The sequence below is a fragment of the Henckelia pumila genome, unplaced genomic scaffold (genome assembly GCF_033568475.1).
Source record: "Henckelia pumila isolate YLH828 unplaced genomic scaffold, ASM3356847v2 CTG_477:::fragment_1, whole genome shotgun sequence".
Lineage (NCBI taxonomy): Eukaryota > Viridiplantae > Streptophyta > Magnoliopsida > Lamiales > Gesneriaceae > Henckelia > Henckelia pumila.
The window spans coordinates 124150-182989 of NW_027331840.1; the positions used below are offsets into that span (position 1 = coordinate 124150).

At 33.7% G+C, this 58840-nt stretch overlaps 6 protein-coding genes across 11 annotated transcripts; 1 reads left to right on the forward strand and 5 right to left on the reverse strand.

The window, feature by feature from the left end:
- Window positions 1-3981: 3981 nt before the first annotated feature.
- LOC140872796 (uncharacterized) lies at window positions 3982-6969 on the reverse strand. The gene is made up of 7 exons (XM_073275682.1): window positions 6740-6969; window positions 5979-6009; window positions 5505-5523; window positions 5108-5205; window positions 4593-4691; window positions 4221-4393; window positions 3982-4122 (listed from the first exon to the last, which is right to left on the reverse strand). Exons 1-7 carry the CDS (start codon window positions 6902-6904, stop codon window positions 4036-4038), a joined length of 672 nt encoding a protein of 223 aa, XP_073131783.1. The 5' UTR covers window positions 6905-6969; the 3' UTR covers window positions 3982-4035.
- Window positions 6970-11733: 4764 nt separating this feature from the next.
- On the forward strand, window positions 11734-14362 carry LOC140872759 (protein NLP6-like). The gene is made up of 4 exons (XM_073275643.1): window positions 11734-12117; window positions 12951-13202; window positions 13325-13820; window positions 13899-14362. The coding sequence occupies exons 1-4, from the start codon at window positions 11734-11736 to the stop codon at window positions 14360-14362; spliced, it is 1596 nt and encodes a 531-aa protein (XP_073131744.1).
- LOC140872734 (uncharacterized) lies at window positions 12371-22274 on the reverse strand. 5 transcript variants are annotated; one of them, XM_073275614.1, is made up of 17 exons: window positions 21665-22274; window positions 19761-19882; window positions 19577-19665; window positions 19447-19482; window positions 19201-19294; window positions 18856-18898; window positions 18672-18769; window positions 18342-18406; window positions 17731-18227; window positions 17559-17646; window positions 17369-17470; window positions 16487-17055; window positions 16077-16215; window positions 15929-15997; window positions 15724-15843; window positions 14983-15107; window positions 12371-12471 (listed from the first exon to the last, which is right to left on the reverse strand). In XM_073275614.1, exons 1-16 carry the CDS (start codon window positions 21883-21885, stop codon window positions 14994-14996), a joined length of 2466 nt encoding a protein of 821 aa, XP_073131715.1. In that variant the 5' UTR covers window positions 21886-22274; the 3' UTR covers window positions 12371-12471; window positions 14983-14993. The 5 variants fall into 5 exon arrangements, with proteins under 5 accessions (XP_073131715.1, XP_073131714.1, XP_073131718.1 ...); XM_073275613.1 differs by lacking the exon at window positions 12371-12471 and having other exon boundaries at window positions 14708-15107; XM_073275617.1 differs by lacking the exons at window positions 12371-12471; window positions 21665-22274 and adding an exon at window positions 20834-21591 and having other exon boundaries at window positions 14708-15107.
- A 4636-nt stretch (window positions 22275-26910) lies between these two features.
- Window positions 26911-31373, reverse strand: LOC140872781 (uncharacterized). Its single transcript, XM_073275667.1, has 4 exons — window positions 31042-31373; window positions 29099-29248; window positions 28773-28844; window positions 26911-27947 (listed from the first exon to the last, which is right to left on the reverse strand). The coding sequence occupies exons 1-4, from the start codon at window positions 31252-31254 to the stop codon at window positions 27279-27281; spliced, it is 1104 nt and encodes a 367-aa protein (XP_073131768.1). The 5' UTR covers window positions 31255-31373; the 3' UTR covers window positions 26911-27278.
- Window positions 31374-32129: 756 nt separating this feature from the next.
- On the reverse strand, window positions 32130-35819 carry LOC140872754 (uncharacterized). 2 transcript variants are annotated; one of them, XM_073275637.1, is made up of 2 exons: window positions 35542-35819; window positions 32130-34524 (listed from the first exon to the last, which is right to left on the reverse strand). In XM_073275637.1, the coding sequence occupies exon 2, from the start codon at window positions 34350-34352 to the stop codon at window positions 32376-32378; it is 1977 nt and encodes a 658-aa protein (XP_073131738.1). In that variant the 5' UTR covers window positions 34353-34524; window positions 35542-35819; the 3' UTR covers window positions 32130-32375. The 2 variants fall into 2 exon arrangements, with proteins under 2 accessions (XP_073131738.1, XP_073131737.1); XM_073275636.1 differs by having other exon boundaries at window positions 32130-34622.
- A 2969-nt stretch (window positions 35820-38788) lies between these two features.
- On the reverse strand, window positions 38789-39471 carry LOC140872805 (dirigent protein-like). Its single transcript, XM_073275699.1, has one exon. It carries the CDS (start codon window positions 39427-39429, stop codon window positions 38860-38862), a length of 570 nt encoding a protein of 189 aa, XP_073131800.1. The 5' UTR covers window positions 39430-39471; the 3' UTR covers window positions 38789-38859.
- Window positions 39472-58840: the final 19369 nt, after the last annotated feature.

Here is a 58840-nt window from a genome sequence, read left to right on the forward strand (position 1 = left end):
AAAAAAGAGTAATTTAGATTTTAGTGTACTGATCTGAGAGATAACGTGACAAAAATAAAAAACATTCAAGTTATTAGACAAAAATAATAATTTCTCAGTAAATTGTATTTGAATTAAAGGATTTGAATTTGTAAGAGAAAATGATTTGAAATGCATGCATAAATTTTTAAATGACTAGGTAGAATACCGACATAATCTATATCATGAAAAACATGAAATATAAGATCTGGCTTATGCTGTCCTTTGAGTTGGCTGCTCGAAGGGCAATCGAATGGACCAGATCTATTTGCAGATCAATTGATTTGATCTGAAAATATGATCTGGTCCACCGTCCTTTGATGCTGGCAAAAATGCAAGTATAGACTGACTTGAAATATAATTCGGGTGTTGTTTTTATAGAAGAAAAAAGGAAAAATGTATTTTAGCAATCAAACCACGTAAACTTATGTTCAACGCATAATTGCAGTAGAATAGAAGTATTTAAAGTATATTGACAATATTATATATGATCATAAATTAAACGGAATTTAATTAATCTAGACTAGAAAAGAAATAATTATGTTTCCCAAAAAAAAAAGGAAATAATTATATTAAAGACGTACAATGTTATAAAAAGTAAATAAAAGAAAGAAGCCCACAGGGGTATAGGCGAGTTGGTAAGGCCTGAGATGACGTGGGAAGAAATTCTCCAGCGTTGCGGGTTTGATCCTCGTGTGGAGCATATTTCCTGCTGAAATATTGTGGGGGTATGCTCTGGGGATTGGGCCATGTGCTCCCTCCTTCAGGTTCATGCCGCTCGTGCACATCCCTCGATTTACCCTCCGCATGAGCCAATGTGCCTCTGACTCATGTGGAATGGGGTCCCCTTCGGGATCAATCCTTTTTGAAAGTAAATAAAAGAAAGAAAAATATCGAGTTATTATTTGTATGACACCATTTTTTTAATAATATATTCTATTATATTAGATATGAGGACACACCAAATTGGTACGTTGGTGTGACCTCTTATTTTGTTTTTGTTTTATTTTTAAAAAAAATTACAATTACTTAATTTTTTTTACAATTATTTAATAAAAACAGATTGTATAAACACGCAACGTGTAGGTAAAAATTGATTATACAAACACGCAACACGTGCAATTCGACACTAGTTTAAAATAAAAATACTTGAAAATGTTATATATAACGTGGGTAAATTAGCATTCAGTCCCTAAACCCAAGCACATATACATGTTAAGTCCCTTGTCAGAAAAAAGATTTGTTTAAACTCCCCGGGCCCATATCTTTTTCTCGGACGAAAATCGGTACAAAAGATTGAAAATATGGTACGAATACATGGTATTCAAGTACTAATTGTTCAAGATCGAGTTTAAAAAATAATATTTGAGTATAAAACCTGAATATCATTATTAATATGAACTTGCAATATATGTTTGAATACTCAAAGATTATAGAAAGTCGGTACAAAACATTGAAAATATGGTACGAATACATGATATTCAAACACTAATTATTCAAGATCTGGTATAAAAAAAAAATAAGATTTTGAGTATAAAACCTGAACAACTTTATTAATATGAATTTGCAACATATGTTTGAATACTGAAAAATCATAAACTTGTACCATATCTAACACATTTGATACTCAAAAATCATATATTAATACCATATTTTCAATGTTTTGTACTGTTTCCATCCAAATAAGACAAATATGTCATTAATATCAATATTTTCTTAGTAATCAAAAATCATATATTTGTATCAGATATAACATATTTGATACTCAAATATCATATATTAGTACTGTATTTCAGATATTTTGTACCGATTTTCATCAAGAAGACAAATGTGTCATTAATATCAATATTTATTTACATATTTGAGTACTAAAAAATCATACATTTGTATCAGATTTGAAACAATTGATACTCAAATATCATGTATTTGTATCATATTTTCAACGTTTTTATACCGAATTTCATCTGAAAAAATTATATGAGCCCAAAGAGTTTAATTTTTTTTTTTTAACAAGAGACTGAACATATATTTATCTTTGGATTTAGGAACTGACAGCTAATTTACAGTGACATAAATAACAGCAAAGTTGAACATGACACGGCTTTGAAATTGGCACATAATTCTAAGAAAATCTTTTTAGCATCTAGTTGGTCCATAGTAAATTTAGAAACAAAAATTTATGCAATTCTTGCACGGACACGCGTCCCAAGGTAATTACGAAACTGTGTTATCTCATTTATTCTCATTTATCATCCACTTTCCCTTTTGGGAAATATATATATATACAGCTGCGAAATAATAAATAATTGCAATTAATAACTATAATGTATGTTTGTTTGTTTTTTTTGAAGGAGTAGAGATTTATTAACACGCGCCAGTCCTATTTTTCACGTTTTTGGATCACTAATAATAATAATATAGCAATTATTTCACATTTAAATCTAATAAAAAAATACGGGATAAAGATGTATATGTAATTTGAACCCAAAAGATAACTCAATCATTGAATGTCATGTGTCCAGGCATACCCATCACCGGCCCATGTGAAATAAATTAAATAATTGATAAAGATTAGACCATACACTACCTTCTTACAATCATATTATTATATATTATTTGTTCGTAAAAGTCATGCAGTCAAAATTGTTGTCATGCAATGAAAACGTGTCACCAAGGAGTGAAGGATCCATCCTAGAAATCGCGTTGGAAATTTTTTTAAATTTTATCCAATACGATGTGATAGTGTGACTGTGTGAGGATCAATTTTGTGAACGAATTTTTAATTCGATCAATCTATTAAAAATTATTTTTTTATACCAACTATTATAAACACAGGTCGTATTTTTCTCACGTGTATAAATCGGTAAAATCGTATTATATGAGACTTACTTCCGAAACTAATTTTTATTCCTGATTCATGCTAACCAAACTGTGTTAAAGTTGACGATAGTTTTTTAGTTATTGATAATCTGGGTAAGCGATAAAATCGAGCTTAAGATAATTTTTTATAAATATTGGTGAGGTAAATTTTTTATTTCTTTAAAAAAAATACATATAAATGTTCGCAATTGAGATGCATAAATAATATATAATAACCCTAGACCTATTTAAAGAATACTACTTAAAAAATTAATAATTGACAAAATTGTTAACAAAAATCGAGAAGTGGGCCTAGAATAATGTTTGATGGGTTGGAATGGGACAAGTAACTAAGCCCGTTTATCGGCTCAACATCGGTAATCAATTTTCTTTTTTCTTTTTTTTTTTTAACAAGTAATCAATCTTGAAATCAGTTGGTTTGTCAATTGTTTTTTCAGAAAAAATAGGTTATTTAATTTGGAAAGTGCCATCCAATAGAAATTGGGTCTATATATTTTGATATTTGATAGTTTATGTATTTTTACAGTGTTTGAAATAATTAAAAAAAAAGTACTATTCTATAATAACGTTTTAGTACTAATTCGAAACCATATGAATCAAAGGCGAAACTTTTGAAAAAAACTATTGACCACTGTGCTTTCCACAATATATAATTAATTTAAAAAATATTTAAGTTATTCTAAAGAGTTGATATATCTATACTATTAATTAAGAAAGAGAGGTGAATAATAACTAACTTTTGTGAGCCTTTTTTTAATATGCCAATAATACCCTTAATTAAATTTTTTTTTTCAAATTTTTATTTACCCTTTTTTTACAAATCTTTTTATTTTATAATTTAATTACAAATATTTATAAAACAAAAATAAATTAAAAAACAAAATTATGATTGTACGAGCACGCAACGCGTGCTCCGAAATGCTAGTAATAATAGACAAACACTCCTATAAGACGGTCTCAAGAGTCATTTCTTTGAGACGTGTTTCTTGTATGAGTTATCCATTAAAAAATATTGCATTTTATGCCAAAAGTATTACTTATTATTATAAAAATGAGTAGGGTTGACCCGTCTCACGAATGAGACTGTATCACAAGAGTGTTACTCGTAATAATAATACAAAAAATAAAGCCTTCAGGCTAGGCTCTTCCATCCCATTCTTCATAAAACTCTTGAAGAAACTCCTCCATAAACTTGTGCCTCCTCTCCGCCCGTTCCCGCCCTGCCTGAAATTTTATCACCACCACGCACACGAAGAACTCATTCTGAGTATTGCAAAGATTGAATTTAAAACAAAGTGCATATGTAAATTAGAGCTGTCGACCTTGGTTTTCATCAAGTCTTTCAACTTGAGAAGCTTCTCATGAAAATGGTTCACTGTTGTCTGATCGTCTTTGTTCATGTATTTTTCCTTGGACAAATCTGATCGAGGTTTTATCCGCGGGTCATGGAGCACCCTATTCCTATTTCCACCGAACGTGAAGCATCGAGCAATTCCTGAAGACAATGTTCAAGGAATAATAATTCACCAGCATAATTACACCTTGTTCTCAAATTAGTTGGAGACTTGGAGTCGACATTCTTTAAAATTTATAATACATCCGTCTCCAAGCTGGGAAAATGTGATATGCATAAATGAAGTAAATCTTGAGATTTATGCTCATAGAATTTACAAGAGCAAATGAGCGAAGATTACCTATAGCTCCTATTGCATCAAGACGATCAGCATCTTGTACCACCCCAAATTCTGCACAAAAATTGCCTCCTCCAAGCCCACCAATCTCCTCTTTGAAACCTGAAAACATCATGTGAGCAAGTAGGCACAAACGCGTGATCAACATAGGAGACTATGGAAGTTCAAAGCAACCACCTCGCTATAATTTCTTTTTTAAGAATATAAAAACAATGTTCTTATCTCTATCTCATTGTCACCGCATTTTATGCATAACTAGATAGCATGTTTTTATCTTGCTTTCAACTTCATTTGCTCTTATCTATTTCAGGTCTTCAGCTATGCATGATCAATGAATGAACTTAATAAAAGAAAGATCTCTTATTTTCCCTAAAAAATTCTCAACTTCTGCAAAGTAACTAGAAGAGGAAACCTCAAATTATATATAACCTTTTGTATTGTCTGCTCGGAGATCAAAACATGCCACAAAAGGGATTAGTAAGAAGAACAGGCAAATGGCGAAGAAAGGAAAGATCTACCCATTCCATTTATGATGCTCAACGTCCTTGTCTTGATATTTTCATCTACATGTTCCTTGACCAGAAAGTCCTCGACAATCTTGCCTTCAGATGGATCTCTGGATGACAAAATATTGTAGCAGAAAGAGGGGAAAAAATAAAAAGGAGCACAATGAAACAAACGTGAAAGGTGGTAAAGGTTACATTGAATAACCATTCAAAAACCTGAGTTATAAAAGCTGTCACAAGTATTGGATATTTAACCTTTATAAATTATAATGCAGTAAACAAGTTTTTGGTTTCAAAAAAAATAAAATTTCCTCCATGAAAAGCTTCCGATGGTGTCATAGAAACATGGTGCTTTAAGATGGGAACAGAACAGCAAAATGAGCTGCTAAACAAGACAGAGAACACCAACCTCATGTATTTATAATCCCCTGCATTAGATTTATCCAATGAAATGGTATCAGGACTTCAAAGATAAGAAGACACCATAGAAGTAGGGGAAATAGACATCTTAAACACTCAAAGGTGTAGTACACACTTGAATGGAATTTTAAAGTACCAAGAAAAAGGAGAATTTTCCGAAGCAACTATGCGGAAGATAAGTACAAACATGCCTAAAGTTTTCCTTAAAGAGCTATAAGTCCATACTCATTAATTAGCAACGGTCATCACTCAGAGTATTTACATGAAACAAAGCACAGGTTTCAGCAAATCACAATGAAAATATTTATCAAAAAGAAAGAAAGATGTGAAGCTAGAAGAAAGGAACATAAGGAATGCCACCTATTATCCTGTCTTTTTGTTCCAACCCAGCTAAAAACAGAAGGGGTTTATAGCTTTATTTTACTTTGCAACGTTACTCGTTAATGCTTCGAAAAGTTATTACCTATGTCATGCAGAAGTGCGGCTAACTCCACCTGAAGAGAAAGAACAACAGATTGTGCAAATGAATAAATTCATAACGAACACATAGGTTACTGACTACTGTAACACACATACACAAGCATGTGTCTGCACACACAGGATCAACGCACAAGAAAATTTCATTGATAGCTTCTCTAAGCCGTCAGATGACATAACAATCATCGCAAGAAATTCATGACAGATCATTTTAAAAATGGCTGCAAAGATGCTTGATTTATTTATGGACTCAACATCAAGCACTTTAGATGTATGCACTAAGTAAACAAATTTCCAAAGTTGAGAAAAATAGAAGTGTTTGGCTCAGCATTTTCAAGTTTCAGCAACAACTACTGTTTTGTGTAAATATATATTACCAGATTTTCAAGAAAAGGTAGATCAAATTATATCCTGATCCACATCCAAAAGACGGGAAGAAAGCAAGTCCCCTTCCCCTTAAATGAAACCATATACAAATTTCCATGCCAATTGCCTACAAATTCAAGGTTTGCCCTCCCCATAATTTCTCTCTTTACGTATATCATGCAAAATTTTTTACTCTAAAACTGTGCTGGTGGTTCCTCACAAAAAAGAAACAACTTTTAGCATCGAAGTTTTAATATCCTGCAACCAAACATAGGTCGGCCTTTTTTAAAGCAATCTCTTCAGTCCATTTCCAAGAAACTCCCAAAAGAATAATCACAACTAAGCAAATTCTAAAGAAACAAAAATAGTATGGTTACTAACAGTTAGCAAGGAATCCGGGGAAGAAGCGAGGCCCTCTTGACGGGCGAGAGAGAGAGCGAGGTCTCTGACTCTGAAAGCGTGAGCGGCGTCGTGGGAAGCATCGTTCCCTTTCATGGCGGATTTCACCAAATCCTCAGCTTTTACTATGATTTCAAGCTTCTCCATTTTCGCTATTCACTCCTCACTCCGTGCTGCTGATACCAAATGAAAGTTTGATTCTACGTCACAGATCCGACCCGGCCCGGTCCGGCCGGATTCACTTATGTTGGAAATTTAATAATTTTAAACAAAGAAATATTATTGCATGTTAATTTTTTTTAATTTATATTTAATCATAACAAATTAAAATTAAAATTATTTTGATTTCAACCATATCACTGTGAAGTATTCAATCATAAAGCTAAAATTAGATAAGTGCATATATAAGTATATTTATATATCAAATTATATATTTTTTTTGAAGATTTTTATCTAATTATATTATATATATAGTTCGGAATGGATTTTATATGAGGTTGACTTTAAATCAGATTCATTATCATTCCTAATCGACCTGCATGTTTCATTTGAAATTATAATGAAAAAAATAAATCAAATCATTTTTTTAAAAAAAAAATCAAGCCAATTATTATATGTTTCCCAATAACCATAAAAAAAAAAATTTGTTTCCCAATAGCACCACTCTCGAACGAACACAACATTTTCACTTTTCAGCTCAAGTATATAAAAAAATTGGATAGATTCAACATACCATTAATATTTTGTCTTAAGTATATATATATATATATATATATATATATATATATATATATATATAAAATTCATATTGATTCTTACAAGTAAAATCACGATTTTTTTCTTGGACATCTCTAATGTGAAAATAAATAAGAAATAGTGGATATAACTTTAATATAATGCCATTAGGCAGATGTCTCTTTGACCTCAAAGTTAACTAGTAAGATTTTGACATATATATATATATATATATATATATATATATAGAGTTTTTTTATTGTGCCCAACTCTATATGCCCAACTCCATGCCCACCATGTACAATATGTGATAAGTCAACTCATCAATTGTGTTGGTCAACTCACATATTGTACATGGTGAGCATGAAGTTGGGCATATAAGTTGGGCACCATAAAAGAACTATATATATATATATATATGGTACGGGTCACCTCATGAAACCCAGATTTATATAATGTATGAGAAGAAATGTTTTCAAATAAAAAATATATATCTTCATGTATTGGATCCATAGTTCGCAATCGCGATCGCAAAAAACATTCGTTCCAATTCCATTGACATTTTGCGAAATGAACGTGATTATCGTTGCAAGATATTTTAATAATAAAAATAAAAATAATTATATAATTTGAAATATTTTTAATTAAAAAAAATACATAAAACATTCCGCGACGACCACGAAAACCATGTTCCATTCCGCGACGTCTGCGAAATCGCCGATATTTAAAAATATAACAGCGTTATATTACACAACCGTTTTAACCTAGAATTTTGCTGCAACAGCTTTCGTTCCTGTTTCGGAACGGCCGTTTCACCTGTTTTGTTCCTGTTTTTGCACACCATGATTGGATCGAATCGGATAACCATGTTTGACAAATTGAATCGTTAGTAATAAGACAAGTCTAATAAAAGATTTGTATATAAATGTACAACTTTTGGTGAAATCTGAACACATTATCATTAAAATATGTGTTATGATAAATAAACAATTTAAGAACATATTATTTTCTCATAATTTTTGTTGTACTTCCTTTTATATTGAAATATAAAATTTGTCTTTATCCCAAATAAAAATATCAAATTTACTTACTGTAAAAATTTACCCATAAATCTCTGGGATGTGAGTGACCAAAACCATAAACTAAAATATCTCGAGATATTATTTTGATCAAAACACCACTCCGATGAATTTATTGTATATCAGGTTTGACTTGCACCTTCGAAGATTTTTTAAATTCCTGGATTTGGTTCAGCTATATCCATGTCATTTGCGTGAAGACGCAATCAAGAATCAAAACAAGCTGAAATGGGGGAAAAAGACACAAATGGGGAAAAAAAAAAAGACACAAACACTCAGAGAGGAAGGGACGAGCAGAGAAACTATAAAATGACATGCGGGGCAATTCTAACACAGTAGACTGAAAAAAAAGTGTAGAAGTTTTCATGGAACAATCTAAAGAACCAGTGAATGGATATATCCCGGTGGCATCTGGCTGCATTTTTTGTATTTGGGTTTTTAACGTAATCAAATGGCAGGCTACAGGATGGTACGAAGAATCCCGATACAATACTTGCACCTTTAAAAAGTGGAAAAGTTTCAAATTTAAACTCACGAAGAGAAAATGGACAATAGATTTCAAACTGAAATATAATGCAAAGTCAGGGAGTGAAGTTAAAACTACTGAAGTAGGTAGTGATTCAAGAAAGTATCTTGCACAACACCGCAGCCTCACCCATACCAAGGGAGTCCTTGAAGAACTCCACAATTTGATCATAAGAAGCAAGCATACCCATGTTAAGTGTCATAGCATTTACCACAGTACGTCCAGCACCTTTCTAGAAAGCTAATTAAAACTCCTTCGTTAGCACTAATACGATAAAGGGCGTAGAATGCATTAGTTTTCATGATAAGCTAAGAAATCAAGGAAACGAGAAAATAAATTGAGTGTTGGAATTCGAAATATGGCAGTGGCGCTCGCTGGCCCGGTTAGGCGGGCCTAAGCAGGGATTTTTAGAACAATGCCAATAAATGAACCTGTCACGACCGAATTGAAAAACTCAACTTTTATAATTATCGCTCTTTGCTAAAACAAAACAAGAGAACACATTTTTTAAGTAGGTAATTAGACATCCAAATAAATTTAACAGAAGAAAATACTCTCGTCCGCTGGAGAAATAAAGTAATAAGAAAAATTCTAATCATTTCATAAGTTAAAAAAGATCATAATTTTGTGCGAATTACATTACTCAAAAACTTCCAAAATGCAAAACAAAGATGCAGAATTCAAAGTTGTTAAAAAACATACACACGTGGTCAAAATTATTTTTTTTAATATATTTGAAACAACTTAGCACCATTTTTCAAACACTATCAAGAAACATGTAAAGTCAATTAGAGAGACAGCTTCTTCCACTGTGCACACCCACAACGATGACAGAGTAATCAAGATTAAATCTTCATTTCCATGCAACCTAAATGAGAAAGATCACTGTTCCACTATACACATCCAGAAAAATAAAACACAAAGAAATCAAGATCAAATCTTTACAATATGAAATTTGCTCATTTTCATTATACGTCTTAGATTGAGGTGACCCATACAAAAGTACAAAGATATAAAGATTTAAGGAGTTCAAAAGAATAATCTAATTATTTTTTTAAAAAAAATGAATTTAGTTACTTATATATTATACTGTCAAATCTTCATCATTAACTAATGATGTTTAATAATGAATATAGTTATAAATAAATGAAGCCACACTAACATAAATTCAAATACACATCAGAGTATTCTTTAATGCAACCGGAGAAAGAAAACCAACGATGGCATAAATTATCCACAATGTTTGACTAATTTCTCATTCATTGGTCTCAAATCTTTTGAAAGGAAAATAGATGTTGAACAGAAATCTGAGTAGTTAAAAAATTATTTTAAATAAATTTTGAAAATAAAGTACTACATCTTAATCGTTTACCTTAAAATATGCATAAATGAAAACAAGGGTTTCCAAAAATTTCAGAAAATAAAAGCCCCAAAATTGACCAACCTAGTGGAAGAAGGATCGAAGACGGTGTGGCAGCTTGTTGTTTCAGAAAATAGCAGCTCCAAAATTGATCAACCTAGTAGAAGAAGGATCGAAGTCGAGAACCAGTGTAGATTTTTGAAGACCAGATCTAAAGCAGACAGAGTGGAGATGAACGAGAGAAGCGGTAATCATCAATCCCCTTCCCACTCATTATGTTTCTTTTGGAGCGGTGGCAGGCTAAGGGCATGACGCGTGTTCATTTTTTTACCAGTTAAGGGCAAGAAACTGGCCTATTTTACATTATTCGCGCTTTATAGTATGTAGATATACAATAATTCATATTGATTCTTACAAGTAAAATCACGATTTTTTTCTTGGACATCTCTAATGTGAAAATAAATAAGAAATAATGGATACAACCTTAGTATAATGCCATTAGGCAGTGACTAGTAAGATTTTGACACGATTGTATTCTTTATTTATTTATTTATTTTAAGTATTTAGCCTTTCATGATTATCTAATGCGTTCGTACAAGCAAATAAAACATTATTAATGTTGTCTATACAGGTTGAAGGTTGAATATGTCGAATATCAAAGAAAATTGGAGTTGATGGGGGTTGCCTTTTTTATCTAAAAACCAGCTCCTACACCTATTGAAAAGGCACTAAACTGAATGGCAAATCAAAACAAGAAGAAGACGGGCTCTTTGTGGTCCGACCCACAAATTTTTTCTTTAATGATTTATTGAGTTTGGCTTGGGGTCATTTAGCTGTTTGGACCCCGGTTTCTAACTTCTCAGATAATCAATAGACTTGGATGTGTAATCGATGGAACATGCAAGTGAAAACTATATATATATACACACACACACACATATAAATACACTATTGAATCATGCATCCCATTTGAGATCCTTTTCCAAAATTTATTTGTGTGATGAAAATGGGAGAGGAATCGGGGAGGTTCGATGGTGAAGAGTATTCAGCTGTTGCTTTCATTGAATATTTTCAGGATCATAACCTGTGTTTGTTGCCAAAACAAAGTCAACCACTAGACGAGCCGCGCAGGTATGGTTGGATTTGCTGCGGCTCAGAAGGTGATACATCATATGTACATGGATCGCACGAACGAAGCAAAATCCAACTTTTGGTTCAAGAGATAACCAAATGGCGCTGGAAAGACATCTATTTAGTACAGTTTTGGGCACCTATAATGGTTGCAAGCAGGCCTTGTGTATCAACCTCAGACCAACCATTTGCTGTTGATTCTCTGTGGAAAGGTCTCTGCCGCCACAGAAAGCATTGCATGGAGCATGATCAGTCTCTCGTTGATGGAGGAGGAAAAGAAGAGGACATAGGTCCCCTCAGACGTGTATTCAAAAAAAGGTATCCCGAATCCACCCCCGACCTACGCCTCTACTCTTCGAAGAAGTACTCTCTGCAAGATCATGCTGCACTTTGCGGGTTGAGAAGATACATGGCTTTTCCTGTGTTTGATCCGCTTCAGGACCAATGTATCGGAGTACTTAAGGTTCTATCACCTTGTAGGGGATTCATGGCATATGCAGACTTTCGAACAATTGAACTAGCACTAGAGGTGAGCATAACGATTATTTAGTGCACCCTCCAGTCTTCATTAAAGACCAATTAAGACAACACAGTTTTTGCTATCATACGATTAATATATCTGAAATTTCAATAAATTATAGTTTTTGGTATAGGAACAGATGTTCGGCCCTAAAATTAGTCTGCGTAAAGCTAACAATCGCTAGCTCTACGTTACTTGTGTAAAATTAGTCACCAAAATTTTCCTCATTTCCCTATGTGGCATACCAATAGCTTGTGAATCTGGCATTTGAGATGATGACCTTTTTGACAAATGCACTGAAAATTGAATCCTTGACTAGCAAAGCACCTCATTTGGATTGTAGAGTTTGCAGTTGTCGACTGTCTGAAAATGAGAAATGACGAATCAAAAGCAGTAATTGTTTTCACTGTTGGATAGCTAAACCATTAAAACTTGGAGCTTTAGGTGATATATGGTTCGATATAATTTAGTTAATTGTCCTAGCTATCAACTCTAATGTTTGGTACAACTAGATATGACCCCACACCTCTCAATGATTCTTTAACTTTTACATACCCTTCTATTTTGTACCACATGTATTGTTTCCTCTTCTCAAGTTTGATTATTCATTACTCTTGTCATGAATCATATGAAATAATCATTTACATGCAGGCAGCTAATCTGAGATCAACTCACATCAACTTCTCACCATGTTTACTATCAGGAAGCCTGCTGAATTTAAATGTAACTAGTTTTGTATCTGTCAGAGACAAGAGTGAATAAAGCATAGTACAAATTACATGTGAATTTTTGCCTGATCCTGAGTTCTAAATATTTATCTTTTCAAATGAATATGTTCTCAGATTTCTGAAGCTCAGAGATTAGAACTGAGCGAAATCAAGGAAATGCTTCAACTCCTGATCCAGTTACCTCAGCTAAATCTAGCACAGATCTGGATCCCTTGCTCGCAATGTGCTAAGTCAAGTATTCACACTGGATGCATGGACCAAGCGACATTCATCACTAACGAGAAGAAAAACGACTGGGATCTTTCTCAGTTTCTTGCAGCATGTCAATTGCATCGAGTACAAGCTGGAAATGGAGTTGCTGGAAGGGTATTGTCATCGACAAGTTGTGTTTTTGCCAAAATTTATGTGATTTTAGCATAACCGAGTTCCCTCTGGCACATTATGCCCGAGAAGCTAAGTTAACAACGAGTTTTGCTATTTGTCTACAGAGTATTCACTCTGAAACTAACATCTATGTGATAGAGTTCTTTATAAATGCTAGCAATGGATCTAAAGGAGGGTATCCATGGTCATTTATTCACTTTCTACTGCCAGTACTGGAGATGAAACTCGGAAGTTTTAAGGTCGCATCTGGGCAACAACTAGGAGGGGAATTAATAGTTGAGGTTCTTGAAATTTACAAGGAGAATGACATTACTTTAGTTGAATTAGACCAGCCAAAACTATATCCATTTAAATTTGAATTCACTCAGCATGGTCATGATATGGAGCAGCAACTTTTGGAAACTCAGGTAAACTCTCTGTCTACCGGAAATGTGGGGAAATTGGAACAGAAATATAGTATTGTGGCTCAAGATTCAGAAAAAGGGGCAATGCCAAAGAAAGCAAATAGGAAACGAAATGCCATAAGTTTCAGCATTAGTTACGACGTTCTTAAACAACACTTTGGGAAGAGACTTGGAGATGTGGCGGAAGAGCTTGGAGGTGCGTATTAACTAAATTTCGGTCACATCTCTTTCTAGATAAAAATCTATATGTCGGGTTGCATTCCTATATCTGCAGTTGGCAAATCGACACTAAAGCGTGCATGTAGAGACTGTGGCATCCATAGATGGCCATCTAACGATAAAAACAAGAAGAGCCCATTCCTATTTGAAGCAACAAATACTACACACTGTGTTCCAAGCAATGGTTCATTTCCCAGTTCCCCTATACGCCCAAACGTGGAAAACAATGGAAATTTTACAAGGATCCAGCCGGAGACCAAAGCGCTGATTATGAAGGCAAAATTTGAAGATGATGTTATAAAATTTCAGTCTCATATGTCATCAAGAATGGAAGAGCTGGAGGAACAAGTTGCCCGAAAACTGAAGATTGAGATCGGAAGTTTTAAATTGAAGTACTTGGATGAAGATGGACAGTGGATTTTATTAACTTGTGACGAAGATTTGCAGCTGGGTTTGATGACTTTGGCATCAGAAGGTAAGACTCCTATTCAACTGCAGGTTCAATTGATGTGCAATTGAACTCCTTTTGCTTCTCATCACATGCAAAATAATATTTGGATATTTTAGATGTGAGACATTTAAAATTTATTCAGTAGCATATTAGGCTTATTAGCAGATAGATTCCGGAAGAAGATTGGAAATAACATATAAAGTTGATAGGGATGATGCCATAAACAGAGCAACACACAAAAGCAATTGCAGGTTGCTGCAAATACATGTTCTCCTTAGGCACTGACTTTAGTTGATGAATCCTTAGTAAGTATTTCAAATTAAGTCTTTTATTTCAACAAAATGATCACGAATAAGAAAAATTAAGAACAAAAAACCAAAAAAAGTCATATACCTAACCGGAAGAGAATTTAGCCACTAAAAAGTGTTGCATGGAAGTTGAACAGGGAAATTATAGTTTGGTACACAGTATATAGCACTCTTTACAAAACAAAATTCACAACATATTTTTGGGTTGAAGTGCAATGACGCTACTTATTTCAGAGGTAAACTACTTCTATTAGGGACTTGGATGACATGCTTTCCAGGATTTCCAATGTTGTGATACCTCCATAACCATTTGCTAAAAGACTTCCAGAGATACACAACATAATGCCCCTTATTCGTTCGTGGAAGAGAGGAAATCGTACCAGGTCATGTATTACAGGAAGTAGGATAGTTGCTCTTTCTTCCTCGAACCACCTTCACCATAGCATTCGTTCCATTGCTTTAATTCATTCATTATGGAACCCTCAGCTGCAAAGCTAGCTGCAACCTGTGGCAATATGTAGAAAGTTCATCACATGAAAAACAAATTGGAATCAAGAATTCTGGAGACTAGAATAGACGCTTCCTATCAATGGCTTAGGCCTTTTCTCACAATTGAAAGAAAAGGAAAGGAGATCTATCTTCGCAATATTCAACAACTTACGAGTACAATATCAAAATTTTCAGGAGCTTTAGACTTTCATATACCATCATCAACGATGATAAAACTATACATATAATCCAAATCGCAAATCTCGGGTGAACGGACAGGAGAACGAATGGCTGTCAATAGTAATTTTAGGACCAACATATGAAATTCAAAGAAATTAATTACAAAGAGACAATTTATGTTGCAATTTCTTTCAAACTGATAAATAAAAAACTGAATGGCCGGTTGGGTTCTGCAATGAAGCACTTTCTTAAACTCCACAACAGGGAACAACACGTATGACGTAACCAAGCTTTTCAAATTTGCTTAACTGATGGGTCTCAAATTTGGCCCATCAAATCAATTAGGTCCAATTGCAGCAATGAAAACTTTGCTTTTTTACAAAAGGTTTCCTTTTTCAAATTTTATACGATATATTAACAGTTCTTTTAATAGATAATTAGAACTACCATACCTGATTTTTGGCTTCCTTAAAATCTTCCATGTTTAGTGGCCTGATAGTGATAGTTCTTTCCTTCTTATCATCTCTAGTAGAAGCATCTTCACTTTCCCCTTCAGCTCTACTCTTCTTTTTCTGTTATAAGTGAAAAGCATATGACATGTTAGGAAAATACTGAAACAAATAGACAATGAATAGCTTGCATTAAGTAACAACTTACTCGATCTTTTAGCCTCTCTTGTTGTATTAACTCACGTACTGGTCGATACGCAGCAGTCATGCACAAGTTCTATTTAATTAACATTTTTCTTAGACATTGAAAAGATACGATTAATCCATATAGTAAAACCAAAAGCAGCTCAAGAAACCTTCAAATCACTTCCAGTGTAGCCTTCTGTCATTCTTGCAAGTTCTTTCAAGTTTAATCCTTCATCCACTCTCTCCTTTGTCAATAATGTCTTCAAGATCTTTTCTCTGTTCTCCGCAGATGGTAAACCAACCAAGATTCTGTAATAAGAGTGACAATTCTCAAATAAATGTGCCACAATATGAGAAAAACCTAGCCTGATCGGCACTCATAAAGGTTGAGTTTTTTAAATCACCGAAAAGATGTTGAAAGATTTGCCACGTCACAACAAAGCCTTAAGAGGATTTATGAAGTTTAATAAAACTGAAACCAAAAAATAAAAATACAAAAACCGGAACCTTGATCTGGCATCATTTTACTCAAACCTAGTCAATTTTTAAAAATGACAAGTATTGGCATATAGGCACACACCTTCTCTCAAAGCGTCTAATGATTGCTTCATCGAGATCAAATGGCCTGTTTGTTGCAGCAAGTACCAGTATTCTTTCACCAGGTTTTGACAATAATCCATCCCAGTGAGTCATGAACTCATTCTTTATCTTCCGCATGGCCTCATGCTCCCCTGCTCTATTCCGCTGTCCAAGCATGCTGTCAACTTCATCAATGAATATTATTGTTGGTGCGACCTTGGCTGCGAGAGTAAACAAGGCTCGAACATTCTTCTCATCTTCTCCAAACCACTTAGATGTGATAGTAGACATAGAAACGTTAATGAAACTAGCTCCTGCTTCATTAGCTATTGCCTTGGCCATCATAGTCTTCCCTGTGCCAGGTGGCCCAAAAAGCAATATCCCTCGGCATGGCTTCAGAAGGCCTCCTTCAAAAAGATCCGGTCTTCGAAGAGGTAGCATGACTAGTTCCTGGAGAGATTCTTTGATCTCATCAAGAGCACCTATGTCTGCAAATGTCACCCCAATTTCATTTGCTGGTATAACTTCTGGTCTTATGCGCTTCTCGAATTCATTGTCTGGAGGATCTTCCTGGTGGAATATAGAAAAGAAACTGCCACATGAGAGAGAGAGAGAGAGAGAGAGAGAGAGAGAGAGAGAGAGAGAGGGTGCTCAAAATTTGCACCTACATATGGTTGACATAATTCAAGCCAAATGCAATAGAGATAAAATTTGGACATGGACAGGAGAGCCATGACATCAGGCACACAAAGATACCACCAAAGGTTTTAAATGACCTTGTATTGCAGAATTAAGAAACAACATAATAAATTGAACAATATTTGTTGTTCAGAAGGGATCTCCTAAATCACATGAATACATGGAACTGACTGAAATGCCTTACTGGAGTTTTTGAAGCCGGTTGGTCTTCACTCTTGTTTTCATGTTCAGTGGTTTTGCTTCTTGTTTCCGGCCCTGATCTTACAACTTCCCCATCTGAAGCACCCTATGATTCGAGGACCTCATGATCACATAAAAACGTTCCTTCTGATACAAGCATTACTAGCACTAGCTGTGAATTAAAGGGAACCAACCTTTGATGTTTCAGCTTGGGCTTCAAGCTTTATTGCATCGTTTTCATCAGATTTACCTTCCTGAAATATACTCAATCCATGGGACAAACTAATAGAAAACCAAAAAAATAAGTCAGGGTTTTTACCACGTTATAAACCTTGGAAATACAGAATTAAGAGGAAAACAGTCCACCTCGTGGATGATATAACAAGTTTTCCATTTCTGTATTCAGGTTCCTTAGTATTCATAAGATGGTATGAAATAGCTGACACCACAATTTCTTCGATAAAGTTGCTAAGAACTATTGTGTCAGCCAAACATATAGAACCCAGATCATCGCAATCAAGGTCATTTGCAGAGAGCACCTCAATAATGTGATTCCTGTTGTCCTGATAATTAATCATCTTCATATCCTCCTCCAGCTGAGACTTCCAGCTCACAAGATGATTTTCATCTTCCGGGGGTCTAATTTCAATGTTGTACGAGAAGACGGATGATACCCTCTCATCTACTACTCTAAAATCATTTTCGGGAGCAACCATTCTTGAACCTAGGATGAGAATGGAACCAGATAATTTCTTCAACATTTTCTGGAACAAGATAAAAACTCTCTGCGATTTGCATAGGAGTTTCTCAACGTCCCTAAGATAAACGACAATCGGACTGACTTTTGATACTTTTACTAGAACCTGAAATATTAAGTATTAACACTTAATTGTAAATACAAAACCTTTGCAAGTTCAGACCAATGGCAAGGTATTAAACAGACCGTTATAACATGCGAAATTTATCTGAAACAATACCTTGTAAAGTGTCTGTATGAAAAGCTTATCATCAAAACACCAACTGCTTGTTCGCTTGAGTGGAGCTGAAAAGAAAAAAATAAATATTAAGCAAAGAGAGAGAGCTTCAAATATCAAACGTGAACTGTTCAGAGCAATCCTCAACCAAACATTTTAGGACACCCGAATACTTGTTCCTTAGAAGTTCAGATATTTATACTAGAATTTATGTCAATACCCTTGAAAACATCAGATTAAGATTTCAGTCCAAAAGTTTCATCTTAGTGAAATTTGTTTGTAAACAAAGAATTCATGATCTGTTATCGTTCTTCAAAATCATTAACTTAAGACCTGACGTCGTAGGTGCACCAGTTGAAGCAAGGTTGTTCATGTTTTCTGAGGCAGAGAAATTTCTTCGCAGCTTTGCTGCAGTCGAGCCTTCATGTCCACTGCATATACAGATGCATGTGATAACTATTGTAAGTTACACAATGAGCAGGACATAACAATTAGTACTGAAGCATATATCACGCACTTTGATCCGAGATCAACTCCACTGCTTTGCCTTCGTAACTTGCCTGAAAGGGAGTAGAATTATTGATTGAAAATGGAAAAAAAATATTTGAAACAAAGTATCGGCAGTCCCTTAAAAAAATAGTGTTTTAGCAGTTGATAAGGAGCTGGGAAGCCATCTAGATTCAGAATGTGTTTTTTATAACGCACTTGAAATGCCGGGGGAAATAGGTTTTCCTTGATGTGGGGAATAGTGCCTCTATTTAATGTTTGCATGCATCATCAGCAAAACGTGCATCATACTTGAATTATGCTGCACGCATCTGGGATATTTCACATAAATACACTTGGCGAAATGATGACATACCCGTGTCTTCCTCCTTCTGTTGAAGAATTGAAAACGATCCAAATAATTCAGATATTCTTCCCAAAGTCGTTTCAGATATAGACCTTTTAAAAGACTACAGCAGAGGTGTTAGCAGAAGGGGAAAAAAATTATGCTCGATTTGCAACTAACAAGCCATTTTTATCTCCATCCTGGAAGTGGAAAAAAAGCTGGTGTACAAATAATTTGACCAGGGGTGGGTGGATGAGATATTTTCAGCCAACTTACATCTTTGGCATTAGGATTCCCGTACTTGCCCTGAATCTGTAAAACCAACCAATAATTGATCAGCAAACAAAATCTAAAGATGATGCCTACACGACATCAGAAGGGAAACTCCAATTATTCCTTAACTCACCTTTAAAGAAAAATCAGTTACATCTAGCAACAGCAACTTGGCTTCAAAATACTGAGCTAAAGCTTTAGCAAGCATTTGCTGATACAATTCTTAACAACGGAAGAGGCAGTCACATAAGACCAACATGTACCAGGAAAGGGGTGGGGTACTTGATGACAATCATAAGAAAATTTTAAGAGCTTACCAGCAGGTCCAGAGAGTAGTATTGTTTGACTTGCAGGAGAGAGATTCCGTGTGTGCTTGGCGAAGTCACCTTTCTTCAAATGAACAAAAGCTGCACTAGTCAATAAGGCCCTTGTTTGCTCACTACGATCATGAAGAGGCAGAATTATATCAGTACATTCAGATTTCAAGATTCGAATGCAATAACATGGTTAAATCATCAAAAAATTTCCAATATCAAATTGTGAGTAAAAAGAGGAGTTAATTTTAATGGATACTGAAAATTTCAGATCCATGAAATATAAGACTTTTTTTTCTAACCATAAAAATACAAGACTTGGGACACTATCTGTCATATAATAGCATATCATGTTCCCTTCAGAAAGTCTCATTAAATTAAAACAAAAGGAAGCTTTCAATAAAGAACAACTACAGATACAGACGGTGACCAAGTTTCAAATCGCAATGTGGCTACGTACGAGCAGCAGAGAGTCTCAATGAACGCTAAGTTGCTTCAGCACAACAAAACAGACTTTGGTCTCTCTCACTAAAATTAATAACAATCATGACTTGGTATTGGTTGAAAAGAAAAAATTTCGTCACTTGGTTTTGTCACAAATTACTTGCTTCTTATCACTGTCGCATTGGCACAAAGAAACAAAGGCAGAGAGTTCAAGCGAAATGAACCAAGATAACCCAGATACTGTGAAAATAAGAAACCATTTCTTTGATGCTGGTCATCCGGATAACAAACGTTGAGGCTTTAACAACTAGCTCAGTCTAATAAATGGAAAAACGGATTGGATTTAAAAAATACATCATCTTCGTTTTAGTCAGAACCAATCTGGATTCAAAGATGTTCTAGCTTTTTAAACAGAAGATAGAGTTTTGCTACGTAGTGGAAATGCAGCCATTGGTTGACGAACAGGAGTATCCCCCAAAGAAGCAAGGCAGTATAATATGAATCATGACTTATGACCATGCAGACCATGTCCTTGCATTCATACTTTATGTCGATCTTTATCACAAACCAACAGTATATAATTCGGCACATCATAAATGAGAGCAGGCACTGAAGATCAGGAATTCAATTACCTACTTTTATCCTCAATATATCAGAAATATACTGCAAAAGTTCTCACATCGTTCCAACTCGTCACATGAACAGTGCCTACACTGTTACTCATGAAAGTAGGTTAATCAGTGGGTCACTACCAACTTGGGCAGAAAACAGGGCAATTACAATTTACAATGTCATAAACAATATTCCCACATACTATATCAACGTAAAACGAAAACAGAGTTATATAATTATTTCGACAAATAAAGAAGATTTAACAAATAAATTTAAGAAGAAAGGACTTTATCCACACAATACAACAGCGGGTTGTCGGACCAAGAGGGACCATAATTATAATTGGATTCAGCAAATATTTTGTTATGACCGAATGCTACATTTGCCCCCGATGATCATAATAAACATGGCTCCAGCGCAAGTGAAACGCAAGTATAAAAGGTGGATTTAATCAGCCTACCAAAGCCACACAAGTGGTAACAAAATTAAACTAAAATAAATGGCACATAATTTCACAAGAGCTGATCTGTTTGGAGAATACAAGCAACCCGACTTGATCCATTTAAAAATATTATTATTATTATTTTTAATTAAAAACTATTACTTTCAAATGATCCGTCACTTCAGAATATTACAGACCATGTCTTCCACTTAGTGTCAATTGAAATATATGGCATAAAAAGTAGTCCACATGTTTGTATGCAAGCGACAATAACCCAAAAAAAAAAAAAAGAGCAAATCAAATTTAGTGGCTTAATCAGACTGCTGGGAAAGCTAATGCTTTCTGCTCTTTCCGCCAGAAATATGATTGGGAAATGGAAACATAAGGAAAAGCGATGTACTGAATCAACCTTAGGTAGTACGGAAACTGATCGAAGGAGACGTTGCTATCTCTTCCGTCGATGATGAGACTTAACATCTCCTGCTCCATTAGATGCGGCGTAACACCGGCAGAAGTCGAAACCCCACCGGCCCATCTGCTGACGGCTTCAGATCCCGAAGCCAAACCAATCCCCACACCTACTCCAATCCCCACTCCCAAAGCCGACATGAACATTTGTTTCGATTCCATTTCTCACAAACTCTCACGCTCCACAAAATTTCCAACAAGACCGCGCCAGGGGAAAAAAAAAGTTACTCTTTTCACGGCTTTGGATAAATACACTATGACAGGATTACATAAATGAGAGCGTATAATTTCCTCGTATGAATAAACTGGACGGGAACTAGAACCAGCGAAGTAGGCGAGCGACAGCGTTTTACAAGTCTTTCATATGACGGTGTAGGTGTGATGGAACAGCGGAGGCACAGCTGAATCAGAGTACCGATGGTGGCGGCTGGAGGTGGTTACTGGTTATGCATTCACTTTCAATAAATGGCGGTTCCTTTCCTCGGCTTTCTGGTTCTGCAACTGAGAGAGGGGAGACGTGGGACCCATCACAGAGTGTGACGTGTTACCTTCGACGGCTACGATTTGCGCTGAGAAACTATTGTTTTGATATGATGACACGTTATTTATTCTCTGCAGCAGTCGGCTCACAATTTTGATAGGTGTGACTATTTACTTTATATATTTATATATTATAATATAATATAATATAAAATATAATATTGCTTGATTTTAAATATTTTTTTATTTAAATATATTTCAAAAGGCCCGTACTAAAAAATTAAGAATATTAAACAAGATTTTCAAATTTTAATGAAGGTAACAAGACTATTTTTTAAATGTTTTTCGTAGGATAACTGTCATCCAACCTAAGGACAATACTTCGGGTGAGATTATGCTGCATCTGGAGTAAAACTCCAGGTGCAGTATAACCCTTAGATCAATAGGACCCACATATTTAGCACACCTGGTGGAGCTTAAGCCCTTGGATCAAGAGAAGTCCCACATGATAACATGTGGGTCGGCTTAAGCTCCACCAGATGTAGCACACCTGGTGGAGCATAGTCTCACCCTCAATACTTCACTTGTGGAGTACTATTTTAAGATTATTAATATTAAAATTTTCCAATCGGTATATTTATCAGAGCCTTCCTGATGGGTTTTTATCCAATTTAACTTTCTCCCGGGCCCAAGCCCAATGACTCAATCCATATGGGTCACATTTTACTCCGATATTTATTTAGACACTTTATCAAGGCCCATAAATACCTAAAAGCCCATAAGAGTCTCAAACCCATGAAACTCTCTGACTATCTATAAATAGTTTCAAGTTATCTTATTATTAAGGTGCGCACTCTATAATCACATGCTCTGGTTCTCTAGAACTTTTATTGGGCAAATACTGACTTGAGCGTCGGAATGTCTTCGCCGGAAAACCCCCGCGCCACTCACTTTGCTTTGTGATGCAGGTAACAACTCACGAAGTTCGGTCTTTGGAATAGTTCAAGTATTAATCCAATCATCCGGATCTCTACAAATCACCCTGATTCTCTCTAATCGGGTGATATCAATTTTTGGCTACATCAGCTTGGCGCCGTCTGTGGGAGATTGTTCACTGCATCATTGAGAATGCATACTCACCACAAACATCTCAAGGAAATAATCGCAATGGAGACTCACCTACAATCTCCAAACCACCGCCTGGATTTAGTTTTACAAAGGAAAAGTTGACAACCTTAATGGAAGGAACATCCGCACGCGCAGCGACTAAAGCGATCGCTCAGTTCGTGGAAAGCCGTCAACACCGAAGCACCAACAAGAGAGCTCATAGAAAAGGGCTCTCATCTCATGACCCAGATAACAAAGACCCAAAAAAAACCAAGTCTAAAGTGAATGACAAAGATCCTGAGGGGATCGAGAAAAATACTACTCCTAAAGAGGGAGAAGCAAGTGGTCACACAGTTCACGACGTCTCTGACGAAAACAAAACCACTAATCCAACCCGTGGAGATGGATCTCACACATATGTAACTGGAGAGAATTCGTCAGCAATCTTGCATGCACGTCGGAGCCCGTTCACTAACGTCATTCTATCTGAAACATTGCCTAAGGGTGTCAAAATCTCCAGCCTACCTGAATTCGATGGAACTAGTGATCCTCAAGATCATATTAACAAATTCTACGCAAAAACAGATTTGTATGACATCACAGATGCTGCTTACTGCAAGATATTCTGAACAACGTTATCAGGGCGAGCTCTCACATGGTTCAATAAGCTGTTGTCCGAATCCATCGCCAACTTGGAGCAACTCATCCAGCGCTTCATCCAACAATTCTCAATTAACAAACAATACCCGAAAACAGCAGCGTACTTATTCACAATTCTTCAAAAAGAAGGGGAAAGTTTGAGAGACTATATTAAGAGATTTACTTACGCGGTTCATGAAGTCCCACTTGTGAACCACGATATATTATCTGGAATAATGCAGCATAACTTGCGTCCTGGAAGGTTCAAGGAATCTATAGCAGGAAAATCCCCGAACACCTTGGAGGAGCTGTTGTCTAGAGCCGAAAAATACATCCGCATCGAGAAAACTGATAAGTTGCACTCCTCGAAAAAAAGAAAACAAGGAAAAAAATACGATGAAATATAACACAGGACAGAGAGTCATGCCAATTTAAAGAAACTCTATATTCATAGAGCAAACACCTGCAAGCTAAAATAAATTGCTTGTCGCTACTTTATTTGCTCCACAGATCAAAACTTTTACTTGATTCTCTTATTGGCTACATCACTTCCCTATAATATATTTCCTATAATATATACTAGCAAATAAACACACACATTATGTGTGCGATAAAAGATATCAACAAAAACAATGAAAAAAAAAGAAGATAGTATTCGCTAAAAATTAAAAAAAATTGAGTATAATTTTTATGTTGGATTGAAAAATATATTTCACTTAGATCTGAAAAATAAGAAATATTATTAAGAAAAAAAGAAAAAAAAATGAATATGTTTGGGATTTGGGAGAGAAATAAGAAGTGAATTAGTTAGAAGTTAAAATCTAGAACCGAGAGAATGTGAAGAAGTGAGATGAGGGTGGTTTAGATATTTTTAAAAACATATCATAATACCATTTAGTTACTCTAATACATTCAACTTTAATAAATAGTAAAGGATTAATATATTAATATTCGGGTGAATTTGCTGCGTGTTTCTACCATATAATAACTGGATTTATATTAAAATAAAGATAATACGAAAGTTTAGAAATTAATAAAAAAAAATAACACTTCAATTTAAAAAGTATCACATATTACAAATTTAACATTTTATATTATATTATAGTAAATAAATATGCATCAAATTAAAAAAAAAATTGAAAAAAAAAAACGTTTCAACCATAATAATTTGCCGTATTGTCCCAAGATATTTTACAGTTCTTTTATCTTTTTTGAATCTATTCCTTTTTTTAATTATATATATATATAAGTAGATATGAAGCTACGTATAAATAAAGAATAGACATAATATAATATATAATAATAAATATAATATAATATAAATAAATAAATGTATGATTGACATATTGTTATTTATTTAATAGTAAGGACATGGACCCATGGTTGAGGGGACGGGTGGCGCGTAGGTGTGGGATGACGTGGCAAAAATAAGGGATAAAATAAAGGGTGTGATTCACCAGATGGCCGCCTCAGAAGTATGTACGTGGTGCAAAAATCAATGGAACTCCACTGTTTCATGGACCCGGTGCACCGCGTTACACAGCCAATCAGGTTCCCCAGATTGATCTTTGAAATTACCATTGTGCCACTTGTCTTTTTTCTGCAGGTCCGGACGAAAATATCTATTTTGGGTGCACACCATGCCTCGAAATTGTACAAGACCAGCCTTCCTTTGTCTTTTGGTTTCATCATAGTCGTAGTTTAAGAAAAAACCCAAAATCCATGTTGTCATGTTAGGTTAGGAGATGTTCGAAGTGATCCCGAGCGTGGGGAAGTTTTATGTTGTTCTTGGGATAACATTTAGTTTAGGAGATGTTTGAAGTGATTCAATCCGTGGGAAAATTTTATGTTGTTTTTGGAGTTGCTATATCAAGAACGGATGATTTGATCTGCAAATCATCTGGGAGCTGTTGATACTCCCCATCTGCAAGCATAGAACTTCCCTCCAGCCGTGACCATTTGTAGAAATTGATTTGATTTTATGTGAGTCCTCCAATTATCCACATTAGCCTGACTATTATCAGCAACAAGACATGTTCAATGAATTTAATGCATAAATTCATTGAACAAAGATGTTATAATATGTCAAATTTGACTTAAAGGAGAGATTTTTTTTGGGATTAATAAAATACATAACAAGATATTGTGGTATGATTGAATATCAAATAGGAAATATTCAAAGTATATAAGGTTGCCCTGAATATAAGAATTTCATTTGAAAGGAAGACTTTGATTTGAGGATGATTTAAATGGTGAATTTGAACCGACAATCATCTTAGGTTTATTTCAATGAAATCTATCCAATGTATCTGCATCTTATTTGATACGCCACTAGTGACTGAGATAAACGCATTGCGTGTGTGAAATGATTAAACTTTAATATATATTTTAATATGATACGATGAGGTTTTTATTATAAAAATATTGTGTATGATATCTACTCAACAATAAAAAAAAATAATGTATGATTTTTTTAAAAAAACAATTTAAAATTTAACTAGTTGCAAATAATCGGAATATAATTTATGATTTTTTGTATGATATCTTTCTCGATAATGCAGTTTACATTATATAGCAAGTGAATAAAATAGAATGCAAGCCAAATATGAAAATTAAATACAAATTGATTTTTTTTTATATTAAAAAAGCCTAATTTAAAGAAAAATGAAAGAAGGATAAAATTGAAACAAAAAATGGTGTCTTTGGACAGTTTCTAGAGATGCTTCAACTATTATAAAATAGTATATTTGATACGACATTATTATAAATTCAATGTTAAAGATATTTTCTCTCAAACTTTTATAATTAGAACTTTTCAGTTTGAAAAAGACTATCGCGTAACACAAAAATGATACTTAAACATTTAATCCAACTTTTCCTAATTATACTTGAGTTGGGTAATAGAATTTAAATCCAGTCCTCAATTACGACAATATCTTTGTCCTATGAGAGACAATAAAATAATATCAATGAAAATTTATGGTATAATCTTTGTTTCTTCGTCCACAGAGAGACAATGAAATAATATAATAGAAGCAGACACTACACTGACGAATACACAGATTACAGTCTATCCGAATAATTTCACGGCTCGCCCCATCATGCAAGCCAAACTATAAATGGTGGATTATCTCGACTGCGTCCATCCAGCTTCGGGCATCTCGATCACCATCATTTGCAAACGAGCTGGTAAAATTTACAGTCGGCCATAGCCCAAGAATCACCTCCAAAACGGATCGATGATCTGTTTTCCATCTTTTCTCAACGAGGCGAAATACTACATAGAGTATGGATTAGTATACGAAACAGGAGGGAAAAAATCTGTTCTTTCATTTCATTAAATCCAGGAATACAAAGCCATTCCACAGACTGTGCAAGAGCATGGAGGGTAATAGATTTCTTGACCTCGTATAAGTTACACCCATCACAACCCCGAGAAATATTAGTGGCAACATTCTTTGTACGTTAAAATGTGCCAGCGCAAAAGCAACTGAACTGACTAAAATGGAGCACCACACCGGCATGTATTTAGTCAAAGAAGGTAGAAGAAAGCCTCGGAATACGATTTCTTCCCACAGAGGGGCACACACGACAAGTACTAGTGCATAAAGAGCCATTGCAATTGGATCACGTGCCATTATAGACTGCTCAACACTAGAGAGTGTGAGGGGAGTGGAAGGCATAACTGGCAATAGATCAAGGTTGAACTGAGAGAGACGGTTCACTAATGGAAACATGGAGCACCCAAGCAAAACATCAAATAGCCACTTTCCTTTATGGGTAAATCTAAACCAATCCGATGAGAGGGGACGGAATCGAGACAAAGAGCGGTAGAGTATTAGAATTCCAGCTAGGCCTTCGGTTACGTCTGTTAAAAGGCTGAACAAAGCTTGCCCTCTGAAGGTCAGTGTTTCTTTGCTGAAGCCGGCAATATGTGCAGCAAATGGGATCATCCACGAACCAATGAACCAGAATGACATAATCCAAAGGAGTGTAACCTGCATCACCAGAAAGTTTCACTACATTGTTCTAATTCTGAACAAAACACTATTCTAAAAACATGTTATATTATGAATCCTCAACCACTACTATTGAGTTGGCGTAAATTTATATTCTATAACCAAATGCTGAAGAAACCTTGTTGATTGAGGGACAGAACTTATCATACAAGAATCCAATAGCATCTCCGTAAAGCCATTAAGCCTTAGCAATTATACTACAAGTTACCTACTAACGTTGAAGAGAGCCTCTATAAATAACTGATCACTCCAATTTTTGTATAGAAGTAAAATTTTACAGGGCAAAGTTCTTGGCAGGGGCTAACAAATTTTGTAAGACAGTGCCCTATGATTAATTGATTATTACTTATTAGGTTCTGTAGACAAACAGTCATGCTTTGAATCATGGTGACGGCCTTCATGAAAGTTCAAAGTATCAATTTTTAGCTGTCTCAATGCATACTCTTGCAATGAATGGAAAAGAATAAAGATTCAGATATCACGAATGATAAAAATTTCTACTCAAATAGAATTTTTTTTTACAAGTTTACCACCGAAGATCATATTAATTGTATGTCATCCTTTCAGTTAGCCAACTAATTCTCGCAAATAACAACTAAAGACACAATACGACCAATTATAACCCAAACACAAGTATCACAACACATAAACCTGATATTCTTTTTACGTTGAAAACTTGATATATATTGTAGCTGGGCCCCGGGCACGGGCAAAGCAAAGGCAACTGCTACTTCTTAAAGACGAGATCATCACAAGCTTTTCAGGAGAAATTGTTACATATTAGAGGAAAAGGAACACCCTTACTTGAAGGATGGTCTCTGCAGTCCACGGTACAGTCCACCGTTTTCCTATCACTTTTAACAGCGCATCTACAGCCTGTAAAAAATGATGAATCCGTGGTCACACCCTTCTTGTGATTTTCATTTTCCTTTATATACTCAAATAGCTAATCTGTTCGCTCCAAAACAAAGATAAATGGTAATTCATATTTGCCACGTCCAGAGTACATTAGGATTTTGGTCATTATCTACTATTATTATTCGAGTTCTTATGGCCCATGGCAAATCAGTACCAACAGCAACCCGATAAAAAATTTCAAGAAACACCAGGTAAAGGAAAGGTATTCCTACCTCTCTAAACTTTGGCACCCAATTTCTTTTTTCAATATTTGGTTTGCTAATTTCTGACTTCTCCGACTCCTGTAGGATTTTCTCACCAGAATCAGAGTTTGGGGAGCCAGATAAAAATTCTTCATGCCGAAAGCACAGGATTTTCCACTTCTGTGTACAAAATAACAAATTAGAACACTGTATAAAAGGCCAGTGATATTTGTACATACACTTCATACTTTTGCATTCATTTCATTGCATTGCATTGCATTGTAGCATTGTAGCATACATATGATACTCGTGTGAAACGAAAAATATAAAAATTCATGACCAGCAGGAGGCAAATAAAGAAAGCTTGCAAGTTCAAAATAATTAATAAGCTCCAATACAGATGCTAACCCTTTTGTCAATCTGGAAGATAAATAGTTTTTCCCTTCCCCACAACTTATCCTATCTTTTTCTCAAGTTTAGTAGGGAAGAGATCAAGAGAATGTTCAAATATGTAGTAATCTTCTGATCCTAAGGGACAGGTGTCTTGGCCTCTTGGGTTTCTGCTGTTGTTTAAGTTTTATTTAGAAACCTCAAACTAAGAACTAGCCTTACCTTTATAACATGTTTTTCCTCACCATAAGTCCTATTCAGTGTTCCATGTCTTATAAGACTCTATACTATCATGTATTTGCTATCTTGTGCCAGCATTAGAATCAACAGCATAATTCACAATTGAGAACCAGAATGTGTACATTACATAAAACCAGCCTCTTCTCCGATGGTTTTCTTCTCTTAGTCCCTCAACTTATCACAGATTTTGTGCAGGTTCAATCAAATTTACTCTTGTTTCCTTCACAACCAATTAAGAGAACCATAATGAAACCTAATCAAGCCCAAACAATGTCCGATAGACAGATTAACATCAATTACTACAGTAGCCAAGGAACATAAATTTCTGTTGCCCTCAAAAACATTTTTGAATAGTCAAATATTTCCAACAAAAAACACAAAATTAAAACTTGGAAGAGAATAAATGGTTCCTCTGAATAACAAACTGGAAATACAAAGAATAAATATTACACATTAATTTCTTCCCATATTTTCCAAAAATCAAGGCTTAAAACAACCAATTAACACAATACATTCTAGTTTATTGTATGCTGGAGAGTATGGATCGGTGTGAGCTGATAAGGATTTACAAATACAATATCCTGATTTAGAAACACGTTGAAGATTGTCAATGCCCAAAATAATGGGAAAGACGTGCTCACAAACATGTAGCTATACGAGGGAAGTAGATATGCCAAGAAACACCATTGCATAATGAATAAAATTCATTTGAGTGTAATAATATCTTTGAAGGATATATCATCAGCACATAAACCGAACAGGAAATATTACCTGTTAGCTGATACATGTCTGCAAGCTAATGCACAATATAATTCACTTGAATAACGGTAAAGAAAATCTTAGTGTTCATATACACCCGATATCTGCAGATTGATTTGAATGAGCAAAAGTAATATTTAACTACTATGCGATTTGTACTTAAAAAAATTAGACAATTACATTTGATCAATCACCGGATTTCAACTAATATTTATCCAAATTCTACACAAAGAAAAATATAGCAAGCTAAACCCAGTTCATAAGTGCATTCTTGCTCCAAAGACCACAAACACATTCGTACACTAGAAATTTTGAAAACTTAACAAATTTCAATGCAAACATAAAGTTATGAGCTATCCATTATTATTATTATTAATAATAATAATAATAATAATAATAATAATAATAATAAACCAGTAAATAAAAAATAAAAAAACATAAATAAATGAGTAGTTGGCTAGAAAAATCTCAGCTCCTATCCGAATTTAACACTTCAATTTCACACATCTGAAATCAATCACACGCAGATAAAATCCTTGGGCAAACACAGCAAAGAAAAGGCCACATCTTCTGAAATAATTCACCTTGGTTGGGAACCTGCGATGAGCTTCAGACACAGGACAGCTCAAAGAATGAGGAAAAACAGATTTGGGGGCGAATTTCAAAGCTCGAAATCTATGGCTTGAGGTTGAAAGTATGGGGCTTTGCGGCAGAGATTGGTAGCTCAGCATCAGATTACAGACGGGCTGGCGATTAATATCCCTAAATTTCGGAGCATATGGGTTGGTGGAGATCATAGATTTTGTGCATTTTACACATGAGAGAACCCTAGAGTGATTCAAGTTTGTTACGGGCTGTGTGTGTGTGTCGGCACCTTCCACTTGACATTTTCTTTTGGGAGTCCAAAGAAACAATCTGTCGGATTCTATTCGATCAGTGGTTAGAAGAGAGGAGAGAGTTCCATTTTTCTATTTTTTTTTTTTTAAACAAAAAATCTAATGTTGCCAACAAAAAAAAAAAAATTTGAAACAAAAACTTAACCTCCATATATTATGATTACTTTTGAAAAAACACATTAAAATAAGCAATCATATGCTATCAGAAGTTTGAAATTTTATTTCTTGATTCTGCTAGATTTGAATATTTACGTTGACACCCCACGGTTTTAGTGTGCAACATATTTTCCTGAATAATTTAAATAAAAGAATTAAAATAATCATTTTCTGAATCTGTTTGTCAACATATTAATCTCAAATAATATTATAAATAAGATAATTTACGTTTATTAAACAAAAACTTCTAACTATAATTTTAAGTTTTTTTCTTTTAAAATATTCAAATATTTACCAATTTTAATGTTCAAACACCTATCATTTCTTCGATATAAAATTGGCGTTGTCTCAGCCTTCTAAAATTACAAATCAATCCTCGTTGTGGTTCAACACATTTACCATGTTTTTTTTAAAAATGTATTAATTAATTCATTATTTTTTGTCTAATACCGTGTTCTTTTTAAATTTTTTATTTTCGAACACATTGATGTATGTATCCACCTCATCTCCACATTGAATATCCGTATTTGTAAAATATCAAACACAACAGAGGGTCATTTTAGGAGTATTGATTCAAGCCTCACATAAAAAAGAAAAACGTGAGGAGAATGATACAAACTTGCAAGGCAATAAATTTATATTTACAATTAAAATCAAAATCAAAATATTTACATGACTAGACATACGTAGCGTAGCCACACTTAAAAGGATCCCGTGCCCTAGTTTATATCGAGGTCCTAACAATATCAAACCAAGGAGAGGTGAACTATTCATTCAAACCACTTGCAATGAAATAGTCAAGAATACAACCTAGCTAATACCCACTTATTCACAGACGAATTAGAAAACTATAGGCAAGGACCATCTTATATCCAATTCTGACGAGTCGCGAAAGATTTTTTGGGCTCTGATGGACCAGCCATGTCTCTGCTACTAGTGACGTTGAAACCAGGGCTGCCGGCTAGTACTGCCATGAGATTTCCTCCATGGACCCTTCCTTCTGGCACTTTACTTGGTGATGAATTGCCTCCATCTGGCGGATACATTTGCTGGAGATGTATATGTCTCCAACTGCCAGGGGGAGACACGATGCTGTTCTCCATCTTCGTGAGATCAAAGCTCATGTCTTCAACGGAAAACATGTGTTTCATCTTACCAGGTTTGGTGGTTCCTGTAGTCGCACCACCATGAACTCTTTTATCTTGAACCAAAGCAAAATGAGACGTGCACAGACCAGATTTTCCCCGAGCAAATGAGCTGCAAGGACCATCACCGTTGCCAAATTCGGAACCGGGGTGTCCCCAAGAGCACCTCTTCCCTCCACCATGGGCCTTGCAGAAGTCGGTGCTGCCCTGAGCACTTTTTCCACAGCCTTCAAATACGCATCTCTTGCCTCCACCATGACGTACACAGAAATCAGTACGTCCCCTGGCGCTCTTTGTACACTCTGGGACAGCACACCTCTTGCCACCACCATGTGCTACACAAAAAAGGGTCCCACCATGCACACTCTTTGGGCAGACCCCACCTCCTTCGAATGAGCATCGCTTCCCTCCCCCATGGCCCTTGCAGAATGAGGTGCTTCCTTCGGCACCCTTGTAACAACCAGGAAAAGTGCAGCGCTTTCCCCCACCGTGAGCTTTGCAAAACATGGTGCTTCCTTGGGCTCCTTTTCCACAGTTGGTATACTGGCATCGTCGACCACCTCCATGAGAGATGCAAAGACCTGAAAGGCCTTCTGCACTCTTTGTGCAATTCTCTCTCTGGCATCTCTTGCCACCACCATGCCGAATGCACAATCCAGATTTACCTCTGGCAGCCCGTGTGCAATCCTCATGATTGCAGCGCCGGCCACCACCATGGGCGATACAAAAATCAGTTCGTCCCTCAGCACTCTTTGTACATCCTAAAAATTCACATCGTCGACCACCGCCATGAGCCTTGCAGAATGCTGTTCGACCTTCAGCTCCTTTGCTGCAGCCAGGACGCTGACACCTACGACCGCCACCATGAGCAATACAAAGGCCAGAAGCCCCTCTCGCGCCCTTCAGACACCCCTGAAACTGGCACTGTTTATTATTATAATTACGTTGCTGTTGTGAGTGTGTTGTCCCGGAAGAACAGGTGACTGAGCTTATTGGTGCTGTTAAACTTGATGAGAGATCACAAGAAATTTTTGTCGATTTGATTTTCCCCATAGGCTGATTGAAAAGGTAAGTGTTTTCCATGTTCTGTGGACAAAAAGAACTTCCTGGTGATCCTGCTTCGTCTGCCCTCAAAGCTCCATCAGCAGGAACCATATTTGTTCCATTTTTCTGGGCACGGGAGTTTTGATGAACAGTTGTAATATCAGATACAGAATGCCCACTGGAAAGGCTCAACTGCAGATCAACCTTAGGCCACATATCCATCGATTTGTAATTAGAGTTGGCTGATTTTGAAAGGTCTGGTGATTTTTCCCCGCCAAGATAAAGAGTGAAGTCCAGTTCTAGATCCATAGAGCACCCTTCTTCAGTTTCTTTGGCTGATGACATTGTGGTACATACAGTTGCAGTACTCCCTTTACTGTCCGAAGAGCTTGATGAATGGCCGAGATGGAGACCCAGTGAAGATTCAAGTTTATGATCCATGGGTCCATCTATTGAGCTCCATTTCCGTTTGACTCCCTTCGGGAGAAACGAAAATGAACTTGCAAATCCAGGTGCATCAAGTCTCAAGGTTGTGTCTGCACAAGACATAAATTCAGTTCCAGCTCCTCCAATCTGGATGGAATTGCACAGGTTTGTGAAAGCATTTGCAGCCGGGTTAGCAGCAAAACCCAGATTATGGAATCTAGGATCCATGATCAAATAGCTACCAAGCAAAACTCTTATCTGAACCGCAACTCAAATTCTAATGAAGAGTCTCCTGGCTTCCGGGTTTTATAAATTATCAACAAAAGTAGGGTAAAATGCCTCAGAAGGAGTTCACTACACCCCCACTCACAAATCCTGAAGTATCACTACGGTCCATCGGCTGTAAAAGGTAACAAGAAGCTATTGCAATTAGCAGCAGTAACTCATGATAATTTTCACTAGCTCAAATCTTTCAAAACAATCTGGTAGATTTGCATCCTGTCACAAAATCACATTATCAATGAGACATGGCTGAAATCAGAAGTATACTAATGTGCATTAAGATCTAGCATAGATATGTTGATTATATACCCTAAATTAGTTTTAAACAATTGCATGTGCCTTTCTAAGCGCAATTTCCCACATCTCCAATGTGAAAAGGTAATGCAGTCTTTCTCAAGTGAAATTATGTTTTCACTTCCAAAATTTATTCTGGCACACAACCGAAAATGAAAGGCAACAAATTTCAAGATATTCTCATGCAATGGAAAAAAAATGCAGTCAAAAATAGTTTTAACATACAGAATATCAAAAGCATAACCTAACTCAAACAAATTCTTGAATAGCCAACTCATTCAGCTAGATAATATTTCCATCCCTAAAATTCAGCACTAAGATTCTAAGAAGCAAGGTAAGCAAATCAGTTGGCTCTGACATACATGATATGTAACTTTTATCCCTATATACATGATATTACGAAACATCATAAGCTGCCCAACAGGACCTCAGATTCAGCTAACCAATGGAATTCAACTATCTACCAGCCAACACACACCTCTTTCTCAAATCCCTCAAAACAGGTCGTTATAATTAGATATACGATTTCAAAGCGAAACTCGGAACTTAATCATAGGAAATCTTATTTGTGCAATTTTGGTACGTACACGACAAATTCAAAACTACAAGTACGTTTGCTTCTTATAATCAGATCAATAATATAAATGATTGATACGTTTAAGCAGAAATTATTGACAACAGATTAATAATAGTAAATAATAATAATAATAATAATAATCGAAGCTAAGAAATCAAAATATAAAGCAATACCAAAATTTTTTTTAAAAAATCCAATCAAATACAGAACTTGAAAAACAGTGAATTGCGATAAAAATTCTATTTCGAATCGGAAAAATCTTACCTCTTGGATTGGATCAGTGATTCATCTTTTGGATGATTTGGGAAAGATAGAGCGAAGACTTATGCCGATATTCCAGAGAGATAAAACTAGGGTTTGGGTCTGACGCCGCGCAAAAGGGATGAAAAATCAACACTACTTTACTTTTTTTACACAGAAAATTAACATCATCTATATGAAATATGAATAAGGATATCGGAATATGCCTCTAATTTATTTATTTATCAATATACATATTTTTGGTTGATTAAAATTCTAGAATATGTGTCTGGTCTGGAGATTGGGGACCCAGGTTCCTCTTCCAAATTCATATCTGGGATTGAACCTTCCCGTGTTTTTTGTACACAAACATCCATCCCCACTCAACCACACCTATTTCATTTCTGATTTCTCCTAATTAATTTACCCCTGTAAATATCTCCGATATATATATACATATATATATATATATTGTCAGCAATAATTATTAAATTTTTTATTTATTATTTTAAGAAAAGTAAATTTAATATTTAAAATTAATTTAATTAGCATAATAGATATCAGCTAGTGAAGAAAGGAAAAAACAGCTAGATCGACTTTTGTTTTTCCATAACTAATGATATTGCATGTTGACCACATGATCGGTTTTTTTTTTTAAAGATTAATTTGTTTCGAGATTAAGAATTTGAGAGATAATTTTTATAAGATTTTTTGTATTAATTAAAATAATTATTAAAGCTTTTTGACATCAATTTTAGGAATACTAATAAAAAAAACATATGTATATATGATATAATAATGTGTTTTTATGTACTAAAAACAATAGCTTTTTTGTGAGATTATTTCGAATCTATATATGAGATGTGTTGAATCGATTTATATTTATAATAAAAAATAATATTTGTTATAAAAAAGTATAATTTCACATGGGTCGCATAGATTTAACTTCCACTATTGTCTACTCGAAATCTTCAGCCCAACTAATAATAATAATAATAATATTTTTAAAGTTTAAAATTCTAGATCTATTAATTCATTTTCCGTCCAACTATTTGGCGACTAAAGTTTTCTTCCAACTAATTTTAATGTCAAATTTGCAAACCAGATTTGAATTTTAGGAGATGCACTATGGCACTAATATCCTTCAATTGTCCGATATAATTATCTTTTTAATTCTTATAACTCTATACAAGTTTGCCATTTTATGTGGTTTTCAATTTTTCCTTTTCTATGGAATTTGTGAGTTATATATATATATATATCAAGATTAAATGTATTGATTTAAAAAATATTATTTTGTAATCATTTTGTGATTAGAAGAGGGTTAAAAATTAGCTAGGATCAATTGTTAAATTTATGATTTGAATATTAGTTTTACGAGTTGAATTTTGTGAAACGGGTCAAACTCACTCATATTTACAATAAAGAGTTATGTTTTTTACATAAAAAATAAGACAAAAACTCCTATGAGACGGTCTCAAGAGTCATTTTTTTGAAACGAGTCTCTTATATTGGTTATCAATTAAAAAGTATTACATTTTATGTCCAAAATATTACTTATTATTATAAATATGGGTAGGGTTTACCTGTTTCACGGATGAGACCATCTCACAGAAGTATTACTCAAAAAAATAATACATTATCATGGATGACCCGGCCAATCAGAAGATCCGTTTCACAAAATTTACCCATGAGACCATCCCACAAAAGTTTTTGTGTAGTTTTACTATCATGAATATTTAGAACTTTCAAGAATAAATTTATATATTTAGTTCGCATAGTATATGCATGCAATTCACAGATGTTTTCAAATATATTATTTACGACTTAAATAATATATTTTATTATAGAGTTATTTGTACCAAATATCCCTGTGAAGTATTAAAAATACATACTTTTTTCATATGAAATTTTAATAGGCATCTTCAACCCTAACTTTTTATAAAATTAGCATACGTGCCCTTTCATATGAGTGATTTGCACACGCGCCTCATTCGACTGGGCAAACATTTTGATTTTTTTTGCACCAAATACCTCTTTGAAATATTAAAAATACATATTTTATCCCTTAAGAAATAATTTTTATATCTGTTCAACTCATAATACACAATTTTAGTAAGATACAATTATAAAATATTCATCAAACATTTATCATTTTTAAATGTATTATTCTTAATTAATTTGTTTCTAAAAAAATCATTACTTTATCTTGTTATCATTATTTTATTAAACTTACTTCGTGTTTTCAATTTTTTCATTAAATATGCATTCATAAATAAGGATTTAAATACCTAAAAGTACCTTAAACCAAAAAGATAAGTTCATGCATGTTACTTTTTTGATTTAGGACTATATAGTATTGAACCAAAATCTAAATTTTTCAAAAAGATACATTGCAAAATTTGCATTAAATTATAATAAAAAAAATAAAGTCGATATATAATGATAAAATTTACTATTAAAATTTTTTTATTTTGCTCAGTTTTATCCATCTAACTTCTTCTTATAACTGATTTGATAAATTTATTTTTTACTCTTGAAATCACAATCAGTTTTCTAAAGTTGCTGGGATTAGTGAGCTTGCCTATAAAAAAAGATTTAATCAAATAAAAATCAATTATATCCTTTGACATGTCACGTATAGATTTAATCTTAAATTTAGCATTATTAATATTCGTTATAACTGTTGAGATAATGCTTTCACCAATGAAAATCATAAAAAACATCAACTCGTAATATGTCGGGAGATGATATATGGTTAAAATGATTGTTTGATATCATATATTGAGCGAAGTGTGTTTGAGACAGTTGCAGTTTCAAATTATGAAATCTCGATATATGTTAGTAAAAATATATGATAACATAAAAGCATTTTTAAATTTATTGAATTTGCCCCTCCTAATTGAAAATCTTGGGTATGCCACTGGTTACATATATCTATCATATATCTATATATATATATATATATATATATATATGATAGATATATGTATGTATGTATGTATGTATATATATATATATGTAGAACATCAAATATTATTTGATTTTGTGAATGAGAGTTAGGTGTCTAGAAAGTTTTTCCACAATATGTATTAATAATCTAACTCCACTGCAGTCTGAAGATTCATTTTGATTAGATAACTAGGATTAATATTTTGAAATTTCATGTTGATCAATATTTAGTTTCAATCACATTCTCTATGTTTGGGGGTTAAAATTATTGAATATCAATCAAAATTTCATAACATATAACAAAAAAACACATCAAATGATCATATAAACACACATATATATTAATGTAATATATGTGTACATGCAGTACTTTTTTTCTGATAATCTTTTTTACCAACATTCATAGAGATTAATATCAACACGAAGCCTAAAATACACTTCTCCTTCAAACGCATCGGTACTCAGCGTCGCCACCCCTCTCGTCATGAAGAAATCACCGGTCCCTCCGATGACCGAAATGTCCCTTGTCTTGTTCATCAACGGATCGGCACCGGCGAAATTTATGGTACCCTTGTGTTCAGTCGAGTTGAAAACGAAAGAAAACCCTAGCCATGAAGTGAATATATCTTTCTTGTCGTACAAGTAGAATCCCTGAGCCCGACCCACCGGAGGGGAACGGAGATTATTATCTAACGTGATCGGATCATCGAAAACGACCACGTTTCCAAAGTGATTCTGGCCCGATAAGATGGTGGTGTTCCCCCAAGCTGGGGTTCCTACGATGGCTGCCGTTGCATTCTTGGAGTTTTGCCCGTTGTAGATTATGTCGTGGAAGAAGAAAACCAGTTTCTTGCATGGTTGGCGGCGGTGCCGCCGGCTGTTTGTGGCTGAGCAGCCGAGGAGTAGGATGAAAATGGCCTTGAGAATGATCAGGTTTAGTCTAGGCGCAGTCTCAGCCATGGAGGGGGTTTAATTTAATTTTGGGGTGCAGAGGAATATAGTAACAAGATATATATAAATGTTGATAATTGGCTTCAAGTATAGGATGATTATATATATATATAGTATGTCTCAAGGTTTTTTTTTTATTATTTATATTATTTATATCATTTATTAAAATGTGTTACAATCTAGAGTCGTGATGCGCCTTGACTTTCAAGGCAACTTAGGTCGACTTAAGTGCTTGAAAAGGTTAAATGTCATGATTAATGTTTTATAACGTACGGAAAAATTCTTCCTATCAATAATCTTCTAATCCGGAACTTCACCACATTATTAAAGTAATACTTTAATATTGAATTTAAAGGTCGATATTTATTTTTATAAGAAAAAATCCTAAAAAACGTGTAGATTTCACGTGTATCGATAATTATCTAGGAAAAAACTAAAATTCTGTTTCTTTATGTTTGTCACTTTGCAATTTCGGTCATCTTTGTTTTCATATTTCAGTTTTCGTCTTACATGTTTTGAATTTTGGTAATTTCAGTCTTTTTTATTCGAAAATGCTTACGTGACACTATACACGTCAGCTCCACATCAGCACTGCATATTGCCACATCAGCGTCACATCAGAAAAAAGACTAAAATTGCCAAAAAAAAAATAAAGATAGAGGACTAAAACTGAAATCTGAGAATATAGAGTACCAAAATCGCAAAGTGACAAACATACATGACTAAATTAAAAAAACATTTTTCCCTAATTATCCATCACAAATTAAGTTCAATATTAAAGCAAAGTCCAAAAGTAGGATATTATTTTGCCTTGTAATTTAAGAATAATTGCTTCCCTATCATTCATTGCAATACATATTTGTTGCATATAATCGATTAGGTACCCAAATCCATTAAGTGTACTTAACCTGCAGCTTTTGAAAGTGGTTGCTTAAAATTAGTTCAAGTTTGCTAACTTGCTATTAAGTATAATATAAAATTAGTCACAACAATACACGATGTGTGCGTGTACATAAAAATGTGTTTTTTTTAAAAAATAAAATATTTATAAATTGGTCTTAACTCACTCTATCATTTTACGACGTTTTTTCTTGATAGAAAAAGATAAAAGAATATTTTTTTGTAAAAACAATTGAAATTTGATCATACCAACAAATCATCAGCTACTATTACTTTCTGACATTGAGTAAAGGTAAAGAGATTTAGAAATCACAAAAACTCTTGTACGTGAAACGGTCTCACGAGTCAATTTCGTGAGAATTGATCTTTTAATTTGGTTACTCGTGAAAAATTATTATTTTTTATGTTAAAAATATTATTTTTTATTATAAATATGAGTAATTAACCCATATCATGGATAAAAATTCGTGAGACTATTTTGTGAATCGAATTAAATTTTTTTAATGAAACGAAAGATGTAATTTCTCCAAATAGCTCTCATGGAATTGATCTCACAGCCACCACTAATTATCCGAATGCGATATATTAACTCGTGGTGGAGTGACAAGCTACGTTTTATCCGAAAGTTAGACATTTGAAGTGTGCTGATATTATTATATTGCCTCAAGTCCAATTTGCTATAACTTTAGCGGTTCGACCAAATCAAGTAAACTGATTGGATGTGAAAGACGTTCAAAATTTTATGGAATGTTTTTTTTAGTACAAATTAAATTGAATTTCGAAATTACATCATATTACAATACTAAAGAATAAAATTTGCACGCAAACTTGAGCATTGACTCGAGATGTGCTTGTCTCGAGCAAAAAAAATACATAAATCTACCTAAATAAATTGAAAAATCTATCCGCAATCAGCGAAAATCAAATCTGAGATCTCGTGGTCTCAGGGCCTCAGTCTTAACCATTAAACCAGCAAAATTTTATGGAATGTTAATTATTAACATTAAGGGATTTAGTTATTTTTATTCATTTTAAAAAAAATTGAATAATATATATCCTTTGATTGACTCGAGGTTTAACAATTATTATAAGTAATTAGGCAAGCTTTTATTTCACAACCTACTTTATTGATCGCACATAATTTGGAAATTTAAGTTATACAATAGATATCAATTATGTTTTTCATTATATATATATATATATATATATTATTTTAGAAAATATATTTTTTTTCCACAAACTTATATGATTTTGGGTTTTGATTCACTAAGTTTTTAAAGTTTGATTTTGAGTTTTGATTCATTAAGTTTAATGCTGAAGCGACAAAAAAAAATTGATGACTTGTCAGATGTATGCCTGGACTGGAATAGTTGAAAGTTAAAAGTTAATGTATAAAAACTCAAAATTAAGTTAATTTGGAAAAAAAATCATTTTTTTAACAAGAATTCGTATAAGTGTGTTATATTATTTTTTTGAATATATTTCAGCAGATCATGGAAGAATGATTGGTTAATTATGCCTACTCATGATGTCAAATCTTCCCCAACCATCTTTCGATGGACGAAGTTATCCACTTGCAAGCTAATTTAAGATCGGGTAACCTAATTCCCCCCGCTGGCCATTCTTAATTGGGATTTATGGGAACTGGGAAGTGACAATAAAAAAATAAAAAAGGAACAGGATTAATTAACAAATTCGAAACATAATAAAAGTAAGTAATATATCGAAAAAATGTCCAAATATTTTTACATATTTAAACGAACGACAGTCCCCGCTTACTCCGGCACCTAATTATATTATCATGAAAACCCAAATCTATTTTTTTTTCCTTTCTAAAATTGCAATATATATAGCTGGCCTATATATTATATATTTATCATGTCAAATGTTTCTATACAGTGTAAAAAGCCAATCATTTAGACGTATTACTTAATAAAATTAACGATCACTACAGAGGTTTATTTAATTGATTTGAATTTTGATATAATATTTTTTTTGTTTACTAACTTGTCTATTTTTTTGTTTTAGTCTATTAATTTTTTAAAGTTTGGTTTTGATACACTAACTTTCATTTTCGGTTATTTTGGTCCAATGACTGAAGTGACAGCTTCACATGTCAGCATTTTTCGGTGTCATGTCATCATTTTCTGATGTCACGTCAGCAATTTCCGATGTCACGTCGCCAGTTGGACGAAAATAACCGAAAACTAAAAGTAGTGTATCAAAACCAAACTTTGAAAAGTTAATGGACCAAAACAAAAAAAATAAACAAGGTAATGGACCAAAAAACTATTTTTCCTTTACGACGGAATTGAATTATTCAAAAGATAAAATTACCAAAATGATTCAAGAGAGCGAATCTCTTCAACATGTTATATATATGAAATGGCTTAAATTCATCAGAAAAATGCTTATATATGCTAAGTGGATCAAGCTATTTGCTAGAATTGAACCCTTGAATAGAGCTGGCATAGCGTACCGAAATACCGAAATTTTGGCATACCGTACCGAATTTTTTTTGATATATAGACATTTTTTCGGTATATCGAATTTTTTTTCGGTATCTATACGATATCAATATGGATTTTTTTCGTACCAAAGTTTCGAAATTTTACTATCGGTATCGGTATGAATTTTTTTCATACCAATATTTGTAGTAAGGTATATCGAAAAACCACCCCTACCCCTGAAGTTGAAAGAAAAGAAATAGACGTGTTCAAAGTTTTTAGGACAAAAAATACGACTAATTAATTAGTGTAGATTTGAAATAAACAAGTTGTTTCAGTACGTACCCCTTTTATTAATATGGGTAAACTGAAATAATTAGTCAGTTTCAGTTCAATATAAATGTAAATATATGAGATTTCAGTCTAGTACAGTTTTATAAATCGCGACTGTGAAATAATAATCTTTCACGAAATGAAGCTTTTGTGACGCTGCTTTGAAAGCTAGCTATATATATATATATGTTCTCGTTAGAATCTAGGCCAACCAATTTTTCGAGCATAATCTGAACATCACTATGTTTGAACTCAGGTTGCGTTTGGGTTGAAGTATTTCAAATCCATGGATTTCGATTATAATTTTAGTATTAACTATGAAACATAGAGAAATCTCAAATTCATAGCTTAATTATTTACACATTACTTAGATGGAGTAAAAAAGATTCTAAATCATCATTTTATTGAATGAACTTGAAATCCATCATAACTACCATGAATTACCATATAAACATAAAATAAGTGGATTTGATGTTTGTGGTGCTACTTCTCTAAATAATAAAAATGCATTTGAAATCCATTGATTTGAAATACTTCCATTCAAACGGAGCCTCAGTTTCTATTATTTATTGTGGACTTGATCAGAACCCGGGCTGGGGCGACGACTTATGGCGATATAAAATAGTCACATGAGATCCCTGACAAAGGAGTTGAGTTTATTGTTATACTTTCTTAATTAGAGATATAATGAGATGAATTTGTAGTCATTATGCAGTCATTTGTAGAACAAGTGAAAAACGGACACGTTGAAATGGTTTGAGTTACTTATTTTTCTGGTACCTAATTTGTTATGTTTTGTTCATTTCATGCACGCCAATCTAGCTAAGTTTGATTCTTCGGCGAAAAAAAGGTAAGGCTCATACTTAAAATTCAGTCGAAACATTAACAAAAGTCCAAACTCCCTGAATCTGAACGTACAAGTGGAACTACTAGATAAACAAATTGACTCCTTAAAGCTTGAAGGATATATCCTTTGGTCATGGGGTAGTGAAAATGACTGGCCAGCATCCCCGTCCCAAATCGCGCTCTCCGGTTAAGTTCGGTCACGTTGATTGCCTTGGCAGACGTTGCATCTCTTGCAGGCTCGTTTTGTTTGATGGAGGTCGTCCTGGATATAAGTTCCCAGCTTGAAATTGAGGATAGATATACGAGAACAAATTATAAGAAGATGTCATTTGTATTTTTCGTCATGGCCGGTTATTGGGATCCATTTTGGCCCAAGAATGTGGTATGTCATGTTGGTGTTTAGTAAAGTTTATATATAGACAAATTAAATGATTCAATAAATTTTAATATCATGAGGTATGTAAGAAACGATTGTAATTCATGTCACAATTACTTATAAATTTTTAGGTGAGCACAAGTTTGGTATAATGAGCTAGAGACAATGTTGTTTATTCCTTTTCAAAATCTGAACATTTACAAAGTCACTAAATTGGATTTCAAAACATTTTGCACATTTTACAGTATTTATTTATTTATCAAACCATTGGGGAATATGCTGTCATACTTCGAGATTTATAAAATGAAGTCCACTAATATTTAATTGGTATCCATTTCCATAATATACGTACTGCAAACTCGATACATGACTTGACTTGTTAGAAAATTTATACATTATATATAGAGCCGTATAAATATTTTTGCCTTAAAAAATAAAAATTTCAAACTATACGAAAGAACTAATAATGTTGGATATATATCACAACTTGGAGAACATGACTTCTTTGTTGTAAGTAACTTAAAGGCCATACATGCATAAGGGCATAGTTTCAAATCTCCTCTCTTAGACATTTCACTAGTAAAAAATATATATAATCAGAAATTAAGTTCATAGTGTCTTAATATATATATTCCAAAATTATAGTATCAAAAACCTTATCAAATGACACAATATTCCTTCTGAAAATTAATTTTTATTAATTTTGTCCCTTTTCATTGAGCTATTATATACAAGTAAGAAATTAATTAAACATATAAACATGCACAGACCGAAAAATCTAACATTAATTAGTAGTGACGACCTAAGAGAAGACAAGAAGAGGAAATACATGTGAAAGATGAGTATTGTCTTTTATTGTTATATTCATCTATATATGAGTTAATCCAATTAATCCACTTTGAAGAAAAGAAGTCATTGCAAATCAAATCAAATCAAATCCCTCTTTCTATGTATTACACAAAAACCGAAAAAATTATTCCTTGATACCGAGAATTACCGACGTGTCATCCAAAAATTGTTGATATGGTATAATCAGCTATTGCTGTTAGACGAAAAATAAAAGCATCAACTTATTGGAGTACGTACTAAGACCAAAAGTGGATTTTCCATTCTGGTGTTTGGTTTAATATAGATTTATATATGTTTTGAACAAATTAATTAGTTCTTATAAATGGACTTCAATATTCTTGTTGTGAATATATAAATATATATATATATATGAAAGAATGTTAAAAAGACGACAACTAAGAAGGGACCCCGCCTGCATCCACCACAAAAAACCAAAGGGGAGACTTGAAATTAAGACTCATTCTAAGATTCTCATGATCTGAGATTTTTGCAGGATTTCACTTCACAGGGGCCGGGGTAAAACTATTTCTTACAAATGTTAGAATTAGCTGGACTCAAGTGGGTGACCAAGGAACGAACTCAGATCCAAAATATGAGGAGCTAGCTAGCTAGCATATTTTAATCATTAAATTAAAGTATAAGAATAATTATATCGATCTCAATATGTTTTACCTCAAAAATTAAAGTGACAAATCTTACGTACCCATTTTTTTTTTCTTTTTTCTATTTGGGGGATGAAATTAATTAATTAATTAAAACAGTGTAAAAAATTTGAACGAAGTGGATCTTAATTAAGTTGTGGATCCATGGCATGAGTAGAATTAAACTTGAAACGAGACATGAAAGATGGGAGAGAGATATCGGTAATTGCACCGACCAGAAGACATGCCTGGGAACTTGTTGCTACGCTACCAATGAGCTTAGCTGCAAAGCCCAAGATTCCCACTTCACCGGCCATTTCTACTTAATTTGAGTTTCAAAAAAACCCTAGACTCGCTACCTCCATGCCAATTCACAATGGAATCCTCATTATTTTCTGCACAAACATAACATAACAATTACGCTTATAATGTATTAATTTCTCAATATCAATAACTTCGGTTCCAACCCTACTTCTTTTTCTTCTTTCCACTACCATATATAACCCGAAGGTAGACCCAGTGCGTTCCAAGTACCGGTCAATGTAATAATATTGAAACGAAACCAAATTTTTTTTTTTTTTGAAATTTGAATTTAATTACATGTACTTCCCCACCCGAATTCGTCGATCCAGTAGTACTCCTACCAAAACCCTAGTAAACTAAAGTAGCTAAGTAAAAATATTACAATATTAATGTAGTAAACTAAAAATGCTAATTAATTAAAATAGAAGAAATTAATTAAAGCTAGGGAGCTCCCTTCAGTCCAAGAACAGGAAGCTTAAGATCCAGCTTGACTCCCGCTTCATTCACTCAGCCACCGAGCAAAGACATTAATGGACTACTCGGCATTCGAATGAATGAGTCGGCAGCAAATTGAACCCTAGGGCATCCCACGTATGGACTGAAGAAAGCTCTCTTTTGGAATTAATTATTTAATTATATCATCATCTCTTGAATATATAAGAAAAAACGTATAGAACATGACTTCCGTAGTTACTAATTAAAGCGTTGATAAAAAAAAACAAATCAATGGAGAGGGCGGAACCTGTGATATATATGGATGTAGATCGAATATCGAACTAAACCCAGGAATTCAATTGAGAAAACTACTTACAATGCAAGCTGGTGAAGGAGGGTTTGTTTGGGGGAAATTTTGGAAAGCTAGCTACTATATATCTCCCAAGGTTATAAGAAGCTAGCTGCTCACGAAATTTAGGGTGAAGCACTGGCTTTTTATAGCTAAAGAAAGCTTGGGGGAAGGTATATTATTTATTCTAGTTTATTTTTCAATGGCAATAAGAAATGTGAAAATGAAAGGGGCCGGAGAGATTCATATTCTTCACTATATATTGTTATTATTTACTCTAATTTAAATGTCCAATATCGGGTACCTTTTTCTCAATTAATTAATTAATTTGAATATATACGGCTTTAATTAAACATTTTGCTCAACTAGACTTATTCTGCTCGATTATAATTAAGGTTGTGCTTGGATTGATGGATTTGATTTGAAAAATTATTTGAGGGATACTGTTCAAACGACACTCTTTCCAATTCTGTCAACTCAATCAAATCAAAAAATTTGAAATTCATCGATCCAATCCTATAAAAACTTATATGAAACGTATCGTCGTACCGTATGAATATATATATGTGTAGACGATGAAACTAAATAAAAACATTTACTGCCTTTTTTTTAGCAGATAGTACTGCCCTAAAATGTTGAGCTAACAGTGATCGATGTACCCGTTCCCTTAACATAATGCTAAATTTATGAGAGGCAGCTAGCCCCAAGAATATATTTTATAGATTATATGTTCGGTTTTGTACCCACATATATATCGCGGATCAGAGCATAATTAATTCGAATGCAAATCATATATGTAAAAAATCTGCAAACATAATTAATTTAAATGAGGAACCAGTACTCATATATCTGTACTCATGATATCATTGATAAAAAAAAATAGTTAAATTATTATATGGTACCACAAATTACACGTTGATAATATATATATAGATATCCGGTCCATGTGATCATGATCATTTTACTTTCGAAAATGCTCCCATGTTAATTAAAATCCAAGCAATACATTAATTCGTGCAATGAGTTATGCATGTTAATTTAAAAAGCATCTTCATATATCGAATATCCATTCATCTTTAATAATTTTACTCATTCTGCATGTAATTTAGCATTGAGAAATGCTCAAATTATTACTGTAAATTAATTTGTAAGTTTGTTGTAATTAAATGCTTTAATTTTCTAATATATACTAAAATATATATCGACATTAATTATGTATAAATGAAAAGGAGGAGTAGGGCAAAGAAATGTGATCCAGACATATCCTGTTCATTTCCATTAATACACATCACGTGCGTAAGTTGAGTAAAAGTTGATAAAAATTATATTTTACAAAATGCATTAAGCATCCATTTTAGTAAGTACAAAGCATATTATAATTAATTGATTAAACCAATTACTAAAGTACAGTTTTATCTCTATTTAAATTAGTTCAAACAATGATTTCTGCTGGTAGTTTCCATAACTGGAAAGCACCTAGCTAGCTCTTTAGACATCACATTTCCGGTGTCCATTTTATAAATAATATTGCCAACACCTTTGGAAACAATCCAACCCATTTAAATCATAAAACACTTTGTGTGTGTGTGTGTGTGTGTGTGTTTTTTTTTTTTTTTTTTTGTATATGATATTTTGGTGTTTAGTAATTTTCACATTAACATGACAAAAAATTAACAAAAATGCACGTTATATGATTAAACATACAAATTTATTATCAACATCATCAAAAACAAAACAAAAGTTGCAAATTACTAGAGCAATCCCTATTTTTTCACTCAAAAATTTGACTAGATTAATCCTATTAAAAATTATTTTTTTAAAAAAAACATTATTCGTAAAATTTAATTTATTTCTATTTTCTATCTAAATGACTAAATTAAGCTACTTTATGAAAGGGCTAATTGTGGACGAAGATCACATCACTTCTTTCTCGTCGTAATAAGTTGAAAGTCCTGTCAAGCCTAAAGGCCAAAAGTCACTGTATCCACAATCAATTATTAACATACTAGCGATCGGGGCACACGCGCTACGTGTGCGAAATGATTAAAGTTTAATATATATTTTAATATAATAGGATGAGGTATTTATTAAAATACTGTGTGTGATATCTATTCATATTAAATATACTCATAGGTGTACTACACAATATTTTGTATACAATAATTGTATTAAGGTCAATATCATCATCAATATGAAAACTTAGATAAGTCATAAATGATTTAAATGAAATATCTACCACTATTTTTTAAAAAATATATAGAAAGAATAAAACATTCACCTACACCTTCACATTGAATCATATATCCTTTCCCTAATTTCCCTTATTTTTAAAAACTAAATATACATCTTTTAAATGTATTATGTATCTCATTAGAAACACGAGTTATAATTATTTGAATCAACTGGTCCTAACTTGTTTTCTTACTTGCGACGTTTGTAGAACTGCAAGAATAACAGTTATAAACTGAGAAAATATTCTATTACATTAAAGTAATATTCAGTAAACATAATATGTATTTATGTAGTACCATTTTTATACCAAGATTATTGGCAGGTCTGATTTTTTCCTGTAATATGAAACATAAATAAGAGTAAAAAATGATATGAAGAAGTATAAAGTTAAATAAAATATCAAGTGCATTTGAAGCTTAAATTTTGAAATTAACGGATGAAAATCGCAAGAGATGAGAACAAATTTGGTCACAAAATATGGAAAAACAATATGCAAACTGATAACGACAAAAATGTAAATATTTTGCAAAATAAAACATAAATTATATCCATGATTTAAAATTTAAACCGATTGATAAATCAAAATAGATTTGTTCTTACTCTTATAATTCTCACTCCTAATTTTAAAATTGAAGTAATTTCCAAATTTTAAACTTCAAACAGATTGAGTGAGAGTATAAAATGAAAAAAAAATCTATAACATACAAAAAATTTTGGGAAAAAAAATTAAAATACTAAACATTTTTTTAAACGGTTGAAACAAAAAAGAATTGTTACGGGAGAAAAATAGATATGCAATTGAGAATGCGCAAATTGAAAATTTGTTGTAGTTAGTGTGAATAACATGTGATTATTATATATTTGTTCAGATTTATTATGATTTTCACTCCTAACTTTTAAATTTTAAACCTGAAATGCATATTAAGTAGAAGTCTAAAATAAACATTAAATAATAATAATCATAATCATAAAAAAAATTATAATAATAACGAATGAAAATTTTGAAAAAATCAATTTAAAACATTAAATATTTGTGTAAAGGCTTGAAATAAAAATGAATTTATCGAAGAGAATAGCTACGTGAAAAATATGAATGAGCATATTAAAATCATTTCACTAAATTAAATGAATTTGAAGAACATAATATAGATAACACTTGTGACTTAAAATTTAAAATGTTTGCGAAAGAATCGGAATAGATTTGTTGCGATATTTTTTACATCCAAATGAAACGACATTGATTTCTAGGCATTCCAATATTTTATATTTTATTTTTGACTTTGATTGATTTATTTATTTTATTATCATGAAAACAAACGAATGAAATGCAATAGAAGTTCTGATCTCTAAAAAAATTGAGTATCGCATAAAGACGAATTGAATAAATAAAATCCAATGCCCAAAAAATTTAGTCTAATGAACAAATCTCATGAAAAGAATCCCAGAATAAGCGATCACCATTATCATTTTCAGAAAAAGCGAAACATGCACGACATAACAATGAGATCATATCAAACATTAGATGGAGAATAATTTTTTTAAAAAAGTAATATACACCAAAGAATGGGGTAATTGCAAACACGATAAGGAGAATAATTTTGATTTTAGCTGAAGAAAACGTATGAAATAAAATATTTATAAAATAAGATGTAATATTTAATCATCTCCTGCTACTTTTCTAATGATATATAGAGAAAATAGATTTAAATATAATGAATAATAAAATCATAAAATATTTGCTAACCGATTTTTCAATGGCTCGTTTGTGCATAGAGTTCTTAAGATAGCTAGTTGTTAGAGTAGGTGCCCGTCGAGCCAATGTATTGGCCGATGGTTCTTGTGAGAACTCTTGTATGACAATCTTTATTTTAATAATATTTCACATTATTTAATTTGGCAAATCTTTATCTATATACTCATGCTAGCTGCATAGACAAAGCCCTTGAATATACAAATAGTAGAAAGAATATGAGATAGTCATGTGATGACTATCATGAAACTCATATTTGGAATACTGTATATTCTAAACTGTTCCTAGTCGATTCAGCCGCCATAAAGAAGGATAAAGGCCGCTCGAGCTTGAGACTAGTGTTTGCGATGTGAGTACCATGTTTCATTGGTAGGGGACATGGAGATGTCCAAGCATGCAAATAGGTGCTCCTTGTAGAGTGCACTGAACAACCCTCTCTAAAGGACTTTCCAAGTGGTTATCACTTATCGAGTGGAGAAGTTCTAGTTTATGGTTGTACACCATTAGTCCTTATGACCCGGGACAACATGAAGACTCTATATGCTAGTGCTTCACTTTGACTTGTTTACCGACTCATCTGGGGTCATCAGGTGGCAATGTTGGGTGTTGTGACGAAACATATAGGAGTCAATGCATTGTAGTCGGGGATTCACCGCTTACCTACGGGTATGGATATCCTATGTAATCTTATGCATACGTAGCTTGAAATCTCTGATCAGAGTAGGTGGTAATTAAGAAATGGGTTTCTTGAATTACACCTTCGATGCAACTACGGCATGACACATAGTTATCGATTCAATGACAACTCTCGATAAACCAATGGTTGTCGAATCGGTCGGGATATATGAGTTGAAGGGACCGTACTGTACGCTAACCATAATTGATTGGTTCTTGCAGGCACTATCATTTGATACCTAAGGAGTCATGTAAACGATGCTGCTAGACGTTTCACATGACTGGTTGGGTACTATCAGACTTGAGTTTTCTAACGTTCTTATTATCAATGAGTTGATCAATAAGAATGGAGCTATATAAGGTATGCTCATATAAGGGACTTATTGATCCCGAATCACATGGAGATGTGAACCCACTGCTAGTTGTATCAGTGAACCATTGAGGGTCACACAAGTACTAGCTTTCTAGATCCTGTTGAGATTAAAATAAATTCAATGTGTTGAACAACTTATAAAGGAGTTTATAAGTAAAATAAATTAGAAGTTTGACTTCTAAATTGGAGAATGAATGGAATAAGTAACTTTTAATTTGTGAATGTGTTCCAAGATTAAAAGTTAACTTAAAATAATTAGTTTATGAAAATGGTGATTTTTTAAACTATTATTTTGAACTTAGTTAATTAATTCAAGTGTTGAATTAATTTAACACTAGTAGTCATTTTAATGTACAAATAATTAAACACTATTGAGTCTAATAGAGCTCAAATAAAATAGTGTTATATAATTATTGTTACTAGTGTACTTGAATGACTTCAAGTTGAATTTAATTAATTGATTAAACTTAAATGAGTTTATGTTTAATAATTAATTAAAATAAGTTCAAATACCATTTAAATATATATATATATATTATATATGTATATATAAACGTGTATATATATAAACGTGTATATATATATATGATATATATATGTGTGTGTATGATGGAATATGAAGGGTTGTGTTGAGTGACACAATTTTCATGCATGTTTTGCACTTCCCATGCACGATCTCTTGTGTGCTTTGACCAAGATAATAGAATATACACACATACACAAAAATATTCTATTCCAACACCTTGAAGTGGCCGAACCTTGTGCCAAGAAATTCTCCAAGTTTTCTTTTCATTTTTGAGGGAGAAAGAAAAGAAATCTCAATGCAAAATTTTCTAAATATTCTAGTGCATATTTAGAGCGGATCTAGATCGTCTAGTCGTGGACCTAATTCGGAGGCTCGAAGTATTGAATCCATTTTGAACAAGGAGTGCTCTTGGAAGCTTGTAGATTGTATCTACCGTTTCAAGAGTCTAGTTGAAACGACCCTAACTCTATAATAAATAAATATGCGGAAATTTTCTTTTTTTTTTTATACTACTAAATAAATATATGTACATATATGCCCATACATATATGCACAGAATAAAATATTTAAAATAAATACATGATTAAATAAATAAACAATTAAATACTTAAGAAAAATGCCTTCTTTAAAATAATTAAACATCTGAGTCAACCCTGTAATTTAAACTATACTGCATAAATAAAATAAATAAAAGTGTGCATGCACTAAAAATACTTAATAAAATATCCAAAAACATCAACCCTTAAAAAAATATTCCAAAAGTATCATATGACATCATGTACGGTGACTCAGAGGCTGTCACGGTCACGGGGCTACTGCAGCGCTGCTCATACATCCTCACCACCGGTAGCAGTAACCTGCTCCTCTACGTACTCACCTGCACCATATCAGTGTAGTGAGCCTAGAGGCCCAACATGCATACTAACAAGGGTTCAAAATAATTTAAAACACTTTAATACTAATACATACATATACATGAATGAGCATGCTTAAAAAATTACATAACATAACTTACCTAAATAAACATAAATAACATAATACATAACATACATACTTGAGTTGTTGAGCATTTATTTTCTTAACATCGAATGGTCCTATCCGTAAGTGTGACCCATAGTGCGACTGATCAGTCTAAGAAACCATCGTACGAGGCTGGTGGCGAACCACCCATACATAAATGGCAGAAACTGCACATACATAAATGGCAGAAACTGCCCATACATAAATGGCCACACTACTTCAATTTCCACCTAAAATATTTTATTTGCTCAACCATAGAAATTAAATCATAGCATAAAAATTGATTTCATGAATGCATGTACTTTAAATAAATTGTGTGTCCTTCATTTATATTTAATTTATTTCCTAATATCATATAAATATTCAAATAACTTTTCATGCATAAAATAATTAAATATAAACTCAGGACACATGCAATTTCTCATGGTTTGATTCAACTGCTGGCCCTAGACATACAAGCCCATTAACTACTTTTCTAGGCCCAATAAATCAACCAAAGCCCATTAAGACTAACTTAGGCCCAATAACACTATCCCTGGCCCAATGGGCCCAAAAGCCCAATAACAGGCCCAATAACTTTCATGGGCTTCCAAGCCCATAAAAATTTCTGGCCAACTTAAAAATTTAAATAAAAATTAATAAAAGCCCAAAAATAATTAAATTAACCCAAAATAATTTAATGGAGCCCAAATAAATTAAATGGTACTAATTAAATTTTTGGGAATTTAATTAGCCCATTTAACTCCTAATTAACTTAAAATCTTAAAAATAAAAAATACCCAAGCCCAATTAAAATAACCCGAACCCGGACCCAACTAACTTAACCCACGACTTTCCAGACCCGACCCGGACCCAAGACCCGGCCCGGAACCACCTTGCAACCCTAAATCCGAAACCCTAGCCTACCTATCCCTCTCGGCCGCCGAGGCTTGGGCAGCAGGCCTTCAACGCCTGCTGCCGCCCTGCTCCGGCCACGACCGGCCGGAGCTCCGCCGGCAGGACCTCCCCAGGGTCCTGCCGGTTCGAACTCCACCAAGCCCCCGACCCCATGCACGTCCAACCACTGAACCGAAGCCCTGCAACCCAAAACCCTAATCTGTGCAGAAAATCGGCAGTCATGGTTCAATTCGAACCAGGCCGATCCTAGCCCATTCCAGCCCTTGTCCGACCCTACCACTCGACCCTAGGGACCCCAAGGAACCCTTCTAACCATGGACCAGCAGCCCACCTAGCCATGGACATGAAAAACGTGAGTATGAACATCATGAAGTCAAAACCGAGAGTTTAAGGGAAGGAATTCGAAACTTGCTGTCAAAAAGATAATGAGTCTCGGTGCTACACACCCACACACATACATACACTGATATAGGATTAAAAAGGGAAGAAAATCATGCCTTAACACCGATTGATAGAGCTAAAAACGTGTACGACGGGCTTCGGGACGACGGGGCGACGACGGAATGCCTTCGAGCTAGAAAACTCACGTCTAAAGCTTCTTGGATGGTGATGGCCGATGATGAAGAGGTTGAGGAATGAGGGTGACGGCTGATGGGAGGAAAAGAGTGATCGGCTAAGGGTTGGGTAGAATAGGGTTGATTTTTTTGTGTTAAATAGAAATATAGGTTAAGTAATTAAATATAAAAGGTTTTAAATATTAACTACACAACTTAAACTCCTAATTAAACTTTAAAAATCTGATAACATAAGAAAAATCTCGAAATATTAATTTAAGGGGATTTTAAAAATACTAAAAAGTCAATATTTTGACTAATTTTGGATAAAAATGACCCCTAAAATTAAATAAAATTAAATACTTAAAATTTTGAGATAATAAAACTCAAAATAATATTTTAAGGCTCTAAAAAGGCTCATAAAATAATTTGGGTGGAAAGTCGTCATCTCGTCCGTCCACGGTCCCGTCTACGCGATCAAATAATAAAAATACTAAAAATCATAAAAAAATTACTAATTATGGGTTAAATGCTTAAAAAATTAAATCATGCATAAATAATTCACATAATTATTTAACCCATAAATCATAAATTTAAATAATTAAATATCCTAATTATGCAGGCGGATTTATGTAATTAAAAATACCGGGTGTTACACTAGTTGTTTATCAACTTGGTTGGAACCATAAATCAATATTTGAGATTGATAGGTAAAATTCTAAACACCCTATAGTTGTTTATGTTTTGAATGCTACACAAGTGCTCGGATCTCTTTTGTTAAAAATTTTATATTTCCACTGCGTTTTCGGGCACGAGTTAACCGATCCCCTTCAGTGCTATCAGAGCCAAGGTTACTCTTTTGTGTAGTATTTGTTGGATATTATGTTGAGGTTAATTTTTAACCGCATGAGAAAATCAAGATTTATCAATTTTGGGGCTGTTTTTATAAAATATTTTTTTTTTGGTTTCGGGCAGCCCAGGGTCCTAGGGGCAGCCCACTTTTTAATTAAAAAAAAAAATTGGCCGGAATCCGGCGACGGAGTTTTGGTGACGACTATGACGACTTGAGTTTTTCAAAAGGTGTTTTGGAATATCATGTGTTATAGGCCCTAAATTGTTAAATACATTATAGTTGATTTTTATGAAAAATTAAACTTTATAATATGTGATTTTTCTCATAAAATAAATACTTAAAATGTGACTTTGATTATTTATAGTAAATTGTGATTTACAAGAAATTCAATTATAAATAAATTAATTTGAAAGTAAACAAATGTGTTTGTTTATTTTGTTAATTTATTTTATAATTGTGGTGGTTAGTGATTGGACCAAGATATATAATATTTGATCAATTCATTATTGAGATAATTAATTGATGGTGTATGATATGTGATATTGTGCATGAAGGATGATCAAAAGTCCAAGACCAATTTTCTAGGTGTATGCTAAGATATTTTGTGTTGAATGATTGTAATAATTATGAAATTATAAAGTGGGCTTGGTTTGTGGCTCGTTCCCACCCCATAAGATGTATCCCTATTTGCCATGGATATTTTAATGTAAAATATTTCATAGTGGATGTTCAAGATTGGAAGATGGTGGGCCATGATGAATTATGAAGATCCAAGACATGTAAATATTGGAAGCTTATGTAATTGTTGCATTTGCATCTCATGCATTCCCTAAGAATTGGACCTAGGCCCGTGTTTGGCTCACACGAACCGAATAGTTTTGGGGCGATTGATCATCCTTATTGATTTATTGTTTATAATATATGAATGATATGTTATAAATAATGAGTATGTGCGTTATTATTTTATAATAACAAAGTTGCATGAATCCGGCAAACATACGATCAAACATGGCGATCTTTAAAATTAATGATGAGACCTTTTCAAAATTACAAAACCCTCATTTTGAATTAGATTCAAAATTTATATCAAGTCCGAAAAGGGTAATTATAAATGTGTTTATAATTTCCATGTCTTCCATCGACAATGGATGCATGACGAATGCTAAAGGAGTTTATAATTTCCATGTCTTCCATTCGGGATCGTAATTGGCTAATTGGACCTTATGTACCTACTGAGGAAAGGAGTTTCCCATTTTCACTAGAGGGTAGTGAAAATGTCAAAACAGTGGGAGTAAAAATTTATAAAGTTAAAGTCCATACTTTATATCTTATTAAATATTTTAAAATAGTCATTGACATTTATCTGTTATTATTTTTTAGTACAAAGTTTTTGAAAATGTCATCAATTCGCAATCTGTTGTCTGCAATACTCGACAAACATTTACTGACCGGTCCAAATTACCTCGATTGGCTAAGAAATATGAAAATTATCTTAAACTCGTAATGGATGGCATATGCACTTAAAAAATCGCCCCCTGCTGAGGCTCCGACTGGATGTAGCCCTGCTGAGCTACAGATTTTCAAGGATTGGTGTGACCATGACTTGAAAGCTAAGTGTTATATGCTGAGTTCTATGTCCGATAAACTGCAGAGGCGTTTTGAGGATGCTAAAAATGCTGCTGACATTCATTTGCATCTTAAAGAGCTCTTTGATGAGCAAGCACGCCTGCTTCGGCATGGACATTATATGTGTAGCTGCAAGGAATATCTCGACCAGAATAGTTCAGGAAATGATACGTTCTACATTGAAGTGAACATTTCACTTAACTCTTCTTCTTGGGTATTGGATACCGACTGTGGCTCACATCTCTGTAATAATTTACAGTTGATGGCAAGAAGTAAGAGACTCAGGGAAGGTGAGACCTTCTTGAGGATGAGCAATGGGGCAAGAGTTGCAGCCAAAGCTATTGGAGATATTTATTTATTGTTGGACAATGATTTTAAATTATGTTTGAGAGATGTTTTGTTTGTACCAGATTTGGTGAAAAACATTGTTTCCATTTCTATGCTTGATAAAGATGGATATTCTTGTTTATTTGGAAAAGGTGTTTGCAATATTTACAAGAATGAATGTTTAATTGGTACAGGACAATTGGAAAACGATATCTATAATTTAAAATTGAAAGATATTCCTATGTATAATGTCCAAGAGATATCAACAACATCCAAAAGAAAACAAGATACCCTGAATCCAACACACTTTTGGCATGCTCGATTAGGTCATATATCTTTTAAAAGGATGAACAAGCTAGTGGGAGAAGACATGTTTGATATGTCTGATTTAATTCTCTTACTACTTGTGAACCCTGTCTAAAAGGAAAGATGACAAAAATTCCCTTTAAGAGCCATATGGAGCGAGCCAAGGGACTGTTGGATTTGATCCATACAGATGTGTGTGGTCCACTTAGCATCACCACTAAGCACGGATATTCTTACTTCATTACCTTTACCGATGGCTTCTCTAGTTATGGGTATGTGTATTTGATGAAATACAAATCTGAAGCTTTTGAAAAGTTCAAACAATTCAAAAATGAAGTAGAAAAACAATTGGGACGAAGCATCAAGGCACTTCGATCTGATCGAGGTGGTGAGTACTTGAGTACTGAATTCCAAGAGTATCTTAGGGAGAATGAGATTCTCTCGTAGTGGACTCCTCCTGGTACACCTCAGTTGAATGGTGTTTCGGAACGTCGTAACCGGACTTTGATGGACATGGTTCGGTCTATGATGGGGTTCACGGAGTTGCCGCAATCCTTTTGGGGATATGCGCTAGAAACAGCGGCACTGTTGTTGAATAATGTCCATTCAAAGGCAGTTGATAAGACACCATATGAGATATGGATGGGAAAGCCTCCAAAGTATTCTTATCTTAGAATATGGGGGTGCCCTGCTTATGTGAAGCAGACAGTGGGAGAAAAATTGGATGCTCGATCCATTTTATGCTATTTCGTGGAATATCCAAGGAATTCGGTTGGATATTATTTCTATCATCCCAAAGAAA

Excerpts from the sequence above, each read along its gene's own strand:
- LOC140872796 (XM_073275682.1), bottom strand. The coding sequence starts at position 6,904 with ATGGAGAAGCTTGAAATCATAGTAAAAGCTGAGGATTTGGTGAAATCC. Across the intron at positions 4,692-5,107 it reads GAGCATCATAAATGGAATGG|GTTTCAAAGAGGAGATTGGT; the intron begins GTAGATCTTTCC and ends TGATGTTTTCAG. Across the intron at positions 4,123-4,220 it reads AAGACTTGATGAAAACCAAG|GCAGGGCGGGAACGGGCGGA; the intron begins GTCGACAGCTCT and ends ATAAAATTTCAG.
- LOC140872759 (XM_073275643.1), top strand. The coding sequence starts at position 11,734 with ATGGTTGCAAGCAGGCCTTGTGTATCAACCTCAGACCAACCATTTGCT. Across the intron at positions 12,118-12,950 it reads CAATTGAACTAGCACTAGAG|ATTTCTGAAGCTCAGAGATT; the intron begins GTGAGCATAACG and ends ATATGTTCTCAG. Across the intron at positions 13,203-13,324 it reads GAAATGGAGTTGCTGGAAGG|AGTATTCACTCTGAAACTAA; the intron begins GTATTGTCATCG and ends ATTTGTCTACAG.
- LOC140872734 (XM_073275614.1), bottom strand. The coding sequence starts at position 21,885 with ATGGAATCGAAACAAATGTTCATGTCGGCTTTGGGAGTGGGGATTGGA. Across the intron at positions 18,770-18,855 it reads GGAGTTGATCTCGGATCAAA|TGGACATGAAGGCTCGACTG; the intron begins GTGCGTGATATA and ends CTGTATATGCAG. Across the intron at positions 15,108-15,723 it reads TTAAGGAAGCCAAAAATCAG|GTTGCAGCTAGCTTTGCAGC; the intron begins GTATGGTAGTTC and ends ATATTGCCACAG.
- LOC140872781 (XM_073275667.1), bottom strand. The coding sequence starts at position 31,254 with ATGATCTCCACCAACCCATATGCTCCGAAATTTAGGGATATTAATCGC. Across the intron at positions 28,845-29,098 it reads GGGTGCCAAAGTTTAGAGAG|GCTGTAGATGCGCTGTTAAA; the intron begins GTAGGAATACCT and ends CATTTTTTACAG. Across the intron at positions 27,948-28,772 it reads CTGCAGAGACCATCCTTCAA|GTTACACTCCTTTGGATTAT; the intron begins GTAAGGGTGTTC and ends CTGGTGATGCAG.
- LOC140872754 (XM_073275637.1), bottom strand. The coding sequence starts at position 34,352 with ATGGATCCTAGATTCCATAATCTGGGTTTTGCTGCTAACCCGGCTGCA.
- LOC140872805 (XM_073275699.1), bottom strand. The coding sequence starts at position 39,429 with ATGGCTGAGACTGCGCCTAGACTAAACCTGATCATTCTCAAGGCCATT.